General features: G+C 38.0%; 3 protein-coding genes across 4 annotated transcripts; 2 read left to right on the forward strand and 1 right to left on the reverse strand.

Moving 5' to 3' along the window:
- Positions 1-18,429: 18,429 nt before the first annotated feature.
- Positions 18,430-23,280, reverse strand: uncx (UNC homeobox). The gene is made up of 3 exons (XM_026163670.2): positions 21,360-23,280; positions 20,665-20,840; positions 18,430-19,858 (listed from the first exon to the last, which is right to left on the reverse strand). The coding sequence occupies exons 1-3, from the start codon at positions 21,616-21,618 to the stop codon at positions 18,818-18,820; spliced, it is 1,476 nt and encodes a 491-aa protein (XP_026019455.1). The 5' UTR covers positions 21,619-23,280; the 3' UTR covers positions 18,430-18,817.
- Positions 23,281-32,791: 9,511 nt separating this feature from the next.
- zfand2a (zinc finger, AN1-type domain 2A) lies at positions 32,792-39,753 on the forward strand. Of its 2 annotated transcripts, none has more exons than XM_026164469.2 (10): positions 32,792-33,006; positions 33,544-33,641; positions 33,735-33,829; positions 34,862-34,993; positions 35,076-35,227; positions 35,363-35,491; positions 35,601-35,676; positions 35,779-35,855; positions 39,151-39,235; positions 39,429-39,753. In XM_026164469.2, exons 2-10 carry the CDS (start codon positions 33,587-33,589, stop codon positions 39,465-39,467), a joined length of 840 nt encoding a protein of 279 aa, XP_026020254.1. In that variant the 5' UTR covers positions 32,792-33,006; positions 33,544-33,586; the 3' UTR covers positions 39,468-39,753. The 2 variants fall into 2 exon arrangements, with proteins under 2 accessions (XP_026020254.1, XP_026020255.1); XM_026164470.2 differs by having other exon boundaries at positions 32,821-33,006; positions 39,151-39,281.
- Positions 39,754-55,351: 15,598 nt separating this feature from the next.
- On the forward strand, positions 55,352-66,070 carry galr2b (galanin receptor 2b). Its single transcript, XM_026164468.2, has 3 exons — positions 55,352-55,490; positions 58,736-59,118; positions 63,780-66,070. The coding sequence occupies exons 2-3, from the start codon at positions 58,745-58,747 to the stop codon at positions 64,543-64,545; spliced, it is 1,140 nt and encodes a 379-aa protein (XP_026020253.1). The 5' UTR covers positions 55,352-55,490; positions 58,736-58,744; the 3' UTR covers positions 64,546-66,070.
- Positions 66,071-72,089: the final 6,019 nt, after the last annotated feature.

Consider the following 72,089-nt stretch of genomic DNA (forward strand, 5'->3'; position numbering starts at 1 on the left):
ACAACAGTTGCCTCAAGATGCTTTATATTGTAAAGTAAAGAGCCCACAATAATACAGAGAAAACAGAAAACTGCAGCAATCATATGGCCCCCTATGAGTAGTGGCTTTGGCAACAGTGGGAAGGAAAAACTCCCTTTCAACAGGAAAAAACCTCAGGCAGAACCAGGCTCAGACTAGGATTACTGAAAGACAACCACGCTGCACTTCATGAAACTTAATAGAAGAGCATGTTAAATGTTGGTGCAGATTAAAATCATATTCTTTCAAACTCAGGAACTGGGCATTGGCTATGGTGGAGTGGTTCCACTAGGTTTGATTTTGTTTCTCTCTTATTCTTTGTGGGCAAGAAGAATCAAAGGTTATTAATTTCTTTAAAAGTTATATTTTTCATATTGCAGAGTAAAGAATTGTTTCTCCTGTATAAATAGTGTAAGTGTCAAACTTCAACATCAGAAAGTACTATAATGTTTGTTCTCTGTAGCTACAGTGATATTTTCATCTTTGAGTGGGCTTTATTTAACTAACACATATTTTTTCTCGTTTCTTATGGCGACACAGTACTATAAGGCAATTAAATATGTTGCACTTGTTTTGTGCTACCACTGAATTACTTGGATATCCTACTTGAATCAGGAACCATGTTGATAACAAAGCACCCACTGTTATAATGTGGGCATAATGTGTAGGTGTTATGTGTTATGTGAGCGTATGTGCGCTTGTGTTTTTAGTGCTTAAATATCATTTCTGTTCATTTGGAAACAAAGGGAAATTGCTGTAGCTCAAAGTTATTCATGCTGAATACACAGAAGCATGCTTTTGAACAGACTGTTCTACAGTGGCTCAAATGTAGACCCTAATTTCTATTGTTTTCCACACTCTTATTTCAAATAAATACAAGGAACAACATGATTTTCTCTTTAACTTTTCATAAAAAGACAGTGATTTATCTATTGATAAAGTTAAATATCCTAGTGTGACTGAACTGCCAGCTGGCCTCTCCCAAAAACGCATTTTCAGTCTACATTATAAATACACTCAGCAGACATTGTATTAGACCCAAAAAGTTGATTCTGGTCATCTGAATGAGGAAGTGGTTTTCAGTGGGAGGAACATTTTGTCATGTGACTTCTTTAGTCTCAGTCGATTGCAGGTTTCCCCAACCTTATAAATAGTACATCTGCATGATGACTGAAACTAGCACCACTGGTGAACAATGGGCTGTGAGCTCAGTTTCTGAATCATTAATATGCAAACTGTCGTGACCATTGATCAGTGGCCACTATCAATTCTTTCATTCTATTAAATCAACAATTTATATTAAGACAATCAGGTCTACTTGTGTATGGAAGGATAGAAACGGGCTTATTTGACCGAATAAACCTCATCAGTATGAAGCTCCTTAGCTTTGCTGTTTTATTTTTTAAACATCATAAGGCAAATTATATATATTTATTATTGCATAAGTACTCTGCTGACCTCTCATACCTCCCAGCATTTATCTACTTAATTCAACTGGTGCATTAAGTCCAGTCAGCTGAAGTATAACTGGAGATCCATGTATTTAAATTTATCAGCTAAGGCTCACAAACTCTCAAATGATAACCTACAGAAGTATTTAATCTAAAGAAAAAACTGATCTAACAAACACCAAGAAGCAACAGAGTATGTTTTTCTACAGACACAATCACATTATGTATTTTAAAGTTTTCTAGTTGTCTTGATGGGTTGCATTAAAAAAGTAAGGAAACTGTGGTGCAGAGGTACACTTAGAGCAGTGTCTGTTGATTAAGGAATGCACTAGTGTGAGTATTATAAAAAGGACAAAAGATCTTGCTAAGACATGCAAGTTGCTATAATTATAAAAGCCTTTTGCCCAAAAGAGCCAACTTTTCTGCTCAACCATTTGTACCACCTGATGACGCTCAGCTGGCGAAGCTAATCTATTAATAATTATGGAGTAGTTACTTATAAGGTATTCGACTGACTACACGTTTAAAAAAATACATGTTCACAACTCCCTCTATCACTTGATTGAAGCTCCTTCAATCACTCAGTGGGGAGGCACTGCTCTAGGCAGCTATTTTCACTGGTGTTGAAAGCCTCTTAATTTGGGCCACTGGTAGAGGGTCTCATGAAAATGCACTGAGTAATCCTAATAGGACCCTGAGGTGGAGGGTATGTTGAGGTGATACTCTACTGTTATACGATAACAGGTAGGGGGTGTCCAGTGTGACATCTTGTCAGAGGAGACAGAATTTCTAGTAGCACCCCTGCTTGTAAAACCTTGTAAGCTTCTTTGCCATCGCCCATATTTAAAGAAAGAAAAAAAATCATTACCAGCCACAGCATGTTTGAGAAAAACAAATTCATTGCAAATCCACACAGTTTGCACCATGGGGAGCAGACTGAAAGACCTTTGCTCTTGTTCAGCCTCTTAACTCTCATGAATGAAGCCAGAGAGCTTTGAACTGCAATTAATAAAGTTTCTACTACAATCAAAATATTGAATATTTAAATCAAAAAATTTGGACTGATCTTTTATTTTCAGCTATGCGTGGCTTCTTTTGCAAGTAACAAATCTCTTCTTTTGCTTCCATGCAAACCATTATTGCTGCTAAAGCATCAAAAGCTTTATTTTCTGTGCGCTAAAGTGGTTTTCTTTTCTTTATTGTAAAAAACAAACAAAACAAAGACTAGTAAAATTATACATTTCTAAAACATTAAAACTCTGCACTCAGTAAAAGTAAAACTAAAAATCAGATCTTGTTTTATGGGGCATTTTTGTGCAGGGGTTTTGTGTTAATTGGTCGTTCAATATTGCAAGTGCACAACAGAAGCCTACTACTTCCTGTTACAAGTTGGCTACCTGCTGATGGTACTTGTTTATATATCCATCCATCCATCCATTCGCTACCGCTTTTCCTTTTCAGGGTCACGGGGGGCGCTGGAGCCAATCCCAGCTGTCATAGGGCGAGAGGCGGGGTACACCCTGGACAGGTCGCCAGTCTGTCACAGGGCTAACACACAAGGACAGACAACCATTCATACTCACATTCACACCTAGTGACAATTTGGATTTTCCAATTAACCTATCCCCACAAACTGCATGTCTTTGGACGGTGGGAGGAAGCCAGAGTACCCGGAGGGAACCCACGCAAACACGGGGAGAACATGCAAACTCCACACAGAAAGACCCCGGCCTGATGGTGGAATTGAACTCAGGACCTTCTTGCTGTGCGGCAACAGTGCTAACCACTGTGCCACCGTGATGCCTACTTGTTTATATGTTCTTATATATTTGGGAAATGAATTATCAGAATCCATTTGCCATGGACACATATCAGTGCCTTTCTTTTATTATTATCATCATTGTTTCTAAGATTCAGCTATAAACCATTTCTATAGATATAAGGTCTTTGTCGAGAACAACAATAAAAAAACATTAAAAAGTCAAGTTAGAAAGGTGCTAATGTGTGTGATCACATTAATCGTCTGGCAGGATCTCACTTTCAGCGGTTAGTCCATTATGATTCACACTGATGTGAGGTCTAGGTGTCAGGTGTCATAATTTAATTGTGTTGTTTTCTATTTCTCGTGGATACTTGAGGGACTGGAAACCAGAGTAATTCAGCAGACTCCACCTCTGGTCTCTCTCACCCCTTCTCGTTGTCTTTCTCTCTCTCTCTTCTTAATTGGAGACACTGGGGGTTCACATCATTTTTCACTTTAATCTTGACCTTAGAAGATAAACCACTGATAAAGATGAAAATCATTATCTGCCCAGAGAATTCAAGGAGTAATTTCCTTGGCTCATGTTCTATTCATTAATGGGAAAGCACTTTTAAAGGGGAGGATATCTCAAATTTGCAGACATGTTATAAGATCTGTGACAGAACAGGCTGTTAGAAAAAGCTGTGGTGTTGGGTCAATTATTTTTTAAAAAGCTGCTTTTAACAAAACTTAGAAATTACATTTACTGACTTGATTCAACTTCTAAACAGTTTTTTGGGAGAGACTCAGCAGGTATCTTTGTTACATGACTGAAAATCAGAAAACAGTTTGAAACAAGAGCACACAAAAGTCCTTTGATATCTCAAGCCGATGCATTTGTCATAATAGATCTTATCTAAAAAATATTCTCATCAAATATCCAGAAGATTGAAAATAATACTTCTCAGTGAGTTTAAAAAGAAAAAGAACTGACTTTGCCCTACATTTCATTAATTATGATGCTATATAAGCCTCCTCTGAGGAGGAACAAGAGATCAACCTTTACTGTTAATTGACCATTCCTTTAGTTACTGTTGTTAAATCTGTTTAATTTTATTTTCTCACAGGAGGACAAAATGCTGTTTACAATGATAATAAGAGCACATGAAATAATTTTCAAACAAACAGGTCACTGGTTTTATATAGCGCACCACCTTATGAGGTATAAATTGTGCCTGAGTGGGTTTAAGATAATGAGCTTTAAAGTATTACATGCCATTAACACAGTAAGTGGGCAGACAACCTTAATGTACAACATCAAATACTGCTAAAATACAGTACGCATGTGTTGGGAAGAGCCGGTTTTTGCCTCCTTTTTGGCTTGCCCCATATGCTTACATAAACCAGTAGATTATAACACAAATTTGGAATCAAATCCACATTCTAGCTAGGACTGCAAGGTAAGTAAAACCTTTTTTTCCTTAAGTTATATTTAGGATCGTGTCTCTTGTGCTTATTAGCTTAAACCACATACTATTAGCTTACACTAGAGAAGCTAAGAGTAGCTTAGCAGCTAACTTTAGCTTAGTAGCTAATGTTAATTAAAGTATTTTAAAAAACTAAGTTTGTATAAAAGTAAGGTTGTCTTGAAATAAGCTGACAATTATTGTAAATATGTTCAATTTCAGTAAACACTGATATAATGTGGCTAATGATATTTAGAGTATTCGCCCGAAAATTAAGCAATTCAGTTTCAACACTTTAGGTGAGGGGGTTGTAGGCAAGGTGTACTTTGAATATAGGCTCCACCCCCAGTGAATTTTGTATATACAAATTATAATAGTGCATTTTTGTTTTTTAATAAGGCAATCCATATCTGTGAAATTGTTTAACGAACTGGCAATTACATCATGCTTGCATTAACATTAGTCTTCTTTCAAAACTTTAACATTTTCAGTATGCAAGTGAGCGGTTATGTGCTTCTTACTGCAGGAGAGACTGAAACTTCAGATGGTTAAAGTGAAGAAGGCAGCAGGATAAGCAGAATAATATGGAGGACATCTTATTTTTGTTCACTGGACATTTTAAATATGTATTCCATGAACACTTTTTCCAACCTGAAATATTATTATGTTATGTTATGTTTATTTATGTTTATTATGTTTATTATGTTATGTATTGCCATTCATATATAAAATATGCCATGAAAGAGGGTCCTGTTCTTTAAGTTTGTTTTAAGTTTGTTTTAAAAGGTTATTAATATAGTTGATATGTTACTAAATAGAAATGGAAACTGTTTTACATTTTGCAGCTCTGCTTATTACACAGAAACTACCACAGCTATTTCCACGTAATAATCAAACACTCATTAAGTTAGCTTTAATAGGTTGTTATTGTGATATTAAATAGAAACTGGTTGTTTTGTATTTTGTCTTTCAGTATTCTAAAGCAAATGTGTGTCTTTTTCAGGTATTAGTCCAGAAAGTAAGTGTTGCATGTTATTCAAGGTAGTATTGGGTTTCGTTTAATATAAGATAACATAACATAACATAGCAAGAATTTACTTAATTGTGTTGAAAATTTGTCTTGGACAAACACTGCTAAGCATAGCATCATCACTAGCATGATTAAACTTTCCTGGCATTTACATATTCGTTCACAAGGACATCAATAAAATCCTCAGATTTCTTTTAGATATTGTGTTTAACGTGCAGCCATGTACTTGACAAGTCAGGAATGCATCATCAAAATAGATACCTCACATAATTTTACAATGATATTCTGAAGGTTCCTATTTATAGCAGATATTATTATCTTATGTGGCTAGCAGCCATATAGCAAATGGCTATATGGCTGACTTTAATGTCAGAGTTCTGACTTTTTTCTCAGAATTCTGGAAAAGAAGAAAACTTTTTTTTTCCAGTATAACAAGTTATAAAAGTGTTTTGTTTTTTGTTTTTTTGACTGGAAAACAAGTGTCAATAACAGATTTTGTATTCTGCAACTAACTTTAACTTAAATTTAGGTTTTCTGAGTATCATCTGGGTTGAATTTTTTAATGGATGAAACTAACTCATTTAAGAGCAAGAAAATGTACTAAATATCCACTTTACCTGTATTCTAGAACAGTTATATGAGAAACTGAAGTGATGTTTTATCACTTGAATCATAGAGAAAAAAGGGAAATTTAGGCGCATCACTCCTGTATTGAGATGGACTGCTTGTTAATCTAGTATTACCTATGGCTAGAAATTTTTAGCCATTATTTTAACATAGTTTTGCATTTTAGCATAGCTACCATTTCAGGATAAGGCCTTACTAATTTATTTGGTCAGTTAATGTTAGAGAACCACACCATTTTCCAAAACTTGGTTGTAGCAAGGAATAGTTTTCCAGCTCAAATATATCATACAAAATAACTTTATAGAAACAATCTAGAAGTACATTATATTAAGTGCATGATATTACCAAAATGTTGAGCATGTTTCTAATTTTAGATTCAGATTATTATACTGTATGTATATGAACTTAGCATCACATCTGCCTTAGTGAAGGGGGAAAATGTGTTGCACTGCAGAGGCCACTGACTGCCTTCCATCAAGGACACAGTCACCTTTCTCTGGAGGAGAATCGAGTCCTCTGAGAGACAGCATGGCTTGTGAGTCTACAGCTAGAACTAGGTCAGCTCACCTCTTTGCTGGAAGTTATACCATTATTCCGTTAATGTTGTCTACATTCCAGTATGTGACTTTCCTTTTGATTCACTTGTTTAATGTTGTCTCTAAACACGAGTGGAAATAAAACCATAAAGAAACCTTTTTAGCACAACATGTTGATTTCACAGCTACAGGTTCTGTGGTAACAGACTTCAATCTACACATTTGCTTTTGCATGCACCATTTTTGTATTTGCATCAAACGTATAGTTAAAAACATAACTCATCTTGTGAAGATTAGACACTGTACAATACTGTAGTGTGCTGTCCCTGCCTATACTCAGCTGAAGATGCTGCTTTAATTATACCTTCATTCTCTTAATCCCTTATTTTGAAAGCCTTGTCTGCTCATCGACCGCAAAGAAATTAATGTTATGTCCTAAAATGTTCCTTCCTCAGGTCCTACTCAGTTTGTCAATAATGAGTTGAGAAGGAGGCATCCTCAACCGTCCTCAGAGCTACTGATTTATATGCTCACACCTCCACGAGGTAAACGGGATTGATTGTGTCCCACTATCACCTCTAACTTGCTTCTAGCCTGTGCACAATAAGCTCCTTCATGACTAATCACACCTATTTACAGGACTGATACAAGACATTTTTTCTTTTTTCAGAAAGAGTGCCTGAAGCTCTTGAGCACACTGTGTCAGTATTGAAATGTTTCTGTGCTGTCACATCTCACCACTTCCTCAGCCCTAACGTGATCGACTGGACTGACCACAGAACCATATCGTGCTCCTCTACAGAGCTCTTTTATAGTAAAAATTTCAGGCCCAGTTGAACCCCATTTCCCCCGGGCCATTAAATGAAAACCTGGACCTCAAGTGGATCTCAGAGTCTGGTCCATCCCTGGGCTTACAGGCACGTTAATGACAGAAATTGTACATGTCAGTACTACCAGAGAGCCCTAGGATTAAATAATGCGCGTGTAATAGTGAGATCTGAGGTCTTGGCCTTGATGTACTAAGAACATTTGCAATACCACTTTAATGACGAAAGGAAAGAGCCAGGTCTGAGACTCTTGCCTTAGCAGACATGTCAGACCTTTCATGGGAACCATTTTTAATTGCAGCCAAAAAATGTCTATTAGTGAAGTCTCCCTTAGGCACATATTATATCCATTAAAGAGGTCATACAGTTAAACTGGAATATGCCATTGAAATTATTATTTCTGTTATTATTATTATTATTATTATTGTAATTATTATTATTGTAATTAGTAGTAGTAGCAGTATTCGTAGTATGTCTGTTATGCTTATAATCACATCTTGCAAAATTAGATGCCTTGTTTTTTTAAAGGAATGTCTGTTATACGGTTTTGTTTTTTGTTGTTTTATTTTATTTGTTTTTAAATTGCACACAATTCCATTTTTATGCTCAAATCAAAATTTTATATTCATATATTTTACGTATGTGGATTTTTTTCACTGGTTTGTCACCTTTGCACGGGAAATATCTCAACATATTTGTTATTATAAACACTGAACAGGAAAACAAATGCTGAGAAATTCCATGACTTCTGTTCAAATTCTCACTTAGATCTTGTTATTACACCCATTATTGTGGACCAACTGGGATACACGAGATAGCATTAGCTCCAGTAGTGGTAGCAGATGGCCCATGGGGCATGTTTGCCAGATTTAAGACTTATAAAGAACTGACACACACAAATAAATTTGGACAGTGTTGCTTTAACATCTGAGAACACTATTTAACTCATCCCATCTCAGGAAGTTTTCACACTTCACACTTCATTAACCTCTAGGGCACAGATTCCCTGGGAAGTCGAGGCAGGAAAATGCTTGTCTTTTTCATATAAATCACCACCAAGTGGTAAGCTCCCAATGACAATATTTACATGCACACAATATACCAGATAATAACTGATATTCTGGTGCAATTCAGCATGCTCTTTCTATGCACTCGATCACAAATTTCCATGAACATACGTGCATGAATACAATATTCTGCTATTGAGAAAAGCATGCTTGCACTAATTCCAAAAAACAACTGGAATTAAAGCAAACCTTACTTGTTTGAAACATGCATATGCCAGCAACCACTAATCCAACATGCATCTATCTATCTATCTATCTATCTATCTATCTATCTATCTATCTATCTATCTATCTATCTATCTATCTATCTATCTATCTATCTATCTATCTATCTATCTATCTATCTATCTTCTATGCAAAATTCAACATCGACTTAAATGCTGTGACTTAATGTAGATCTTAAGTTGACGTGTGTTAACCCACAATAAAAACCCCATGAATCTTTGCCTCAAACCACATCATTAATTTACAAGAGGAAAATAGATATATATCTGTCTCCTGTTTTTACCATTAACCCTTTGTACACATAAAAATATTACTTAAAATTGACGTTATGTTTATATTGAGAACATCTATTTTTCTTTCCTTTATCTTTTCTCTTTCACCGCACCCATCCAGCCAATCACAGCAGATGGTAGTCCTTCCCTGAACCCAGTTCTGCTGGAGGTTTTTTCCAGTTAAAAGGGAGTTTTTCCTTCCCACTGTTGCAAAGGGGGTTGTTTGATTGTTGGGGTTTTCTCTGTATTATTGTAGAGTCTCTACCTTAGAATATGAAGCCCCTTGAAGAAACTGCTTTTGTGATTTAGTGGTATCTGAATAAAATGTTATTGAAAAAAATCTAAGTTCAGAATCACAGATGTCTTATAGAGGGTCATTCTTAAATGTTTTCCAGCCATAATTCTCCTAGAGCCAGAATGTTTTTTCCTTTAAGGCTATATGGTAAACAACACAATAATATTGATTGTTGATTGTTTTGAGTGCCCACATATTTGCAAAGGCACCTTTAATGCTTAATGACAGATGCAGGTATTCCGCAATCCAAAGAAAGTGTTTTACAGGGAAGGTCTAACTTCTTTCAGCAAGACAATGACTAACCTCATTCTGAGTGTATCATAGCAGCATGGCTCTGTCGTGGTGCTAAACTGGCCTGCCTACAGTTCATCCACTGAAAACATTTGATGCACAGAAATCCAACTGCAGATTCCTTAACCCATCCACAGAAAAATTGAAAAATTACATTTTCAAAATTATGACAATTGACAAATACTAAACTTCCTTGAGTGGAGAGGAAGTAAACATACGAATTTTATTTTATTTTTTTGCAAGGGGGACCATTTAGCTGTGACAATGTATAACTGTTTCTTTATGCAAACTGTTATTTCTTCTTTCTTGGTTCACATCAATGTTTTGTATACTACTTCTGTAAGCATTTGGGAGGTGTTTATTGAACAAAAGATGGCTTCAACTCCAAACAGCTGAGGATGTTCCTCCTCCTTGGTGGCTCTTCAACGCTGAAGTCACACTGGTTATGATTCACACTGATCCAATGAGAAATTCCGAGAAATTATGTGATTATTGTGCCATGAAACCCTATACCAGGACCTCTAGAACCAAGGTTACCTAGCTGTAGTAATTTGCCAACTACTATACGTTGCAACGAGTTCCTGCTTGGACAGATAAATGACTTAAGCAGATAACCACTTTCCTCCCATCATCAGTGGGAACCAGGAACCATTGCTTGTGTATAGTAGATTTTCAGGTTTACGCAGGAGAGGTAGACTGCAAAATCAGAAAACAAGATAAGCCAAGTCAGAACATCTTCTATGAATAAATGTAAGCAGCCTCAGAAAAAGCAGCTGCTATGTCAAAATGCTATATTTTGGTAAGCTGGAACCTCCACTTACAGGCAACAGTTTAAGGAATTAAGCAAGTCTTGGTAGGTATCCTAGTAATGCTCACATCCCAAATATTCAAGAAAACAAAAAAAGTCTTCAAAAAAGAAGTAAAGTATAGGTCCTAATTTAAACCAGAATATTATTTAATTTGGTCTGTAATTTATAAATCCAGAAAGTTTCCTTTTGTTTCAGTTTCTCATGTCTTTCACCATGTGGAAAATGGGATGTGGTCAGTGCCAAAGGCTTGTAATATGAATGTGTAGTGTCCAACAGTAGAGTAATTAACTTTGTCTGTGGGGCATTCCAGCCTAGATGACAAATGAGGTTTTACAATTAATTAAATTAAGTAAACTCATTTTAAAAATAAAAATCAATAAATGCCTGGATCCGCATTACACATATGCAGAGCTTTTAGACCCAATCATGCTGTTGCTGTTTAGGTGTTTGGCTGAAGATAACTGTGCACCAGTTTATGTTTTGGAGCAGTAGATCTCTAAAAAGGGTGTTATGTTTTGATGTATTTGTATGTTGAAGCCTTTTTTATACTTTGTTTTGTTAGCTCATATATACCCCTTCCAAAAAGCATTTCAAATAAAAACAGCACTCTTGCTCAAATATATAATAACATAACTACTTTATTTACAACTCAATCCAGAGTGCTGATGTGATCAGCCTCTTTTCCCCACCAGAGCACTTGAACAAATGTACACTTGCCTACCTACATCTTTACTATGATAACTGCTACCACACAGCCAAATCTTTCCTGAACATCAGTTGTGTGCACATGTCACAGTGACAAGATGACTGGCTCATATGTTTCCAGGTTGGCTTATTGATTGGCTCTTGGGGCATGGGCAGCTGCTAGCATTACAGAATTCTTCAGGATTATTTGAGTGCCACTTTCTCTTTGAAGTGTCAGGCTTTATGTTTTACTGTCTTTTTACTCCTATTGGTGGTCCTGTAAAATCAACTCCAACTTTATGCGCTGAAAAAAATCACTCTAAAGGGTCTGTTCTGCGATACAAGCTTTTTTTTCTTTCTGGCAGTTCAAGCTCTTCTATGTCTGCATAACTGTACATGTTATAAATGTAGCCACTGATCTTTTTGGAGACTATAAAGGATCCTATTTGTTACCCTGATTGCTCTTGCGTAAATCTCGCAGTGCTCCTCAGTCTGTTTCTGCTAAGGACCACTTGTGAAATTCTGCGCTATTAATGTTATAAAGGTCCCTTTTCATCATGAAATGAAGGTTTTCTGATGTGCTCTGCACTTTGTCTTCTGCCTCCTTGAACTGCTGTTTCAAGAGCCTCTGCTCCTGCCTCAGCTGGCTAATCATCGCTACTGGTCATCACATACTATACCAAACCTTTTAAGAAGCAAGGCTGATTGCTGTTATAGCCTGGAGTTTTTGTTATTTTTTTCAGTGTCACCCTTCCCTCTTGGATCAAGGATTGCTTTCACATCTTGTTAAACTAGAGCCAGGGCTAAGTGACAGTCTAACCCCGCCTACATCTTGTACATTGCTTTGGCGTAGCCACTAGCACATGGTGGATCCAGTGATTATGCACTGCCCCTTGATCTGGCAAGTCCTGTATCTAGCCATGAGAATTTTTTTTTAAAGTAACCCAGCTCTATCAACTATTTCATGAACTTACTGTTGGCAGTGTGAATTAGTTCTTTTTTTTTTCTTTTTTATATTCTGCAACCCTGATTCCTACAGATTTCATTTATTTGCATCTATTACAAGACAGAATTTAGAAAAGACTGACTTCAGGCAAGCATTTCTGTCCTAATCACAGCCTTAAGCTAACCTTAAATAAGTTATTGGAGATTGACTGCAGTTAAATCAGGAATAACTACCAAACTTTAAAGTTCAGTCTTTGTGGATTAGTTGCCATACATGCTAAAATTGTACTGAACAATCGCCTGTCACACATTATACAGTACGGCTATGGTAATATTCAGTTGATAACTAATAGTAAACTTTAGTGTAAACTATAGTACACATTTGCTAACTGGCTGGCTGGCTTAAGTAGCAGACTGCAAGACTGTATAATTATGCTTCTATTAATTAATAATAGTTTGTTTATGAATATATGATAGCCAAGAAGGTCAATGTTTTTGTCACCTCAGCATTTCTTTGCCAATGCTATTTTCTTGTAAGTTTATATGGTGAACTTGTTAAACAGTTACTTATACATCTGTTAAAAAAAAACATTATCACTCAGTTGAGCTTATTGCAATGCATTTGGACTAGAGTATCATATTCTATATGGGGTTTTTTAATAACAGTTTTAGTAAAGGAGCTAGCTGAAGTATATTTGAATGTTCCAAGTACATCACATACTCGTGAGCAATAGTCTGCCAATTATCCTACATTCTGTAAATATGGAATTGGAGCCAAACAGAGGACAAGGAATTCATTATTTTTTTGGCTATATTATTTTCATGAATCAGACCAGCAAAGAAGGTGATAATTGCTATGTATATACATATACATATGGAGATATATTACTGTACTGGTTCACCTGTTTTTCTTTTCTTCTTTGGAAACGTATCAACATTGATATATTATTCACGTAACTCAAATGTTGGCAGGATGTTTGAAATAACACAAACCTTCAATACAATTTTGTAGACATATTTTTAATCAAAATAGAAAATGTTACTTGCCATTATTTTCTCCTCTTAGAAACACCCTTTGCAACCTTCATTAACTATATATGTGCAACATTGGACTGGGCTGTCAGATCATGTAGTTCATTCAAATGTATCTACTTTATTTAAAGTGCTTTCCTTTTATGTAATTAATGTCCATGGTTCTTTGCTCTGTTACAAAATATAACACCCTAATTAGTTTGTAAAAATTGCAATGCCTTAAATATGAGTTTAACATATTTGTTGCTTAACTTTGTGTAGTTTCTGTGTTTTTTGTGTAGGCTTTACACGCTATTTTCAGTTCTTACTTCTTTAAGTATTAAATTTGCAGGTGATTACTTTCACTGCCTAGAATAAAAACAATAAATAAATACATTTGTACTGTGACCCACTCTTTAAGTGTATACAAACTTTACCGTACCGAGGCTACCCTGAAAAGGGGTTTGAACCTATAAATATGATTCATATCAAGATATGTCTTCTTGTTTTGACCCACATACTCACCTAGTAGCTAAGTCAGTACACATGCCAGATTCAGAGAACCTGAGGTTTTTTTTGTTTTTTTGTTTTTGTTTTTTTAAACTATTCCTCAGTATTAAGACTGAGAAATTCTGTAGGAGAAATATCAAAGTAGCATACTGTCAAACATGTTCAGTTATCTGTTATCCGAAATTTTGATACATGATAAATTCAAGGTGGCCTTTTGAAAGGAAGACACTGTCAAAAAGCCATGTTAGAAGCATGTCTGCTGTGGTAGTCACATAAATCCCTCTTAAACTACCATTATCTATTTTTTTCTAATATTTTCTTTGTCATATGAATTGTTAGGTTGTGTAATCCAAAAGCACAATTCAGCCCCCTTCAGATAATGAGGCCAGACAGATAGCAACAGGTGTTACTACTCTGAAAAGGCTCCTGTCACCTCTCACATACCAGGATTCAAGTGCTCTCATTGTGAAGAGGAGTCTAATATCTAATCCTTCCCTGCAGCCATTTCAAGACAATATACTCTCATAATGTAGAAATATGCAACATTTAATGAGAAAGACATAAAAAAAGAGAGAAGATGGAAATTTTGTGTTATTGGACTTAAGAAAACTGTCGCTCCCATCCCATTCTTCACTTTTGTCTAAAAAAAGATCAGTTTAACTGTTTCGTTTGTCACAGCGAAGAGAGTCCTTTGTGTTATTTTTGTGTGTTATAGCAGAACTTGTCAGTGATGTACATTAATGGTCATGTTTTGTGTTTTGCAAATATTCGCATACTCCCACGTTTGCAATGCAGGGGAAACAAAACACTGTTAAAAAAGAAAAGTTGTGTAAATACAACTAATGATGAGTTTACTCATCAGGAGGAAGAGATGTGTTGAGGAAATGAAATGCTTGTTTGCAGAGTGATTTTCTTTTTTATATGTACCATGTTAGAGTTTTTGAGGAAGATCATATTGATTATATACTTAATCAGAAAGCTTTATATATTAATTAGCTCCCCGCTAGTCTTTTGCAAACAATTTAAAAAATCCATCTATACCCGCTCATAGATCAACACAGACATTTATATATATATATATATATATATATGTATGTATATATGATTCACTTGGTTTTTTTAAATCTGGCTATTAAGATCAACTATTCAGAGTGTGTAGTAACTGTGGCATAGTGAAATATGTCTTCTAATACTTTATCACTTTATTGTGTGAAAATCATCAAGCCCAACAAAAATACTTGAATGTGTGCAAAAACAATAAATAAAAATAAAAATTATTTATTTTTAAAAACCTGAGTGCACATGGTTAAATGGGCAAAATGAGCAGATGATCTTAGCAAAACCGTGAAGCTCTTTTTTTTTTTTTAAATCCTAAAATTGAGTTTTCACCTGTACACCGTACCGAAATCTGAGAGTCGAAGCGTTATTAACTAAATTTTGATTAGAGGGTTTTTTCGCGCAATACTCAGCCATAATTAAAATTATTTTAAGGGTTGTCCAGAAATCAATGCAGATGGTAATTTCAGGATTATCCCAGGTATGCACAGGAAAGATAAGAATGATTAAATCCGCCGGCGCATTAATGAGTATGAGATGTAAAATAATCCTTAAAGGCATGGCAGAGTTGCTGCAGGAGAAGCCAAATGTCAAGTGCCATTTTATTTTATGGAGGATCCTTTTTAAAGGGACACGGTTTTTTCTTATCCAAACTGAGCCTTCAGAGCCTCTAAGATCTCATGCAGGAACACAAAGCGCACAAGAGTAGCCTGTACTGACAGATGGATTTGTGGGGAGAACACCATTGTCCATTTGAGTTGATTTGAGCATGAAAATTGTAAATCCTTTCCCGCCACTCTCATTTGAAAATATATTTGAGTAATATTGGCAAATCATATATATATATATATATATATATATATATATATATATATATATATATATATATATATATATATATATATATATATATATATATATATATATATATATATATATATATATCAAATCAAACTCAGTGCGCAAAATAATACAATTTCTACGAGACAAAACCCCACAAATCTATATTTAAATCTGTGCATTAATAGATCGTCACTTGTGTAAATTTGTCTCCAATCTGACTTAGTTTGCTTGTATATATTACAGAAAATCAACCGATAAACCGTGTGTGATGGAAGCTCGTATAAAAACATTTGGATAGTCATTTGGCTTGGAAATGAGAGGCTTATTTCTGAGGACGCTGATTTAGTCTGCAGCTCGAATGCTGCAAATGAGACTCTTAATATCTCGGCCATAATTAATTGCGCAAATTTGTTTCTATTAAATAAAACTAACACATACTGAGAAAACTCTATTAGCCTTAATTAAGCTTGATATCCTAATTTAGGGAATGTGTGGCTGAAAACAAGCCGTTTTGGTAGATTTTTTTTTCTCTGTCTTTCTCCGATATGAAAAGCCTACCAGCTTTCTGCCTTTGGGCTGCTTTTCCTCCTTTGAGAGTTGGAAATGAGAAATGGAAATGGAAATACCAGGAGGTGCTAAATTAGCTGCCTGATCTGCACTTATTGCCGCATACAGGCCCCTATTACTTTGCCAATCTGTGCCTCTCTTTTAGCATTCCGGGCATGGAGAAGCTTCGAGATAGCAGATTTATCAAATGGGAAAATGAATGCATGATGATCAGTTAAATTGAAAATCAGCGTCTGCATGACAGCCCGACCTGACACCTCCGTAATTAGAAAGAAAAATGATGGCGTCCGATGCATAATAGAGCAAAAACAATTTACACTCTCCCATAATGATCCGGCGTTCAAATTGAAAATTTCTCCGGGTATAAATTGAATTCATAAAGTATGATTCATGGACGACACATCTCCTGGAGGCTGCCTGGGCATATCGATTGATAGTTTGTCTTGAATCATGCAGCGTGCAGCTCTCAGGCAAGAAAAGCTTAACTACTTAAGCAAATCGCTAATTTCACCTTAAGGCCACCAATGTGCAGCCAGCGATACTCCTATTCAGTGCGCTAATGAATTATGGATGAACTGGGCATACGTCCCAAATAGCCTCAGAGTAGCATGGAAAAACACACACCGAAGAATCTTAGGGGTTATTTCAAATTGGCTTCGGTTATCCCACAATTTAGTAAATACACCATTTTTTTAACCAAATCGCAGTGGTTGCAGTTTGGTCTTTTCTGTCTGCATTTGTGTCAGAGTTTAGAACGGAAACGCGCAAAATGTAATCCATTATGCATCATACAAAAACACTGCAAAACTCCCCTCAAAACTGGGATTAATAGCGGAATGTAAAATAAATTAATAATAAAAGAAGAAGCACAAAATCGATGTGGAATCTATCATCTCAGCACTATAAACACCATGCAGAGATACACCTCTAACCCAGAGCCGTGCAGGCCTAATCTTGTGCGTGTTCACTGCGTGTGCCATGTTGGCTGCGCTTGCCCCTGCCCCCCACCAACCTAATAAGACATTGCTTCCTAGAGCAAACAGCTGCATGGGTTGAAATTTATGTAAATATTTTGAAAGGGACACTGGCTCAGAAATTCATTTGCGCCGGCTCAGATGTAAAGCTCACCCCTCTTATTTTCAATTTATTTGCAAATCAAGACCCAAAGAGAACACTAAAGGGCTTGTGGCTCTTAATAGTGAACCAGCAACTCTACATATAGCTGGACGGGATTTATTTTGTTGTTGTTTTTGTTGTAGTTTTGTCTAAAGATTATATATATATATATATATATATATATATATATATATATATATATATATATATATATATATATATATATATACATATATATATATATGTTGCTACACAGTCGCCTCGACATTTCTTCCTTTGGTCGTCTTGATATTGTGGTCAACACTGCTAATATTGCAAAAGGGAGCAGATGTCCCAGATCCTGCACGGCATCCCTGGGGAACACCAACCCTATTAGAACAAATGTGTTCTGCTATTGTAAATAGGCACGTTTGCCTCAGCCCGTCCTATTACAGCCGACGCATGATCAATAGGCTGATAACACAGAAACATCAATGTAAAGCGACAGAACAATGAGGGATATCATCGAACATCTATCTTAATATAGCCCTGCTACAAGGGGCCCTGACAAAGTGGGGAGAGAGATAGAAGAAGAAGAAGGGGAGAGGAGGAAGAAAAAAAAGCTCATGAAAATGCCTCCCCACGAATCCCCATCTTCTATCCAATATGCACAAACACACACACTCCCAGCTGCCAGGGCTATTATTTTCCTATTTCAATTTGACACCCAGGCCTTTTCATGCTAATTCTATTATTCTTGGAAGTTTATGTGATTTCATATCACTAGAAATCGGTAATGTATTATAACCCCCTTTGAGCTAAAATAAACTGAATCCCCCTGCAGTAGCCACCGGGAAAATAATTACTTTCATATCAAAACTCTGCAGGAGTCGAGCGGGTCCTTTTCGCCTCAGGCTCGTAACCTCATTTCAGTGGGGGCTTATAGATGAATAAATTTGTTAAGGCAATATACAAAGTACAACATGAGATTTCTTAAGAAAGCCCTTCCTACTGTAGTCCTGCACTGGATGTGCTGCTATTTAAGGTCTCACACGGTTTGAGGTGCTTGTATACAATAGATTTATTTAAGAAAAACCTTACATATATAAATAGTATAATACCTTTCTTACAGCTCTTGAGGATTTTTGTTGGTGTCGTGGTCTCGTGTTTTGTTTTTCTTGACAAGTTATCACACATTAAAGGATATCTATAGACTCCCGACTCGCACACACATACACACTCGCAGAGATTGGGAGAGAGAGAAGGAGACGAGAGAGAGAGAGAGAGAGAGCACATTGTCAAAATATCAGCTGGGGAGGGGGGGCTAGAAATTAGATGCAAAGATGTAGATTCTGGTTAACCTTTGGCCTAATGAAATGTGTAGTTTAGGGGCTATATCGATATGGTTCTGCTGTTTTTCTTTCTTTTTTTCTTTAACCCCCCCTGCTCATTTATTCCATGTCGACATGTTCTTTAGAGTCTGTCTTTGTATCTGCAGGACAGTCACTGAGGACAGACTCGGAGCTGCTGGGGTGATCCTTGTTTTCTAAATGCTCTTTTTTGCCTGCATCCACAGACTCAACGAGCTGTGAACCGTGTTCGTGAGCGAAAGTCGAATCGCTGCAAATAACCGAGGTCTGAGTACTTTTGCCAGTGGAAAAGGCGGCCCTGGGCGGGCTCGTGTGCGGTGAATTTGTCTTTGCCTCTGATCCCACCTGTGCCCTTTGCGTGGTTTCTGCAGAGTCCGGCGAGCTGCTCGTACATCCCGCAGAGCTCGCAGAGACGCTGCAGCGGACGTGAGCCTGGGTTCTTTCCGCCGGCGTGTCACAGTCAGAGTTTACTGCTGTTGTCGTCTTCAGGGCAGTTTGAGGAACAATGAATCCAAGCGGCTGTGTGATGGGATAGAGCAGGAAGTGTCCCTTCCCTATCAAAGGCCGTGAGGAGGGTAAGGCCGCGGGGTTGCGTCTCGGTCTGTGGTCCGAAAGGAGGCTTTCGACGCTAAAAGGGTTGAGTTTCTGCATGCTGGAGGCTCTGCTGTTGTTGGAACACAGGCTTGGCCCGTGACTGGGGTCGGGCGAGTCCAGCTCGGAGTCGCCAGCGTCCCTGTCCAAGTGTCTTTGGTTGTGGTTTTGGCTCTGGAGAGAGTGAGGTGTTTGGTCGCAGCTCGATTGCGTTTGATTTCCCCCCACAGAGTCAAAAGGTGGGCCTGTGTTGTGGTCACTGTCGGTCACATGCGACACCCCGCTGTCGCTGTCTGATCCCGGGGTGTGAAATAAATCCCCAGAAACAAGCTTGTTCTGGGACTTTAGCAGCCGGCGTTCCTGCTTTCGTTTCTTCTTCTCCAGCCTGGTCAGCTCTCTCCGGGCGATCTCCTCCGGGTCCATGGGCTCCCCGCTGCAGCTGGTGGGGTGGGCGTTGTGAGCAGGTCGACCTGGACCTTTCTTTGTGTTCTCCTTTTTCCTCCATTTGGCTCTGCGATTTTGAAACCATACCTGCGGAGAAAAGAAAGGTGAACATGTGTGTAATGAGCACGTCTGTCATTGCAAAGGGGAAGTTAATTAGGCCCAAAATCGCCGGTGTGTTAACAATATGGTAATTAAACAAATACTCAGGTTATGTCTCGCTCTTGCTGAATTCTGTGCAGCTTTTTAATTAGGCCTTTAATTACATCCAAATAGCCTTAAATAAAAAGCTCTGGTTTTACATGATAACTGAAGTGTGGGTCATTAGAAGACTTTTCAAATAATATTTTTCAAGGTAAACTCTCGAATACGATCAAACTTTGCAAACTTCTACTTGGCTGTCTTCAAAAATTTAACCAATAAAATAATCAAATAAAACCAAAACAAACAAAACAAAACAGGTATGTTAGGGACATATATCTCATGTCTTATTATATCTCATTATTTTTGGTTATATTTTAACATATATGACGAATATAAGCCAACATTGCCCCCCAAATAATTACCTAAAACTTCATCACTTGTTTGTTATTTTAAAGAAACCTGTTATTATTATATTTATGCACTAACATAATTTATGAAATGCCAGAAAAAACACAATCATATTGTGAAATATTTTATTTATTACAAAAACATATCCTACATATAATAGAGCTTATATTATTTCCCAAATTTCCCCATACTGCTGAAAGACTGAGTTACACTTTCTGTCTCTGTATAGCTTAAAATTGAAAACCTAATCTTTATCATGGATAAATAAAACGTAAACAAAGAGATAACAGAGAGACAGAGCTCACAGTCACGACTCGGATTCATAAAAATAAATACGTATTTACCTGAACCCTTGATTCTATCAAGTCCAACCGGAGAGCCAGTGCCTCCCTCATGAACACGTCCGGATAGTGACTCTCATTAAAAGCCTTTTCTAATTCCTCCAGCTGCCAACCTGTGAAATTTGTGCGAGTTCTTCGCCTCTTGCAGCCAGGGCTATCTTTGTCTGGGTCTCCCGAGTCTGACAGCAGAATGAGAATAAATGTAAACAGAGGATAAGTATTTTTTTTTTCTTTTAATTGTCACATTTTAGTATATTTTTAACAGCGTCGGTGTCATGCACGGGTAAAGGGTTTTGCAAAGTTTAGACCCGAAAATTATGGTCTCATTTGAAAATTTGCAGCATTTCACACGTGTGTGTTGCAGCTTCCACGCAATTCTTTCTTTTAAATAAATAAATAAATAAATAAGCAAAGCTTAAAACACTAACACGGGCATTCCCCTGCTCCAGTGATTACTGACTGACAGAAACATTGTTTTCCTTGGATGCATCTTCAGCTTTCGATGAATGAAATGAAGTCGGGGGGCGAAGAAGATAAATCTGTGCCTGTGTGCGAGGTTCTGCTCGCCTTTTAAACACGCGATGTAGAAGACAACTTGTATCGCAACATCCTGTCTTTGTTTCTTTCTGGGTTTTTTGTCTCTGTGCAACAAGCCAGCATTGATGGGAGGTTATTGTGTGCTGTGTAATGTGGCTTACCTGTCAGTTTGTACTGCTGATTATCTCCATTCATCCCGCAACCCGAAGACAAGAGGGGGTTGGAATTACCCACTGAAGCCGCGCACGAACCATTAAGTAATCCGTCTATTGAGAAAGGAACCGCGGACGCAGATTGAAGTTGATGCCCGGCTAATTCGTAAACGTGATGGTGGCTCAGATGGTACGGGAAGCCCACCATCCCGCCGAGAGAGCCTCCGAACTGGGCGTGAGGTGGATCCAGTATCCTGCTGTCCATCATCCCGCAGGCAAAAGGAAACGACGTCTGGAGGCCGGTGATGGGAATTTAAAAAGCATGCAGTGAGTGTGGCCAACGAGTAGGGGACATGATGTGAAGGGAGCGATGAGCTGTACTTTATCCACATGAACCTCCCAATAATTAGCCCAGGCTCTGGGAATATGAGACCCAATGAAAAGCGGTAATGGACTCTGACGTCAGAGACGCGCTCTGCAAACGCTCCCCGTATCGATTGCTAATTAAAGCTGACATCCACCTCAATAAACAATATCAGAGCTGTCACAACAAGACAGGAGGGCTTTGATAAGAACTACATCGCAACTACACGGGGGACCCACCGGGAGGAAGGGCTCACTGAATGCCGGGAAGAAAAGGCTACAGGCGGATAGATTAGGCCACAGGCTCGATCCCAGACTTTTTGTTCACTAGAGGACCTGCAGATAGATAAATATTAGACCTGATTAAATAATAACGACAGTAATGATATATATGTATTTTTTATCACGTAGACCCATTGTCTTTAAATATGTTTGCTGATATTATTTTTTGACCCATTGTTTCTTTCTCTTTTTTACTTGCATGTATGAAGTGCAAAGGATGGGGATAAAGTAAAAGATATATATTAGTAAAAATTAAAAAAGACCTCCGATCCTGGGGATGGCTGATCCTTTTTCTGCGGACAGTGGGGGTCAAGCATTGTCCCTAAACCCTACTTTGGGAACCACTGAGTTAAGAGGAACCCCCCACGTTAGGTATGGATCATCATTTAAATGCACTAAACCTTTTATACTCAGACAGGTCACCTGCAGGGCGTAAAACAAATAGGGTGATTGTTGGAAATATGGGTGTATTTAAAGGGTAGCTGAAGGCGCAAAGTGAAAGTCAACCGATAATACTTTTACTGTTACAAGGCGAAAGCTTCGATTACGACCAGGGTTTTATGAACAAAATACATAACTATATGAATAAAAGCGTCAGCTGCTAGAGATTACTGCTTAACATCAAAGACAATACAAGCGAGCAGAATTAACAACAACAACAACAAAAAAAAAAAGCCAGTCCCATATGTGCACTATACAAACATACACAACATTTCATGTCAGGAAACAAAAGTGGAAAGCTCCCCTGCTTGTGCAACCTGGCACTCAATATGTGACTAGCCTAAATCCTATCTGCTCATTAGGTTTTCAAATAATTAATTCGACTTTATTTATCCCAAGTCTGGCGCTGTCATAATGTTAATCAGAGTTGAAATTTCGCACCCCACTCATTCCCTGACCCTTGGCACCCGGATTGGCATGTTGTAATAACCTGAATCTCTCAACAGAAGCTGCGATAATTGTTACCCTATTAGCATGCAAATTGTTTAATTAATATTATTATGAGGAAGTATATAATCCGATCGTCACTTGACCCCCAAGCCCAAATAACAACCCTCTGTATTTCAGCGTGTAGCTCTACATTTTAATGAACTCCTCAGAAATGATCTCGCCCATTTATCCATCTTCCTTTTTAGCAGCGGTGGGCTTGTCTTTGAAGCGCTCTCTCTTTGTATTTTAACTTTAATTTTAACGCACATGGCCAAGATCTTATGAATAATTCCTCCCCGCTCATTCCCCTTTTTTTGAACATCTAAAATTCAATAATTGCTTTTAGTCAATCCCAAGCATATATATGGGTTGCACCCCACCCCCCACTCCCCCCACTCGGGCGCACACAGGAGCTCAGTGAAAAGCAGCCCTTGACACAGTCTCCTGAGACATTGCATTCAAATCCGTTTTTCTACAACGGGTGACATTGTCAGATTCTAGCTTTAATTAACCCGATAATAAGGCGAACAAGGCCAGCATTCAGCCGCGACGCTGCCCTGCCTTGTTACCTTTTTTACAACTGGACCTTTTGGCAGTTGTTCAGAGGCAAAAAAGAAAAAGAAAATATTAATGTTTTTTGTCTTCCTGATTTATATGTCCACGCCGTTTGTTACAACAGGACACAACATCTTTATTGCATTTATGTATTGTTGATCTGAATCAATAAGTGCACAGGGCCTATAAACTAATTGATTAACTTTCTATCCAGGAAGATAAATTCCACGACAAGTAAATAGGGGAGGCTGACAGATACACACTAATGCAATTTCAACACTTTCCTTTAAAAATAATTGTAAATTACAGCACTTGACAAGCCTAAGGTGTGCACTTACACGTAGAAAACAGCTTGCTCTGTCTAAAGCAACTCAACATTATCGTGACATTTTCCTGCTACTTGATATTTCCCTATGGATGGCTCATTTCTCACTTTGAGGCTTAGTCTCTTTCCTTATGCACAGATTCAATGACAAAAGGCCTCCCCAACCCTTAGTAATATATTTAAATTCATTCTTAAGGCTAATAGCAGAATAGTCACGCAGACTGAAGCCCTGAGAGTGTGTTTTTCCTCTTATATGAGCGCCATATACTCGGAGCTACGCACACCTTATAGTTTTATTCTACCACTGCATCAATCCTCGCGTATTTAAATCATTTATAGGAGTGTTAAATGTTGCTTTATTCTCTTAGGGGTGCTCTTAAGGTGGCTGCTATAGGCTGTAAATCAACTACTCGCCACAGTGATGAATTAGGTGAAGAAAAACAGCAGTGGCAGTGCTAAACTCCCCTTAGCACACAAACTCCCCATGCCCACTCATTCATTTACTAGTCATACTCTAATCAAGGGATCAAAGGACCAAGCGAGCAGACTATAGGAACTCAGACGCATATTTGCCTAGAGTTTTACACCCATTAAAGTTATTATTTTTAACTAAATAACCTGAAGTTAACTTTGTGTACTTGCACTTTATCTTCCCCTCCCTAAATAAGGCTCTTTAATGCCAACTTTGTGTGTTGTTTGTCTGTTTGGCTGAGCATCCAATAAGAGGATTTTGCAGCAGCACACTCACCTGACTCCAGATAACCAGATAACTGAAATTCATAGGCTTGCCAACTTAATATAGGTGTTCAAATGATACACCCCAATCCCCTCCCAACCACCCCCCTCACCCCAAAAAAGACAGAGGCCTTATCAACATGCCCATCCAACACTGATGCCTACTTTAGTAGCAGAGAATCAAATTCATTTTTAATTAGGCAGGCAAATTAATAGGCAGCAGTTTAGGAGTTTAATTACTCAATTAACTTCACGCACGTTAATTTTTAACTATCTAAATTAGGTTGCACATTATTCGATTTGATGATAATTATAGAATTAAATCTAAATTAATTGTTTTGGATGATTTGGATGAACTAGATGCAATTCCAATTAAACAGCAGGAGGAAAAAAAAGCTGGTTGCCATTTTAAGCTCGCAAATCCTTTGATTCGATTTTAAGCAAGAAACTCTGCCTAGAAATTTTCCTCTGATCCTACAAATTCTCTTTCCCTCTAATCCCACAATTAAAAGTTTCCTCCCATCTAATTATCTGTAATTGTGCCGCTGTCAAAGTAGAATGGAGAAGTGAAAGCGATTGATTTGGACTTTTAATTCAGTTCATTTCTGATAGAAGAGAAAGTAATTCCCTTCAAATTACCTCATTCAATCCTGACACCCTAATGCCCTTCAAAATCTTTTTTTACTCCCCAGCATTTATATATTAAAAATGAAGCTAGAATGACTAGTGCCTCCTAATAATAATAACCAAACTTCCATTAGAATAATAATTTCATTTCAATTAAAACTGACTTATCACCTTTGCTAAAACGTGCTTAATATGCCGAAAATTATCAATGCTTGAAGGAGCCCAAACTGGGGAGTCTAATTGTAATCAGCAAATCAGAGGTGCTTGTCGCTGCCGTGCCTTTGCAGAGAGGCAGTCTCGGAAATAGAACTAATTTACTCAACTCCCCCGGGAAATCCGCTCAACAGATTAACATTTTCAAAATATAGTAATGATATAATTTGAGAAATGGTGACGCCAATTTGTGAGGAGCCTTTGTGCAGAATAATTTGCATTTTTTTTTCCCTTCGCCATCGCCTGCATTTTGCCCCCGTTAATTACAGCTCCGCAGATGAAGGGTGTGCTGTTTGACTCAGTGCTTATTATTCAACTTCAATCTAATAATTCAACTCTACAGTTATATGACAAAGTGTAGCCTATCCACATTTTAAGCCACCCTGCGTATAATCCCAAATGGGTGTGGATGGGTGAAAATGTGAATAGGTGCATATATGCATGCAGTTTGCCTGTCACCGTGTGCGTTATTGCAGTCAGTGCAGCCTCTGTGCTTGGCTGTGCTTAAGACTTGTACTTACAAGTGATGGGTTTGTCTGATTTGAAGCAGCATCCTCCAAAACTTCAATAAATAAACGCTCCTGCCCTTCAGCTCACCTTCTGCCTACACGCTGTGCAGGTAAACTGCTCAAGAGCCGCATCCCCAAACTTTGACAACTAATCAAAGTATTAAATAAAAAACTGCGGATAAAGTTGAGTGGAGGCCACAGACATGTAGCTATTTTTTAACCGTCCAATATTAACTAGTTGCTAGGCTTGTTCACTTTACAAGCCAACTTGGAAGTGATGGCAGGATTGCCATTAATCCCTCGCTGTTTCCTCGCTGCAGAGCTGGTAGAGAGAGCGGTGACTGTACTCTGCAGCCCGGCCATCTGCTTCTGTACAAAAAAATACAAAAAAAAACAACAACCCCAGAGATATTCACTAGAACTACACTGGGGATAAACAAGGCGAAAAAAATACATTTTGAAGCTCAATATGAGCTTTTCAAATGTTTGCTCGACAAACTTTAGCTGCATGTTTTAAGACTGCTCATGCTCTACAAAGGATTTTTGAAAAATTTGCTTGCTGTTATTATTGTGTTTCTCATCAAGCTGGTATTTTCTCCATGAATACAATCATGCTCACACATTCTATGTGGTTTACTTTGTTACAAGCCTTCCTCTCACACAGTTTATACACTTACACACTATGGATCCATACATTTCTAAACCTACAGGCCACCTTGACCCCACATCAGAGCTCCACCAAAACCCCGTCTCAAGGGACGCGTTAGTGGTGGATAATAAGACCTGCTGTGCCCTCTAGTGGCTGGTCACTTTCAGTTGTTTGGCAAAAGGTAGGTAGTGGACAGACACACAAAAATAATAAAGACGCCTTTGAAGAGGTTCACTATATCTAGATAAATCCCACAAAATAAAACAAATACCACAGATGGGTGCAATTTAATCTGAAACACATTCCTCACCATGTCACTGACCTATGATCTCTTAATAAGCCCACAGCTCGAAATGTCAAAAGCACACAAGTTTGACAACGCTGACTTTTTAAATAGCTTTTTATTAAATATTGATGGCCTGAATTTAGGTGAAGACGTTTCATCAGATTTTGAGTGAAGAATAGAGATTTAAGACTTTTTCTTTTCTTTAGATGTACTTTTGTATTACTCAAATCCTCTATTGAGTTGTTGCTGTAATCCTCTAATACAACTGATAATCTAACTGCATCCTGAACAATAGCAGAAGAAGAGGAGGTTTGAGTCCACAATGTGTGAGGAAGGGATGTGTGCAGAGCACCAGGTGTTTTCAGAGTAGTGCCATCTGGCCTCAGCTTTGGCAGCTTATGAGGCAGGTGCTGTAGAACAGCAGAGATATTTAAGCTGTGTAACTGCTTCTGTCAGTACCCTGTGATCCACTCGCCTACTACACAAACATCTCAGTGGGGAAATATTTCTACTGATGTCACTTAGATCGCTTCCTTTATTGATTCTTTTATAAATAATTATGCTGTAATTATGAAGGATCTCAAATACACACAACATTTTTAAATATTTGTGTAAATCATTAAAGTACTGGAGATATTTGGTCAGTCATTCGAACTACAGAAGCTTTAAATGCAGTAAAATATAGGCTGCTGTTATCATGCGAATGTCTTTTTTAGTGTAACTTCTTTGTCTTTGTGTTGGAAATTTGAATCATTAAAGAAATGACTGGATTTCTGAGTCATTATGACCATATAAACAAAAAAACATTGCATTTGCAAAGTGTAACTGTTGTGTCAGGAATTGTGGATCTCCCTTAACCCAGAGAGTGCCAGCTTGTGGAAGAATCCTGCTGCCATCATCTGGTGAAACCTGCAAAGACACCACTTAGTGGGGAATTAAACCAACAGGGTTTCTGCTCTGATAAATTAACATTTTAAGCCATCATTTTGCGCAAGATTTAAACTGTGTGCCATCTAAAACAATGCTAAAGTCTATTTCACTACATTATGCTCACTCATTATAGGGAACAGTCCAAACTAAAATTTAGGAATCCATTCCTGGCAAATTATCAGAAGATTGGATGATTGGTCCTGGATTTAAATATTTAATGTCGATTGGAATTATTATTATATGGCTCTATAAAACTTTTTAATAAAACTGAATTACACACATTTTCATGAACTGCATTACTTTCAAGGAGTCTTTTGGGGTTGAATATTTCAAAAGATAGAGAGCACTAAAATATTTTTCTGGCTGACAAATCATATCTGTGATGATCAATTTGCCAGGGAGACACTTAACTGTAATTCCAGGACCACAAAATGGCATGTATTATGAATCCTATTCAGTCTAAATCAAGTTAGCTAAAACCAAACAATAGTAAAATTGAGAATTTTAGCCAAACCTTGAATACAGCACATAATTAACACCAAAGTATGGATGATTGTTATTCCCTGTTGGAGTTTTTTTTTTCTTCCTATCTCAAAAGGCTTATTATAAAAAAGCTGTGAAACATCATATGAAACACAAAATCCTTTTTAATAGTCTTCTTCCTTTTCTTCTTCTGCTTCTTCTTCTTCTTCTTCTTCTTCTTCTTCTTCTTCTTCTTCTTTTGGCTGCTTTCATTAAGGAGACACAGCAAATCATCTTTCTGCATTGCATGCTAACCCTAGCATCTTCCTCTGTCACACCAACCCTCTGCATGTCCTTCACTACATCCATGCATCTTCTGTGTGGTCTCCCTCTGTTTCCTCTGCCTGGCAGCTCTGTCTTAACATCCTTTGTCCTATGTATCCACTATCCCTCTATTCCATGTCCAAACCATCACAGCCTTGCCTCTTTGTCTCCAAACCTCTTACCCTAGCAGGTCCTGTGATATACTCATTTCTAATGTCCTTTTCGGTCACTCCCAATGAGAATCTGAGCATTTCAACTCTGCTACTTCCAACTCCGCCTCCTGTCTTTATGTTAGTGCTACCATCTCCAAACCATACATTATACAGGGTTTCAATTTACTTTACCAGTCACAGTCCCGACATTTAAAGTACTCTCACCTCCACACTCTTGCTTTTCCTTTTCTCCCCCTGATGCCAAACACACCTTCTCCCTTTTCTAACATTAGCACAGTTTCCACTGACATCCTGTTGGTCAATAGGCCTCACTATGTCTCATTACCATCTCACAAACCTTTCCTTCTATTCTTACTACTTATACCCAGGCATTCATCTACATCCACTCCACCCTACCTGCTCTCTTTTCTTCACATCTCTGGTGCACTGTTTTTTGGTTTGGTATGATATAAGTTATTTAAAATCACCCACCTTCTCTGTTTCTAGTCCTTGCATCTTTACTGTACTCTGTTCTACTGAGGTTCATTCCTCGTCTCTCCAAAGCATACCTCCACTCTCAAGGCTCTCTTTCACCTGTTCCTTACTGTATGAGTAGCTGTCAGCACACATCGTAGTCCATGGAAAGTTCTACCTGATCTCATCTGTCAACCTATCCATCACCACTGCAAACAAGAAAGGGCTTAGAGCTGAACCCTGATGTAATTGCACCTGTACGTTTAGCACATCTGTCACTCCTACCACATACATTACCACTATCTTGTTATCCTCATACATGCCCTGGATAACTCTCACTCTTGACTTCCCCACTCAGTACCAGTTCTTGTCTCAGTACTCTATCCTATGCTTTCTCTAGATCCACAAAGACACAGTGCAACTCCTTCTGACCATTTCTATATTTCTCCAGTGTCTGTTATGTATGGGCCTCAGGGGTCAAGCCCCACCCAATAAAGTCCTCATGTCTTTTCAGCTGAATTCTACTCATACACTAATAAGTTGCACTAATTTGTACAATTTGGCAATGAAAAACTTAAACACGACAAAAAAGTTATTGCACTGGAACCTCAGTTTAATTATTTGGTTCAAAGTAGTCCATCTTTATCTTTAAGCACCCTAACCTGCTGCACAGCTTTTCCAGTCAATACAAGTCCTGTTCTCGTTCCTTATTGTCCAGCCTTACATAAAACTCAGTGCAAGCCTTTTTTTTCTTTGCCTTTGTCACAACTCTCTTAACATATGCCTGGACTCCAAGTACTCCTGTCTACCTTATTTAACACCCTAACTGTCCCACCTTTTCTTTGTCAATCTGTGTTGCCAATTATCCATCCATTCATCCATTAATAAACCAACGAAAACACATGACATACACTGCATTCAGTATCAACAAAGTCAAACAAGGGGATCAAAAATTAAACAAAAGTGTCACATTTCTTTTAAAAAACTCTGTACCTTCAAAAGGTTTGGATCCAAGACCTCAAATACGACTTAATGACAGGAACTGGATAATATGCTGATAATCCTTAACATCTAGTATCAAACCCATTGCTCTCCTATTTCAAGTTTCTTAACATAACCCACTCCACTGGAAAAATCCACTCTTTATGGATAAAATTTACAGTGCTTTAATGAATATGTTTTGGACTTGTGAAGATGTAAGGATGTGTCCCTTTTCTAGAAAACAAGTTTGGTCTTTAACAACAAAGATTTGCAGAATGCTGCTGCAGTACAAAATGTAAAACTTGATTATTTACTGATGACTTGGAACAATCTCAGAAGTCTGTTTCCTTCTTCCCTCACAGCCTGCAGGAAGAAGATATCCTGAGATGCATACAGAAGAGTAACAAATTACTCTTTTCAGCCTAGATTTAACCTGCAGATAAGGAAGAGAAATAATGAGAGACATTCTGCTTTTTCACACTAAATGAACTCCTACTAAACATACAACCAATATAAATTTGACTTCATGTCATTAAACAGTTTTGTCTGAAATATCTGGAAAGGTATTAAACTCAGGAGAAATGGTCTTGTAAATAATATAGTCCTATAAAGATCCTCGTTACACCCTTTCTTACTTCTGACTTCTATTGACCTTGTCTGTGAATAAAAGCAATGAAACTCAACAAACACCTATATACAGTTGAAAGGCTCTGGAAAAGCCCAGAAGGTGAAACTCAATTTTAGACTATTATGTCGAATTTATGATAATGATTCACTCTTACGCGTCACTTCAACTGATGAATAGGAGCCAGACAAAGGGAACTGTAGTGAGAAATTAATTAAGATACAACCCTTTTTTCAAGGACAATTAGCTGGCAGGGACTGTGAAGTGTTGGAAGTACATACAAGGCTGGGGAAAGAAATAGCCCCTGACAAGTAAAGTGTTCTTGACTGCATCGCTTGCCTGAAAAAAAATAATGTGCTTCAGAAAATGAAAATGCTGAAGAGATGTTAAGTGTCATTATGTTTCTCTGCACTCAAGAGAGGAACACATGGGAGTCTTTTGTTCAATGCTAGCCAGAGCTACAGGAAACCTGAGAAGCGGGTGTTCTTACACACAGATGTGAAGAATGCTTGATAGATTATTATTTAGGTCCTTTTTTTTTCAACTGCATTACATTTTGCTGGGGTTCATAATATCAATATTAAGGTGGTTATTATTCAAGCAAACTTTAAGCCACCACTATTATTACTAAGCTGGCTTACAGTGTCCTTATTCTCTGTGGAGCAGTTACACATTGTGACCACTATGGGTCGGTGTGAACAAGATAACATCCTGCAATGTATGAGAACTCCAACTACTCTACACACAGCACTAATGTGATTGTTAAAGGTTTTCATTGTTTTTCTTCGCTCAGTGTCTATTTAGGTTATAGCTCTATGAGCTGAATAAACAAAGTATGGCAAGATATACTTTGTTCATCACAGTTTGGGAAATATTTTAAAACCACAAACTAATTTTTCACTCCTCTTAAATAATGTTTTAGATGTAGAGTTTGCACTGGTCTCCACATCATAAAATCATAATTCAAACAGGTTACACATGTTTTTGTGACTTGTAGGCAACAGCTTTTCAGGTTAAATGTTTCAAAATAAAAGTAACCTGGTTCTCCGGCTGATATAAATGTGGTGATCAGTTTGCCAGAGATCCTAGTGATTCCAGGAACAAATTACAAGTATTTTCAACTCTTTTTAACTCTTTCTTCTTTTTTAAAAAATTAAGGGGAAAAGCAGGCAAACTGATACAGGACACAATCAAATTCAAAGTATCCCATTTGTTACATTAAGTAGAGCTTCTGAAGGTTGTTTCATATTGTTAAAAAGCTGTGAAAATGTCTCAGGGAAGAGATTGGTAGGCACAGTCAAGATCCAAGTTGGGCTTTTCTTAAGACCAAAAAAATAAAATAAAATAAAATAAAATAAAAGAGCAAAAGCCTTCAATAGGATTGTTACTGGTACAGTTCATAGAAATAGGCTATGCAGAATACTGTAATGAATGACTTTGTATGCTTATAGCTGTTTATTTTATAATTATATGACACTAGTGTTACCATTCAGTTAGTGTATATGTTGGTACAAAGCCATTAGAATTTCATGATAAATCACAGTGTAACTTTTTCATTTATTATTACGTTTCTTTCTTTTGAAGATTGTTCATTTTTACGAGAGTAAATGCAAATATATAAAACGCTCATGTTGCCATGTCTGCCAGGTAGATACTGTAGTATGCTATGACACAATCTGATACTGTGCTTTGTCTTTGTTTCACTCACAGCCTGTGGTTTCACCTACTTAAAAAATATTTTTAAGAATGTCACACCACTTCCTGTGAAATAAAAAAAAAAACTGTCAGAATAGAGCAGTGTTTGTATACCCCTGTTTAAAATAATAAAAACAATAATAATCTCATTTAACTTTCTTAAAAAAATAATAAAATCTACCAATTTCTTTGTAGCAGCTACATGGCGTCCAGATAAATGACAGTCATCATGAGTAGTGAGTAAAACTGTGGATCCTTCCAGACATTTCATCTGTGATTCAGCTCTAGGAAACTACACCCAGGATGACGTGTTTCTCTGACGTAGAGTACGTCCTGACGTGGGAGGAGCGTGCGTGACACATCAAAATTCGACGAAAACAGCCAGCTGAGCATAACAGCACGCAGATGTCGGTGCTAAGGGATCACCCGTGAAACTATTACCAAGAAGGACCGACAAAGTCAGAATTAAGGTGGATGAGTTAAGATAACGTTATTGCCTCCTACAGTAGCACAGCAGAGCGACAGGAAAACGGAATCTGGTGAGTGAAATTTAGACCAACGCTAAGGTTAACTGTCAGATTCACCTTGCTAGCTTTGTTAGCTAAGCAAACAGCTAAGCAAACATAAACATGAACAAAACAGCTGTCTTTTAAACATGTTTACTACGCCTTTTTTTGAGGTCTAGTCTAAAACAAATGCAGCTAATTTGTTTGGTTTCACCTGTTCGACGTTTACAGACAGTTTCATACTGGCTTATTTGTTAGCTCTATTTAAGTGCTAAGTAGTTGTGTTATTATATCAAGCAAGCGTTAATAGCGTCAGCTGAAAATATTTTATAATTCTGATTCAATATCGGACATTTTTTTTCCCTTTGCTGTCACAAGATCGCAACCAGCTTGAGAGAAACTTGGTTATGTAACTAAACTAATCGTTTAAGTTAGCTTAGCTTCTGGCTAGCAATTTAGCAATCTCATCGTAGATCAGGGACTCGTAACCATATGTTATCACAATAAAAACATTAGCTGGCGTACAGAAAGACCAGTCTTACCGTGAGATGTTCCCTTCTCTTCCTTTAGGTTTGAAATTCACAGGATATTGCTTCAAAAGTAGCTTTAAGAGATGGAGTTCCCAGATTTAGGAGAGCACTGCTCTGAGAAGACCTGCAAACGTTTAGGTGAGTTTAAAGCGCACAGTTATATTCCCTCCATTGTTTACGTTTCGAGGCTTGGTTGGAACTTTAATAATAATAACTTTGTCGACAATACAGATTTTCTGCCTATGAGATGTGATGCTTGTCAAGAGATATTCTGCAAGGATCACATAACCTATGCAAATCACAAATGCACATCATCCTACAAAAAGGTAAGCGATACCTAAAGTACAGATTTACTGCTTTGTTGAAAATGTTTTATTATTATTTAGTTACAACATCCTTATAAATTTCATTAAAGTCAACATTGCTGTTTAAAGTATGTAATTACTGGGCAAGAATACACAAGATTAGAGAAATGATCATTTAAAAATCCTTTAGTTTTAAATGTCCCTGATTTTCAGGTATTTCAACCTAATATTAGAGTCTAAGAAAAATGTATATTTTAGCATTTATTTGCATCATGATAAATGCTGTTCATGCTTTTCACATTTTTGTTCTTATTGTGGCTGCAATTGATGTTATGTTTACAGTTAGTGAGAGAGGTTGTGGTAACTGTTGTGGCCTTAGCAGGGCCTGCTGTAGTTTTCCTGTGTGTGTTTTACCCTCATTCACCTGCATTAGGTGCTGCTCTTTGCAGCCGACTCCACACAGTAATCAGGTTAGGGAGTACTTTAGATGAGGGAGGGAGTAGCTCAGTGTTTGTCTGTCTACTCCTCCTCTGTGGAGGGGAGAGTGCTTTGATTTTTTAATCTTTGCGTCCAGAGTTTTGTTGTTTTGTTTTCTTTCAGCTTGTCTATCTCTGAGTTTAATTAGTAATAAAGTCTTAAAATTTATAGGAAATTCTGCCTCCTTGTCTCCTTTTCCACTAGGTGTTTTTGTTGTTTCTGCCAGGTGACTGTAACAAATTCCTGAATGAAAAGGAGGCAGGATCCAGGCAAAAAAAAGGCTAAAAGACAGGGAAAATCTGATTTCACCCTCAACAACAAACAAATAAATAAATAAATACAAACAAAAATATTGCCAAAAAATGAAATAAACTCTCCACATAGCAACAATAAGCACCTACCATGCTGTCAGGACACTGGCTCTGACTCCAGGGCTCTCCTCCCCCTCAGTTTAAGCAGTTACTGAAGTGAAATGCAAAAGTAGACACAGTAATCTACTGGACTGTTTTGGTGTTCTGTAATCATGTTTCCTTTTTAAATAATATTTTCTTTTTTTTCTTATATTTGTCCCTGTAGGATATCCAGGTACCAGTATGCCCTTTGTGTGACACTCCCATTCCTGTCAAGAGAGGAGAGATGCCTGACATTAAAGTTGGTGAACACATTGATCGGGACTGTAAATCCGACCCCGCACAAAGAAAGAGAAAGGTTAGTATAACACTGATTTGTGTTTTACCCAGCAGCCAGTTAGAATCCACAAAGTAATAACTGACGATGTTTTCTTTTTCAGATTTTCACAAATAAATGCTCGAAAGGAGGCTGTAAGCAGAAGGAGATGATAAGAGTTACCTGTGACCAGTGTCGTTTAAATTACTGTCTTAAACACCGTCACCCACTAGACCACGATTGTAAGACTGACGGGAAACCTCTGTCCAAATCTGGGTGAGTACCGTTGAACTGTTCATCGATAATGCTGTTCTTTCATCTGAAATCTGACAGTGTGGACCTTTGAACTGATTTTTTCCCCTTGTTGTTGTTGTGTTTTTTGTTTGGTTTTTTTAATTGCTGATGTCTCAGACATGCTGCTTTAATGAGGACCCAAGGTACTTCCTCCACGTCTGCCTCTACTTCCAGTTCTTCTAGTTCAGGAAACACAAGACCTGTTTCTAATGGTCTGAATGCAAATAGCAGAAGTCACAGCACTGGGTGAGTGTTTTTAGCTCGTATTGAATTTAAAGGTGTCAGAGAAAATGGGGAATGTTTGTAATTTAAGATTTGTTTTTTGTTTTTATTTATGCACAATTTTGTTTTTTAGCTCTGCCCAGCGAATTTCTACTTCAGTTTCAGCTCAGAATGTTATACCACCATCAGCATCATTTCAGGCCGGCCTGGTATGTATATTGTTTACACAGCATGATGCCATTAATTTAAAAAAAAAAAAAAAAAAGTTTGGTCAATGTAAACATAGGTGTGGTGCTGTACTCTCACTGCAGACAGAAGAACAGGCTTTACAAAGAGCTTTGGAGATGTCTTTGGCTGATTCAAGGCAGACAGTTGCGCCAGCACTTAGGTGAGTATGTTTTTCTCCGAATGCCAAAATTGTTCACCCCCCTTGAAGCCACTCATGTCTGTGCTGGTGTGAATGGAGGAGTGTTTTTCTCACTGACATTCAGCTTAAAAGTGCTGCTTCTTAGAAAGTCATTGAGAGCAACAATGAAAGGGAAGGCAAACGGAGAAAATTAAGTGTTAAACAATGTTAATGAATCAGACTGAATCAGCAAACACAAGTGCTCTTATGGTACCAACTTTAAAAATTTAGGCGTACCGGCACAAAAGTTAGGCGCACTCAAATTTTTCAACCGCATCGCTTAACACCGCAGTTTTACATGTGCACTTTCTTTGGGGGGGAAATCTATACAGACAATATTAATTTCTAAATTATTAACTAACAAACTTGTGCTTAAAGTGCTTTGTCAATATTGTAGAAAATGTTAAACTTAATCATCATCTTCTCCTCTGACGACCTGTTTGCTGCTGTCTGCTGCTGAAAGGCCGTGGGGAGAGGGGACGCTTGGGCAGTGCATTTATTGCAGCATATAATGTGTTTTCTGGATACACTGTGCTTTTTCAGCATTCAAATATTGATGGCACCGTGTCAGAGCACTGGCTATGAATTTCAGATAGATCAGGCCTTAACTTAACAAAAAAGTTATCAATAGTTCTTTTCATCTTTTCTTATTACCCACAGCTACATCCACTTCTCTCAGGCCTAGGCTGCTCACTAGGGCTGAGTATCATCACTGATTTCTATAATCCATTCAATTCCGGTTCTCAAAGTCCTGATTTGATTCAATTTAGCCTCAGACAGTCAGAAATATTATAATTCTGATCATTTATCAGTACTGATACACATGAGACTTCATCAGAATTGTGAAAATCACCGCAGATGCCTTTGTGTGAAAGTATCTGAGAATAAAACACAGGAGATTTTCCTGGTCTGGCTTTTTATAGCAGATAACCTTAAAAATATTCTGCAATATTCTGCAATTTTGCATAATTTTAAGAAATTTAAATTTCTTCAGTATTGAACAGCAGAAATTAGGCTTTCTTGTCCGAGGTCATTTAAGTGAAAAAAGAAAAAGCGCTGTAAACAACGCTAGACTGGTGGGTAATAAGCGAATGAATAATGCAGAAAACAGATTTGAGACGGGAAACTGTTCCTGAAGTACAGAGAGAGAGAGAGCTGTGCAGGAAGTGTGATTTTTATCGTGGTGGAAGCAAAACAGCAAAAGTCAGAGGGGATTCATGACGACATTGATCAAATGTGAAGCGCAGTTTGCTGCTTCTTTTGCTGCTGGCTCGGTGAATTTTGGTTGGAGAGAGGCAAAACCTGCAGCTCAGAATCAGCGCAAAAAGACACAGCGCGGACCCGAAGAATCGCTAAGCTCCGACAGCGTGTCCGTGTTCGGGCCGTCGGGTGAGAAAGCCGAGAAAGATGAAGCTGATTCTGATGTGTTGGGTCCGCTCCGTGTTTAGGTCTTTGTGTGGAATCCATTAATGAATTGATATCGCTTTATTCAAGCTACTCACCTCTCTCTTCCACCTGCACTTTCAACTGGACCACGGCCAATCAGAGAGGTCCCGCCCCTGACTATCTCTGATTGGTTTAGTCCATGATAGGGGCATAATGTGTGTCGGTTGTTGACCACACGGAGAGTTACAGAGATTTTTTTTTTTTTGTTACAGGAACAGTTGGTCACACCTGTGCGACCAAATATTTATTTTTAGTCGCACCACTGAAAAATTTGGTCGCATTTGCCACCAAATTGGTCGCACTCTAGAGCCCTGGTTGGTGTGACAGAGGAAGATGCTAGGGATGGGGTGAGATGGAGGCAGATGATCTGCTGTGGCAGCTCCTAAAGGGAGCAGCCAAAAGTAGTAGTTGTCTATTTTCACACATAAATTCAAAAGTCCTTTCTTACATGTAGGTCAGAGCGGCAGAGAGTCGGCTTCAGCTGTGTTTAATTACTTGAAATACCTTGGTTTGGGTAAAGGTACTGCCTGACTCGAGCAGGCAGACAGGAAACATGATGACCACTCACTGACTGTGAACCAACCAGATAATTGACAAATTTATCCAGTCGAACATAACACTGACTCGGTATGCGCAAGCTGCCAAATTGAAAACTGTTTAATGCCTGATCTAAATGTGTCGGACATGCAGTGTCTAGGAAAGTTCAGGTAAATGTGTAAAAGCAGCTTTTGAGTGTCAGATATGTTGAGAGGGGACTATTATTTTATCCTCTAATATCACTGTTGCATTATCCTCTATGGGGTTTAAATATTTTATAACACTCATATCTATGTGCATTATGGAATTATTATTCCACTTGGAAACATTTTTCCAGTAGCAGATAGCCTGTGAGACGCACACAGTGTGGCTGAGATGTGCTTCTCATACATCTCTTGACTTTCAGTCCTCCAATCAACTCGGTAATAGAAAGCAATAATATCTAATGTCATATCTTAACCATAGAGATGGTTTATTAGATTTAATAAAGGAGGAAACGTGCTCTGCAGTTTTTCCTTTTATCTTACATGGTGTGAACATATTTAAAAATTTTGTTTTGACAGTTTTCCTGGAATTGCTAAAGGAAACTGAATCCTCAGCTTTGCTTGCTGCAAGTTTATTCCCCTAAACAAGCGGTCTTAATTGACAGAGACAGTTTCACCACACGGCCAATCATTAGCTTCTTCACACTTATGATAGGAAACTCCAAAACAGCTATTTAGCAGACCTGATGTTTATAAAATGTAATGTATGGTGGTGTAAATTATATACACAAGTGATGCTTCACTAATGCATGACTCACTACAACATGATGCAGGATGTTTCATAAACTCATGTAAAATTCATGGTGCTATGACGCGTTATGGAGTTGCTGACCTTTTTTATGGGCTTGGTTCAGATCAGCTGAGTAGCAGTGAATTTTAAGTCCATAACAAAAACTGCATAATGTGTTTATGCAAACATTGACTTTTTTTTTTTTCTTTGTCTTTGGGGGAGGTCAATTTTGGTGCCCAGCAAAAATGTTTTCTTTCCATCAAGGAAAAATCACGTGGACTTTGATTTAGTTTTAAAAATGGATAGAAATAAAAAGATAAAATCTTTAACTGCATCTCTGCGTGTGGACTGAATGTCCATGTTGAGCCAGGAAAATCAGCTTCATATAATAATTATATTCTTCATTTATTTATTTATTTTTTTTTTTCTTTCCTTCTTTTGAACAAATTTCTCTCAGTCCTTCCAATGTGGTTTTTTTTTTTTTTTTCTCCCCACTAACATTTTCTTGTTTGTGTCTCAGCCCTCAGGAGCAGGAGGATCTGGCTCTCGCTCAGGCTCTCGCTGCCAGTGAAGAAGAATACAGACGCCAACAGCAGAGACAACAGGTACCAGGAAAGCTTATCCGTCAGTAGCATGCTAACAAGAACGCATGTAGGTACACTGTTGTCACAGCAACCCTTCCTTTTTAAACAGTCTTTTTGGTAGAAGATGAGACCAAATTGCTTTTTAATACATTTTTTGTCATGTGACGTGTACAAGTGCGGTGAATCTTTGTAACTTTGTTTTCTCTTTGCTTAGGGAAGAGACTCCAAACAGTCCACCTGCAGCCTTTCTTAATCTCAGATCACCATTTTAGACTTCAAGCTGTGCTAATTATTTCCTAGAAACTGCACATGTGAGGTGTCACTTTCCGGGATCAGTGATTCTTCAGTGGCACATACTCGCTCTTGGAAGTTGCTGACACATTACCGCCTTCTACAATATAAGCACATATACTTTCCAGCAGAATCTGTCATTTTTACAAATGATTTGCTCTGTAAATATTTTATATGGCTATCATGATGAATCCATTATATTAAAATGTATGATTATTGAATAAATTATGTCAAAGACGCACCCTGAACCCTCGAGTTTGTCAGTTAATTCAGATTTACACTTGCACTTGGAAAAGATGGGCTCTTATTTGGTCTAATCTGTAAGTCCATTTGAATCCATTAGTGATTTGGAATTGTCAAGTGATCTATAAAGCCTTTTAGCTGTTGAGGGTAGAGTTTGTTAAATTTGGGTCAGGTTTACTAATTATGAAGTACTATGCAGAAGTCTTAAGGGATTCCTTTTTTCTTTATATATTGAAAATGGGGAAGTGGTGGCAGCAATTTATTGAAATGTCTGCAAATGTGCATGTAAATACAATTTAAAAGGTGAAAACTGAGTATGTTAAGATTGAAAATGAGTATTTGGTTTCTCAGGCAAGCTTTCTTGTCATTTGTAAATAATGTTATAATGTGCCATTGTGTGTTGTTTTCTAGGTGTGCTTTTACTGCATTGTCATACTGAAAAATGAAGACTCTGCCAAACACTTTCCAAATGGTTTTCCATGGTCAATGAAAATCTGCCTGTATTTTTCTACTTTCATAAACACTTACTGGCTGAAGTGCAGCCCCAACCCTCCACTATGTTTTACAAATGGTTGTAGATACTCACTGTTCTACCGCTCTCCTGACCACCTCTGTACATGTTAATGGTGATTTGAACCAAAAATTGGATTGTTGGCCCTACGACAGACTGGCGACCTGTCTGGGGTGTACCCTGCCTCTCGCCTTGTGGTAGCTGGGATAGGCTTCAGCTCCAATCTTAGCCTTTTCACCCTGTTTCACTTCATTAAGAAGATAAGAAGAGAAAAAAAGTTAAAGAGAAGTTACAGAGAATTTTATTACCACAAGCAATTAAGGACTTTATTTTACAATGCTTTGACCTTCAGACCTTCAGCAGCCATAATAAAGGTCTAATGCAAACCATGGTGAAAATGCGTGCAAATAATTAACAGCATGCTGGTCTTGGCTGCTCTGTATTTTACATAAGAAGTTAAAGCAAGCATTAATTTAATCATTATGTTTAAAAGTGTAATGTTCTTTGTGAACAATGGCTAGATAAGGTTGGATGAATAAAAATATGTGGACAGCAGTGTAATTAGCAGCGTATAATAAATGCACTTTTCACTGCTGCTGCACTATCAGGGTAGCCTGCTGTACCTGAGATTATCCCTCTTTGAGCAACGTAAATTGGGATGTGGGAAATTTTGTTGACAAATCTTTAAAATACAGATATAAGAATGGAACTGGTTACACTGGTTATTATACTCTTTTACTTATAGCAATTATTCAGGTGTTGTACAGCAGAGGGCAGTAAGGCATCATAAATGGTGCTCATTTTCTTTCCATAGGAGGCTGATTATTATCCCACAACTGTTAGTCAGAAACAAACTCTTTATTTTTGAGAAAACTTTTTTTAAACTATTTTAATGTTTTTTTGTTGTTTGTTTGTTTTTTTCCTTTGCTGCCATTTACATGAACAGTCAGGATAAAAAAAAAAGCTCACTAAGCTTTTCAGTTTATGCGGCAGCAGATGAAGTGTTGGAGAGTGTTGTGATATTAGCTGCCCAAAGCAATTTACATAATAATATTTAATAAGCATGGCTGAAGGGCGAACAGCTGCTGGACATGACCTCTTTAACCTACTGCGTTTACCATGTGTCACAAAACTATAATTATTATTATTACAGTGAAATGGTTACTCAGTCATTTCACACTTTGCACGATGCATATCTATGCATGCATCACTTACATCGTGCAGTGATTTAATCCCTTATAGATCGTAATTGTAATTTCAGCTATCTGCAAACAGCCAATTGTGGTTATTCAAAGCATGCTTTGCTGTTAAAAACACTGGATGATTTTTTTTAAAAATTTTGTAGCCACTAGAAGGTCTGATCAGTTGTAAGATCTTGCCGCATAAATTTACATATTCATTAGGAAAGTCATTTTCCTTAAGCTAATGTAGATGCTAACAGCTGTACAGGATTTGGGGCACACATTAAAACCTACATTTTATGCACAACATTAATTTAATCAATTAATTTATTGTAAGGAATACCAAATTGTTACTATTTGAAATATTCCAGTCAACCTTATTAGCCAACAGTAATGTAATTTTTGCATTTAATTGCAATAAATCCATGTGTCCAGTCTTCTCCACTGGAAGTTCTTTTTATACCAGAGAAATGCAAACAAGCTAAGCATTTTTTTCCCTCTCCAGACTTATTATTAAACATTATTAGTGAGTATCTCTACATAAGCCACAAAGGAGAAGGGCACAAATTGCTTCATATTAAATGTAGATGGTTGCATAACACTGTCAAACATAATTGTGTTTCCCTGATAGCAGTCTCAGTGGCCTTGGTGGAAACGACTTTCATAATTATGAAAAGGAGAGATTCTACTTGCGTCATTGTAAATAGTTTTATAAGTGGAAACTGAAGACAGGCTGTTCCCTAGATTGTCAGACTTGTTAAGTAAGGTGATTGGGATATCTAACAACTAAAGCAGACAAACCTTCTCACATTCCTCTACTTTCATGATAACTGGTGAGTAAAATTTGAAGTGAAAAGAGGGAAAGCAGAAAACCCAATGTTAAAAAATAGAAATCTCACTGGGATTTTCTTAAAGGTCATTTCTCTAGGTGTGGAAAACATTCAGACTTTGACAGGTTTACAATAGCAGCTTTTCGTCTCTCCTTGCCCTTGTCTCTCCTGGTTTGACTCCAGGTCACAATGAAGGTTTCTGAGGCGTACACTTTATGCACCTGGGCTCTCAGACACGACAGCATCCATCAAGAGAGCCAAAACAAATTATGTTGTTAATCTCGGTAATAAATGGAGACATGATCTCGTTTGTGTTGTTGATTCAGGGGAAGTTTTGAGATTTTTGCTGGAGTGCTGCTGTGTCTGTTGCAGAGAAATTGACAAACTGTTTCTAGGTAAATGGTAAAGATTATCTCTGTGGGGAGAAAATGAGTCAGCTCTGCTTGCCACGAAATGCGATCATGGATCAAGTGAGTGACTTTACAAGTGGTTCAGCATGCGTCAGTTTTACTAATCGTGTTTTGTCAGTAGCGCTGTTATTCTCTGTGTGTGTCCAAAATAAAGTAAATTAAAATTTAAAAGTAAAGATTCCCTTTCTTAAGTGAAAAACAAAAAATAACCATTCAGTTTGTTATCATAAATTCATAAAAGTTACATATATGCATTTCCCAATAACAGGAATATAATCATTTTAAACCAAAGGGTGTCTACAGGTAATAAGGATCACAGGAAGACCAAACACATGCATTTATAAGAGCTCATGTTGTTATGTATAGAGTGATGGAGCCATGCTTCCCAGCTGGAGTTTTATAGCCTAGGAGGAAAACATAAATCTGTAAGAGTCTCCAATTTCCCGGTATCACAAATGTTATTTCACAGCACAGCAGGAAAACAAGAAAACGGGCAAAAACGTGGCCTTGTTGTGTCAGTGCTAATGGAAAAGTTGTGAGATTAAGGGGTCAGAAAACCTTCTGCTGAAAAGTTCCAAACCTGCAAGGTGCTTCCACATGTATTTTTGAAATGCACATCTAATATAAGTAGGAAATTCAGGGTATTTATTTCTACATTATAACATTAGAATTTGTGCATATGTATATGTGTGTAAAACAGATTAACCAAAGCAAAGTGCTCTTTAGGATTTTGCTTCGGGAGCGGTTAGCATACTCTGAATTTTAAGGAACTTGCTTTTTCACTATACTTGAGTTGCTAGTTTACCAGCAGCACCAGCACCTGTGCAACTTGTTTAGCACAAAGAAACCATAAGCCCTGCACAGCTGACACAGTTGGCACAGTCACACACACTGCTAGCTGAATTGGCACAGTTGGTTATTCCCAGGACTCGAGCAGCAGAACAGAATAGCAGCTTCATATTTTTTATTTTCAAAACAGGAACAACAGTTCATGCTTTACTGAATATTTGTTCTCTGAGAACAACGTGTCATTGAGCAGAAAAACATTAGTTTCAGCCATTAAACACCGGGAGCTAGAGGCTCACCAAGAGCTCTGAAGCTCAGTCAGAGTAATTTTATTCTAGGTATTAAGTACACTTGACACTCATTAAGGTTTGAAAGTGGGACGGTGGACAGAAAGAGCTCTGGCTGAGTGCTATTATTCTTTTCCACAGTGTAACATGTTTTGTCATTGAACAGATGAGTAGTGTGCAAGAATAAAGCCTGGCAGATACAAGCAGGGTGCAAAACACAACTTCATAATTAGAGCCAAGGGAGAATGCAAAAGCTTAAAATGTATTGTGACATGAAATGCAAATGTTCTTTAAAGCACCATGCAATCGTTTGGAAGTCGTCATACATAAAATTACATTTTTAAGCCCCTTTCAAACAAAATTATATGATGCCACTTTAAAAGATTTATAAAGCCAGTTTCTGGTTTCATTAGTCTGTTAAAGTGGCAGCGCTTTAATGACATATGTCACTCAAACATAGGTCATCTTTAAATTAAAGTTTTTACACAAAGAGCAGCAGCATAGACTCTACTTAGGTGTAACAACACTCAAAGGTCTTGCCACTATAAATACTGCCCCGCCCTTCACTCAGATTCACACACACACATACACACAGATATCTCCTTTCTGCAACAGGAATGACAATAATGCATCACAAACAAATGTTTCAGTCGTGTTACAAATTACAATCTGAGCTGAACTAATCTGAGAGACATGCACAGCTATTATCGTGTGCCTGTCTGTCAATGTGATGTCTTGCAGACCTATGGCATTTTGTTAAGCTAAATATAAGTGTTAACAGATCTGACCCAGTCATCTTGGTAGTGTGATTGCTGTCAGCTTGATGGAAAAAGACTATAAAATATAACAAAAGCACTCAATAGAATCTCAAAGCATAAAATATGGATGAGCATTAGTGGAAGATTGGTAAAAACTGCTGAGGCATTTCTGAGTGCTGCCAATTTTTCCACTTCAGCTCCCATTAATTGATATGCCTTCTTTTGTGCTATGGCTCTGTACCTCTGTGTGTAATTATCTGTGCTTTTCATTTAACCAACACTACATTCATATCTCAGTCAGTCCAAGGACCCAGGGGAGTGCCTGCCTTGACACTGCACTATGATCAATAAGAAGCCAGTCCAAGGAAGACAGCATGAGACGCTTGGGCACACTTTAATTTATATCTCAGAATAAATTGTTTTAGACAACGTATGCATGTTTTTCCACAAAGAAATAATTAAAGAATAACAGGAAGGTCTTTTGTAAGCTCTGACATTTTTGTACCCCTTACTTTGACTGATCATAGATTTGTTGAAGTCATAGTGTGGGACTGATCATTAAGTGTGAAGTCAAGCTTAAGATATCAATTGACCTACAACAGCAATTTCATGTTATTGGTTTTTAAAAAAAACAACTAACTATGCAGATACACTGCTTTGTCCTCATATGATAAATAAAATGCACCCTCTTTTTAGGGTTTATGTATCACAACATGAAAAGGTATCTGTTTTTTTATGTAGGACTTAAAATTTGGTAAATGTAACTTCAGGTGAACAACAAAGCATGACATATTAATGACATATTACAGCATGTCATTAAAAATCTTGCCAAATGTAAAAGCAGTGAAAATCTAAATTCATCTGTAAGTGTGAGCACCTCTATAAAAGCAGAGACTTTGGTAGTTTTGCTGGTCTGAAGCATTCAGGTGTGTGTTAGCACAATGTCAAGGAAGCAGGGCATCAGCACTGAACTGAAAGATGTGACTGTTGCTGCTCATCAATATGGGCACAGTTATAAAGCCATTTCTGAACAATTTGAAATCCATCATTCTGTAATGATAAAGGTTATTCACGAGTGAAAAAAATATTAAGACAGCTGCCAATTTTACCAGCAAATTTACCTTCAGATTGTCCAATACCCAAAGCTACATCTCAGACTCTACACGCCTCAGTTAGCATGATAGATGTTAAAGTTCATAACAGTGTTATGGCTTACTGAAAAAGTATGGCTTGTTTTGAATGGTTGCCAAGAGAAAGCCTCTTATCTTTAAAAAAAAAAAACATGGCAGCATGGCTTAGGTTTGCAAAGTTGCACAAACTAGACTTCTGGAGAAATGTAATTTGGACAGAAGAGGCAAAGTGGAGATGCCTGGTTGTAATGCACAGCAACAGGACTATTTTTTTTTTAATCTAACCTAATACATCTGATGAAAACCAAACTCAGCATATCAGAACAAACACCGTCAAACATGATGGTGGAGGGGTGACAACCTGGGCATCCTGAGTCAACCATAAACTCTCTGTGTACCAAAGTATTCTAGAGTCAGATGTCAGAGGTTTCACTGGAGTTGGGTCCTGCATCAGGTCAGTGATTTCAAAGACAGCAGCAGTAAATCTATGAAAGAATTAAGGTCATGCAAGAAAAAAAAAGAAACGAGTGGGACAAAATTCTTCACAATGATGTAAGAGACTGATATAGTTAAACAGACAATGATTTCTTTAGCTTACTGCTACAATAAGCGATTCTTCAAGATGTTGAATCATGGAGTGTACTGAGTTTTTCCACACACTGGTTCTGCATTTTGGCTTCATTTTTGTTAAATATGGTGTAATATGTTATATGTTCTTGGTTATTTGAGGTGATATTTCCCTAATTTTAGAACCTGGTAAGTAGAGCAGGGCGATATGACCAAAAATATTTATCACGATATAGATTTGAAAATTTGCGATAACGATATAACTGACAATATAATTGACACTAGACAAAATACTTTACAACTCCACAATTTTATTAGTGCAAAAAAAAAAAAACATCAATGTATTTTCACTTAAACAAGCAGCTGTTTTTTGCATTAAAGTTATATAAAAACGTAACAGTGCAAATGCAAATTCCTTGCTGACAGTTTAACCAAAAGGCATTTCCAGTGGAAATTGGCCGACATATCCTCAGCATAACCATGTATAATATCCACAAAACCAAAAAAGAGGTTATACACACGCAATACGGTAATATTATGTTGAAGCACAGTACGTATCACTCCGCGAGGCTTCTGCCTACAATAGCAGTAATGCTCCGACAATCCATCAAGCGGTGCGGCTTCGTAGCTTTGCAAAGTCGTACTAAAACATTTGACAGATTTTCGAGCGCCGTGTATCACATAAAATCATTTCGAGGTCAGTAAACACAACCAGAATTCAAACATAAGGCACACGGGATTATAAGGGGCACTGTCGATTTTCGGAAAAATCAAAGGATTGATTTTAAGTGTGCCGTATTTTCCAAAAAACACGGTATTAACGGACGAAAGCTAAACCAGTTCCACACCACTGAAGTTGCAGCATTTTTACAAACCAATTCTGGTTCATCCGTTTTATTCAACGATCTGCTTTCGCCCTTGTCATTCTCCGTCGCCGAAGTGCCTTTTTCATGTGCGTATGAAAACAAAGGCACTGCACATGCGCGTTTTACCCATATTCTATCGCGATATTTCATTTTCTTGTCGTTGCCCAACATTATACCGGTATTACCGTGAACGGTATGATATGGCCCAGCCCTACTGGTAAGAACCAGATGATGTCAATGTTATTAAAAACATTTTATCTGGAGAACTCAACAATGGTACATCAGAATCAACACAAACAAATAAATAGATTAATTTCATTGACAGACCAATATGCCTACCTTTCTGGGGTAAACAGGAAATGTTTTTGCATTAATGAATTCTCATGCTAATACTCTAATGCAGGGGTCTCGAACTCCAGGCCTCGAGGGCCAGTGTCCTGCAGGTTTTAGATCTCACCCTGGGTCAACACACCTGAATCTAATGATGAGTTCATTACCAGGCCTCTGGAGAACTTCAAGACATGTTGAGGAGGTCATTTAGCCATTTAAATCAGCTGTGTTGGATTGATGACACATCTCAAAACTGCAGGACACGAGTTAGCTATGACATTACTAATTGAAATGTTTCACTTTGTAATATCACAAAAACCATATCTGAGTTATCTCATGGTCTTCTTTCCAGTGACAAAAGTTGGGTCTTCTTTTTCAATCAGCTTTCCATTGTTTGTTCTTGCTTCTTCAAGTGTTTTAATTATGTAGCAGCAGTCCTTTCATCATGACATCACAAGAGATGTGCATCTGTTGTTTTGATGATGTTTTGTTTGAAGTGGTGTCTCTAAGGCTAATGAATGTTTTCTCTCTTTGCTAATCAATTAAATCAGTCAGATTCTCCATGGAGCAGAAGGTTCAACATCATTGGGACTACTGGATTGAAAAAATAATGATCCTTTATCATTCATAACTGTACTCGCAGCAGGAACAAGCCACTACTGACTTCTCTCTTAAATCACACCAAAATCCACACAGTCATTTAGTGTCACCACATTAAGTTTGGATCACATCAAAGCTGAACTGGATGCTTGAATAAATAACAGTAGATGTGTTTACAGCACAGTGGTGAAAATTAGTTGTTTGTAATGCGACCAATTAGCCTGTTGCAAGTAAGTCAAACAATGGCTTGTTTTCACAGTCAGTTTGAACCCCATGGCGTGAACACAGCATGTAACATGGATCGATATCATTTTTTAAGATGCCAGTTTTTAGAAAGTAAACCTGGCAAAAGTTCAAACATTGTCACCTACAGAGACCTCAAGAAAAAAAAAGTCCCTTTGAAGGAGAAGCCTGTTCACAGAGCTTCAGCACAGCCTGACAGAAAAAGAACAAAAACCAAACACTTCTGCCAGATGCACAGTAAGACAAATGTGTTGCACTAAACAGTAAGTACAGATGAGACATCATTTGTACCGGTTTCTATGACAACAACAGGATATTCATATATAGTGTGTAGCTTAGACCTGGACTGACCTGTGGGAGCACTGCAATCCTTGCATTATTTCAGTCTGCAATCTACCCTCATTTTGTCACCGTGATTAGTCTTTTCATGAAGCAAGCAATTAGGACAGTCGGAAAGGAAATCTGTTCTGTTTCAATTTCTTTTCTCATCTCTAATTCCTCTGGCTCACAGTCCCAGAGCACACAGCAGAGTTGGTAAAACAACTTCTAGTGTTTGAACAGCTCAAACATAAAGGATTCACTGCAACACACTGTTTTCTTTAATGTACTTTACACAGCCCAAGTGTTGTTTGACGTTCACTTAAAAAGTACCAAAAGTACTTTCACAGTAAAAGGTAATTTATTCCATAAGCTTATTAGAGGACTAAAATTGTAGCTTGGCCAGCACTTTGAGCAAAATGCTAATGTCTCCTGGGAACACTCAGAACCAAACAGGAGACAATAACCAATCAGGTGAGAGACACAGACACAATAAAGTCAGCTCACGTGGCTGAGATTGTTTGGTATGCTTGTGGCTTCGGAAAGCCAAACCTTTCACTCGCTGTATTAATTTTAGTGTTTTTATTGTATGGTGGCTCTAGAGGTGGCGTTGTATTTTTTTATTATTAGTATTGATTTAATGGTTCTCCCATAACTCTTCCTGTAGTGAAGCTGAAAAGAGATGATTGCCAACAAATCCGTGACAGTGTCCTGTTTGTTTACCGAGTGCAGGCTGCCACTTACTTTAGAGTTAATATACTATCAGGTATTTCAGCTCTTTTTTTATCTTGCCATTTTATTTGCCATTTCAGAATTGATTTAATCTAGCCTCTCACTCTCTGTAGTGGTGGGCTGAGTGTTTGCCATTTCCTGATGGTGATATAGTTTGCTGTGCCACATTTTATTAGTGTGGTGTTTTGATGTATTTATCTTATGATTGGGTGGCTAGCTTCCCCGTCTGTATGTACTACGACATTCTAGCGCTCTACATTTCCTCTCTTTCTTAGACTCATTTTATCAATAATCAATTATGGCTGATAACCCACAGAGACTGCTATGGCCTCATTAATGAAGTGCCCATGGTAACATGGGGCATACTGACAAGCTACCATATTCACCATCTTAGTTAATGATGCTAGAATGAAAAGCCTAATGAACAACTGAGGCTGACCACTGACAGTCCTTAAGCCATGCTGGTAGCATTACATTAATATGAAATTTTACCATCAAAACAAAACAGAGAAAGTGGAAAAGGTGCTCCTTTTTAACATCTAAGAGTAATTTTTTTTTATTGTTGTTTTTTGCAATGCTGGAAACATTGCTCCAATTCTATTTTGGTCCATATTGGCATGCTAGCATCACATATTTGCTGCTGATTTGTTGGCATGAAGCTATATCTCCACCACATTCCAAACATGCTCTACAGAATGAATATCTCGTAATTCAATTCAATTCAATTTTATTTATACAGCGCCAAATCACAACAACAGTCACCTCAGTGCGCTTTATATTGTACAGTAGATCGTACAATAATAGATTCAGAGGAAACCTAACAATCACATGACCCCCTATGAGCAAGCACTTTGATGACAGTGGGAAGGAAAAACTCCTTTTTAACAGGAAGAAACCTCCGGCAGAAACAGGCTCAGGGAGGGGCGGGGCCATCTGCTGTGACCGGTTGGGGTGAGAGAAGGAAAACAGGATAAATGCTGTGGAAGAGAGACAGAGATTAATAGCAGGTATGATTGTATGATCGTAACTGTGGAGGACTTTACACAGTGAACATGTTCACATTCAAGAAACCAGTTTGAGATTATTTGAGCTTTAAGACGTGAAGTGTTACCTTGCTGAAAGCAGTCGTCAGAAAATGGATACATAGTGGTCGTAAATGTTCAGCAACAATACTCATGTGGTATTAGAGATGGTTGTGGGAAAATCCAAGTAGAGTAGCAGTTTCTTGAATATTCATGCTTTTTATTTGAAGTCAGAAGTCATAATTTCTGAGTACAGTAATTTCTCCTCAAGATAGACTTCCAATATCGAACGTTAGAGCAGTCACACCAACCCCAATTTCACAATCCAAGATGGTGGTAGTCCATGTAAACAGTAATAAAACTCTAAAACTTGTAATCTGTAAAGCCATTGTTGAATATTTGTGACTTGCTAATAAATAAGCCACATTCAGAACACTGACCAGGCTCTATCCATGGACATGCTGCAGTGTTGATATTAAGTGCAAAAACACAACTTTTACTGGTGATGCAAGAATATTTCTACCACGCTCAGGAGAATAGGAAATCTACCCTGCCACATTCAAAGTCGCTTAAAACACATTTCTTCCCAATTTTTGTCACCAGTCCGGCTTCTTTATGTTCAGCAGCTCAGCTACAAATGAGAACTTGCTAGCTACCGAGCTTGCTAGCTCATAGAACAAGCTAACACTGGCCCCAAATGTGATTGGTAACAATTCAACAGTGAACAAAATGTAAATTTCCACTTTTCACCTTTAATAGTGATTTTCCTCTTGTTATATATGATGCGTCATTTTCAGAAGAGTTTAAAGTTGTGCACAAAGAGAGACAAGAAAGACAAAATCACTGCACCATCATCCAGTTCAGTCTCATTCAATGTGTTGCTGTCAAATATTACATATTGAGTAAAGCCCCCCTGGCTGATGTGCTGAAATTGCTTTGAATAAGCTGGCTGTCAATTCATTACTTCCTGTTGGTAAAAACTCTGAGCTAGTTGATTGACAATGACAAATAATGTGATAAAAAATAAGTAAAACTGTGTGCAGCAGAACTTCCTATGATACCAAATATCAGTCACGGGAGACATTTTGGAATCACCTGTGCTCCAACTGACCGGACTTCTGTGGGATTTTGTATGATTTTGTATGTTTTCTGTCTTTAAAGTTGCATACTGGTTGCATCAAAGTGCTTCTTCCATTACCAGCTTCGGTTAGTTGCACAGTGCAGACACAGTTCAGGTTCACCAGTCTGTGCAAAGCAGGCTCCAGCAAATATAAACGCTCCAATGATCAAGAGTCAAGGTGTGAATGTGAGTTTAACATTTCACCTTATATGCACTTCTCATTTCCTCTGAGACCATTGCTGTAATTGATCTTCTCCACTGAGCAAGGACTAATGAGGCAGGATCACAGCAGCATACAAACAATGCGCAAAATAACTTATACTGTAAAACATCGATACTGAACGCTTGTTTTTGTACTTCAGCAGAAGACTAATAAGTTGGTGCGCCCCCTTGTTTTTAAATTGAACGAGTCCTGATTGATTTGAGTTGCTTGTCAAGGGTGAACGCTAAAAAGGTTATTGTGTTTTTACTACAACGCTGCTGAATTCTACAAAGAAATGTCTAATGCTGGCTATCGTTAGTCTCAGACTGACTTTTAATAATTCAGAAAATCATTGCATTTCCTCGTAGACCACTTTGTAAAATGTCACACTACTCTAGTCCTCGTGTTCTAGGTGGAAATCCGTCCTGTTTTGGGGGCGGTGGGTTTGTGCGTGTGTGTGTCACTTCATAGAGATCCATGCTGTTGCCATGGAAACACTCACATAAAACAAAACCTAGAGGTATTTCTGAATGTTATTCCATGCTACACCAAGAGCACAATCCAACATTGACCAAACTAAGCTGTTTTCACTGGCTGTTCTTTTGACCTTCATTTTTTATATAGGATGGTCATCTTAAATATGGATGCAGCTGGAGGTAGTTTTGTGTGTGTGTGTGTGTGTGTGTGTGTGTGTGTGTGTGTGTGTGTGTGTGTGTGTGTGTGTGTGTGTGTGTGTGTGTGTGTGTGTGTGTGTGTGTGTGTGTGTGTGTGTGTGTTTTATCCACAGGTGTAGAAATGATGATGTGCCCAGACGTTTGGTCCAGCCTGGTTTCATGTAATTCCTTGATGGATGGTGGCTGACAGCAGTGAAAACAGACTGTCAGAGATTGTGTTTGGAACAGGAAGAGGTGGAAATGTGTCAGATTGATGCTCCTGGGATAGAATCTGAATGTTATTTGATTCACTCCAAGCAGCACAGCGAGGGCAGACCCACGTCAGATCCTGCTGATTTTCTACTCAATATGACGTAGGAATGACAATGCCCAAAAGCTTGAATAGTTTAATTGGGTTTGCATTTTAATTAGTGTGTAAATACACAATGTGAAATTCAGCCCGTTAATAAAAGTTGTTTGGCCTCATTGTAACATGTAGTGGTAATCCATACTCCCTCTGACATGTGCTGTGGTTTGTTTATAAAAGGTGGCAGAGGCAGTGGGTAATGCTGAGTGCACACTTGTCAGTTTGATAGATGGATGGGTGGCCAGAGGAACAATTGATCGGGCGAAAAAGAACAAGAGGAAACATGAGGAGCCCATATCTACCCTTAATATAACCAATAAAACATCACAATATCAAACAAACAAAAATACCCCCCAAAAATCAGCGCTATTAATAAAATGTAAATTATTTTATCAGGTAAACAAACACTAAAAAATTTGATTGATGTGCAGATGTTTCATTCTGTAGTATTACAGACAACATGTCATTAAGAGGCTTTTTATTTAGCAGACTGTATTGGCTGTGACTAAATGAATCATAACTCGCCATGAGTAATAAGCGATATTGGTCATGAGTGCCTGTTCCCTGCAGCATGAGTCGTTCTGGTCCCCCGTTTCATTTTGAATGAATCAGATCAACTCGACCCTTTACTGGCCCTCAAAGCATTAATTTTATACCTGACATGAATCAGATTCTATCTATGGTTTTTATTGTTTGTTTGTTTGTTAGCAGTTGTCTAGTAATGTTGATATAAAACATGCATAGTGATATGAAAGCACTTACACCTACTATTGGCTATGAATGCATACAGTAAAACATTAGGCAGAACTACAGAAGTCTGACACAGACAATCTCTAAACACTACAGTGTTATGCAAAAGTCTTGAGCCACCTCTCATTTCCTTATATTTTGCTAGGAAATTTTGACATAGGTTTATTGAAACAGTTTGCACAACTCTAACGACCTTGCAAGTCAATAATTTTGGATGACCACCCTTTATTCCTCAACACAGCCTGAACTCTCTTAGACAAGCTTTGTTGTAATTTCTTTAAGAGGTTTTCAGGAGTGATTCTCCAGTCTTACTGAGGAATATATCCAAAGCTATTATTTGTAAGTTGCCTGGTTTTTGTTCTGTTCTATGTCAAGATGATCCCACATTGCTTCTATAATGTTTAGGTCTGGAGCGCTGGGGAAGCTAGTCCATGACTGATAATGTTCCATTGTGTATTTTTGTTTCTATCTAGGTATGCTTTTACTGCATTTGCCATGTGTTTGGGAGTTTGTGCTAAAAAAAGAAAACAGGGATCAATTCTGACAAGCTCCCCAACAGCACTGGCTGAATGCAGTCCCAAACAATGATAGAGTCTTTGGCGTGTTTTTTACAGATGGTTGTAGATGGTTGTAGATGGGTAAAAGACCGAAAGTTGAGGAACACAACGATATGTGCTGCTGGTAAAGTTTCTGTGCTGCCTTTCCTCATAACAGCCATCCCTCAAGAGTCTCTCCATTTACAGCAATGCGTACGCTGCACACCATAACGGGAATGTTGGGATTGTCCTCGTTGGTGCAAAAATACAGTTTTATACCTGCATGCTTTTTTTCAATATGATATACTTTTAACCCACCGAAAACATTTGGGGCATTTTGAAAGAGACATTACAACATGAGAGACTGCAAACTGTTTTACTGGTCAAAACAGCTGGAACACAGATTAGGTCACAAGCTCAGTCTCTCAGTTAAAAGCAAATATAATGCAGTAGTAAACATGGGCTCTTCCAAATGTTTCTCTTCATAATACCAGCATAAAACTGAGAACTACATATAATACAGAAAAATCTCAATTTCCTTGTTTTACATGTTGCATGTGCAGTATTATTTATGTGTATTTAATGACCATTCTGTTTTTTATTGTGCAGTAAAAATAAATAAGTACATTTTCCCCATATTCGCTGGGTGTAAGTACATATCCATCAGGAGGAAGCACTGCATCTAATGGACACTTTTAAAACGACATGCAACAACCTCTGTGAAACTACTACAAAATAACAAAAATTAAAACTTGTAACTAGAAAAAACCTGAAATATTCACATTCAGCTTTACAAATTCATGTTTAACAGTAGTAGTCCAACATCCAGCAAACAACTACTAATTTTAACTCTGTTTAATTACTTGCAGTTAAATAGTCTCTGACACTGGTCATGTGACATCACAGCAGCATCCATTCAGTAAAATGGATTGCATTCCCTATTGACTTTACACCCCTTTAAATATCAAAACCTAATGTTGGCCTAACTTTACCCAATAATTCAACTTCCACCACTGACAATACTGCATTCCCTTTGCTCCCTCTTGAATTGAGTAAATTGAATTGTTCTCCCCCTCAGCTAAACTCGCTACAAACCTGTAAGATAGGGTAAAGCCTAAATGCTAAGACCCGCACCTCATTTGAGGGCAGGCTGGCTTGGGTGCAGAGTAGTCTTTAGAGACGGGCTATCACTGCCACTTATTGTGGTTATTTGTCAGTGATCCCCCTGATTTTACAGTGAGCATGAATAGACCGCCAGTTGCTGCGGCTTGCCTTCATACCTTGGCTCTGCAATGCTTTTCTGCAGTGAAGTGTGAACATTAAAGTGAATGTGGAGGAGGAGTCCTCACCAGAGAAAGAGTGGTGGGGGTGGGGGGGGGCGGAGAAAGAGTAAGATACCAGCAACGGGAGGCAGATATCAGTGTGCATTGGTAGAACAGAGGTTTCACAGCAAAGAGTATGAGCATCTCAACAGAAAGGGTCTGGGAGTGTCATTCCTAATCTGAGAGGAGTACTGACGCTTTGGATACTGTCCACCCATCTGGTAGGTTTATCATACTGCATCTGCCTGATCTGCATGCTAATTCTGCTGTTCATGCAGTGTAAACATTCGTATGTATAGAACATTTGCGGTCTATATTTATCAGCATATTTGTATCACCTGATTATAGGATGCAACAATGTTGTAGCCCCTCTGCTGATATTTAAAGTTTGCCGGACATGAAGATTTAAAATGACATACTCTAGTCGAGCTCTGTTTCTTATTGATAATGATGTGAAATCCAGTGATGCAATGTCTTCTCTGTGGTCATTATTTTTAGACTCACAATAAAGCCGCATTTGGCAATGTCTGCTTCAGGCTGCCCTACATCCCCATCGCACTTCTATTTTTTCTCTAGCTCTGCTATTTTCATTGCTTCTCCACCGAAAATTCAGTCTGCAGTTCAACCACAGTCTGTAAATTTCACAACCTGTTAGGTACTGCACGCTCTGCTATGAGACGATCAAACTCGTGTATACGGGTCTCTGTTTTCTGCGATTCCACTGAGGCTTAAACATGTTCCCTGCTCAGTGGAGTCTTAGCCAAGATATCCCTCTGCAGTTGGAAATGTAATATCAGCCCCAACTACCTTTCCTAGTGGGAAAGAAGGGGACTCATCTTCACCATGCTTGAGAAAGTTAAAGCCTGGCATGAACTCAAAGCTGTGAGGAAAATACCTCTGCAGCAACAACCAGCTGATATTATACTCCTGTCTCTTTGTAAGGTTAATGAGGATATATTACTTTATCTCCTCTCACGACGTTAAGTTCCACTTACTTGCCACTGACTGTAATCAGTATATCTCCTAATTTTGCTCTGTCACAATTTTGATTATGTGGATGTAGATGGCAGTACAGTGTAATACCCAAAGGATGCTGAATGTTTAATAGCAATGTTCAATAATTAATCTTCAGCTTGCTGAGGACTGATACATAAAAGCAAAAAAGGCTGAGAGTGAGTCAAAGTAAGCCACAACATACGACGATTTATTATCTGCATTAACAGCATTTTTTTTTCATTTTGATTTTGCTTCCCTCTCTTTAAAAAAACAGAAGATTGATTTCTTCATAATTTATAAGGAGACTGCCAAATTAAAATCCACTCTGTCCATTTGCAGTCAGAACGTGTCCATGCTGTAATTTCACCCAAGCTCAGTGATTTCTTTTACAAGCAGTTTTCTGCTACCACAGACTCGAAGCATTAATCATTCACCACGTCTTTCATAAAAAAAATTGATTAAGGTAGGATAATGAGCAACCTTTATTCACATCGCTTCAATTTAGTCCAACTGTTTTCCTTCTTTAGGGAGATTCCAGTTTCAGGAAGGGCGATCGTGGCTCAAAGAGTTGAGTGTTCATCTTGTAACCGGAAGGTTGCCGGTTCAAGCCCCGGCTCGGACAGTCTCGGTTGTTGTGTCCTTGGGCAAGACACTTCACCTACTGGTGATGGGCCGATGGCGCAATATGGCAGCCTCGCTTCTGTCAGTCTGCCCCAGGGCAGCTGTGGCTACAACTGTAGCTTGCCTCCACCAGTGAATGAATGAATAGTGGAGTTGTAAAGTGCATTGAGGGCCCTGAAAAGTGCTATATAAATGCAATCTATTATTAAAAATGTTTTTTCTTCTTCTTTTCTTTTGATTTTGATGTTTGTAGTTTGAGCTTGGTAGACAAAGATGGGTGTCAACAAATATGTGGATGGTTTTCTGTCTTTAGTCGCTTTCATGGCCGGGCATAACAATCAAATAAATAAATTGTTAAGAAAATAATAATCTGTTCAAAATATCGGCTTTATGTGTGTTTTTTATTTTGCTCAAATTGAATGGCATACTCTACAAAAAAAAAAAAAAAAAAAAACGATTAAAAGGAAAATATTGACTTTTTTAAAATATTTTTTCAGCCCATCCTTAAAAGATGATAAATCATTGATTTCTTTTGTGATGTCTTATTAGGAACCAATGTCAGTGTTTTCTTGAAGTTCACTCAGTAGAAAAATTAGTATTCCCAATAGCTGGAAGCAGTGTATTTGTTTCCAGCTACCTATAATGGTACTCAGAATTTTCTGAATTAAATATTTATGGCCCAAAAGGACAAAGCACACAAAGCAAACTCTAGGCTCTTATGTACTCAGCAAGCATTCTTTTTAATGACAACCAGAAGCTAATAGTATTATTAAATGACAGCTGGGAATAATAATAATTAAAAACAGCTGATTAAACATTTTTATCTAGCTGAAATCAGACAAATAAAAGGGCTTGAATAAAACATTTGGAGACTACCTCATGTATGTCTCACTAAGTCACAATTAAGAGCACTTCTTTACTTTCAAGTCCTTATTTTGCGCCACTTGTCACAAAACAATTTACCAAAAATGGCCGAAAGTGCACCCTGATTTCACTGGAGACATCACTTTATGAAACTGCAGCACATCACAAGCTCTAATATGATATTGTTGCTGGTCAAAAACTGAAAGAAACACAAAGAAAAAAAAAACTCTGCTCACCATTTGTCATCATGAACAGATGATCCCTTCTGATGTAATCTTCCTGAGAGCAAATCCCCTCAAGCAGAGATGAGCTTCTGGTCTTCTGATTTTCACAGAGTGATTTTGCCGGTGAGCATTGCAAAAATTCCTTGAATTACGAAGGAGAATTACTCAATCAGCACCTGTTAATGGATTGATCCACTAAACTGAAAACCACCTGCTTCATATTCAAAACCAGCAGCTGTGATGTATGATTAAACAGCAGCAAACTGTTAACTGCAAGTCTCCCATACATGAATAAGCCTAGAAAGATTAATAAAAATACTTAATGCTGTGATAAAGGGAATAAAATAAGCAATACCACTGAAATTCATCCTGTAACATTTAAAAGCAAAATTTCTTGCAATTAAACACTCAAAATATTCCCAGTACATCTGTCAAAAACATCATCCAATTAAAAGCAGCCTTTCATTGTTGTCTCATTAATACATGTAACATGAGCCAACTAGGGATTATTTGGATGAAAAAATCCTCTGGTGCATGCAGCCTTTTTTTTGCATACTCTGAAAAGTTGTAAATAACTTGTCAAGAAACTACCTCTTCATCATATTGTCAACATCGACCACCAGTGCATAAGCCGATAAGAAAGGGTTTGGCTCGGACAACAGTGTTATCAGTTAATGGGATTTAAGACGTACACAGAAGTGACTCTAAAACCACCAAGATAGTGGTGTCTAACATTTGTCTCCTTTCTTCTCTCATTCCAGACCTGCACAATGTCAGACTTTGAGGATTTCACCTGGCCGGGAGGGCAGGCCAATGTATCTGAAAGCTATCAACTGAACCCCACCAGTGTGATTGTGTCAGTGGTCTTCTCTCTCATATTCCTGCTCGGCACCATTGGCAACAGTTTGGTGCTCGCTGTACTGCTGCGAAGCGGACAGGTCGCGTACAACACGACCAATCTGTTCATACTCAACTTGAGCGTGGCTGACTTCTTCTTCATCATCTTTTGCGTTCCTTTCCAAGCTACCATCTACTCTCTGGAGGGATGGGTATTCGGTTCCTTCATGTGCAAAGTCGTCCACTTCTTTATCAACCTTACCATGTACGCCAGCAGCTTCACATTGGCCACCGTGTCTGTTGACAGGTATTGCTTCAAAATACTTGTTTTGCTGAAATACCGAACATCTAAAGCAAATTTCACCCACAAAGAACAGAAAAATTAGCAAATTATCATATTTAAGAATCTGAAATCAATCATATTTGTTCTATTTGCTTGATAAATGCATAGCCTATATATAACATCTCCCATTTGTGGATAACATTTTGAAGTGAAGTTTGCTATGTTGGCTATTGCCACTTCGTTGTTATTGCTCTTATTTTTCTATCAGCTAAGTTATTTAAGACTAGCTAGCTTGGTTAGCAACATGCCTTGCAATACTCTGTTTTATTAAACAGGACGATCATTTTGGCTAACAAGAAAAAGAAAACACAATCGAACCACCTACGTTTCATTTAGCAGATCTACCACCGAAGTCTGAGCCACAGCAATTTAAGCATTTGCTGTATTTCTTTGTCTCTATGTTTGTGCTTGGATATATCACCCAAAATGATATTATTCATTACTAATATTCTATTAATCAAACTATGAGTAGCTGTTGGTCATTTTCTTGGTGTCAACATAAATTTTCAGGGAACTCAGGTGGCACATACTTTTTAACACAAAAAAATGGATCTGAAATTAAAATAAACCTAATTAATCACACACTCACATATTTCTCTTTAATCTAGAAAATATTAGCCTCAAGCTTGTTGTACACAGAAATTACTTCCATCAAATCAACAGCTATAGCTGTGTCTCTCACAGTCTGTCCTTTATTGTTAAACTCTAAATGTAGGCATTTGGATATTGCACAAAACATGTTAAAAGCCGACATGTTCTTTCTCTAACATCTAAGACATTCAGTGTCTTTGATGCCAATGTGTATTGCCAGTGCTTTCTAGCGTCTTATATCTAAGAGAAAGGAGAAGAGAAAAACAAGCAAGGGCATGGATTATTAATGTAAGGAAATTATTTAATGCAAGGACATAAATTTATTAAAGAGAGGAAATGAGAAGGATATTGAGGGCACAAATATCTGGGCTCAAATACAAATTTAGTTTAAAGGTGGGATGAAAAATGCCTGTGTAAATGATGAAAAATGTGATATTCCACCTGCCACATTGCAAATATGACAACAAATATAGTTTTAAATAAAGGAAGAAAAAAAATACATCAATCTGCCAAGATTTTGGGAAAAACTGAACGACTGAATCCATTGTTTTTCATTTCTAGGACATACAATAAGCCTTCAAAACTCCCTAAGGAAAGCATTGAGAAAGCTTTTATTTGCATGGTCACGCTGTTAATTTTTTTGTTGTGCTTTATTTTGTTTACTCTCCCGCAATGTCTGCGAAATATTACACATTTAATTGGTCACAAATGCATTTTTCGCATCTGGAGTTTAAACATGGACTCCAGAAGCTAAAAATTATATCCCTCGGAGAATAAGCCGTAAGCCATCATTATAGCTGTTGGGCAGCAATAATCAGTCAATATGAGCTGTAAGTGTGCAGCTGCCCTCTCCAGCAGACCCCTCTGTTCACACTGGCTGTGTTTACACTCCAGAGGATTCAATAGTCATTTCCCCCTCAGTGTGGAAAAGAACAGTAACACCTGAGTCGGGAGGGTAATGAACATGTCCTGTCTTCTTCCTTTGTCTTTCACTGATTATTAAGGAAAAACAAAACAAAAACAGCAACATCGCATAGAAAAAGCTAACTGTTACAGTTTACACCAAGAATCCCCAGCAGAAATTAAGCCACGGATAAGCCTGGGGGAATAGCAGCACTGACACACACACACAGACAAAACGGTGTAAAGGGATGACTTGCTGCTGAATGTGCTATCTGCAGGCAGATAATATGTATTCTCTGATTTTATGGTGCAGAATTATGTATTAAAAAAGGCTCACAGATGAATCATTCATAAATGTTGTTTCTGTTTAAATTTAGTAAAACATTATTTGGATACATAAAGAGTTCATTTCTGCCATGAGCGCATAAACAGACCCATTTGTTTTATATTAATCCTTATAAAGATAATTCAATTTAACTAAAGAGTAATGTCTGAATACTTGTAGTTTTCAAAACCACTGAGGTTTCAAGTTACCAGCAGGTTCAAAGTGACTGCTTTTTGAATTTAATGTAAAACACCGTGGCCCCAATTCACTGAGCTTTCAAAAACCAGAAAGGCTGTTTTCTCAGTTTCTACTGGGCTTTCTGAAGTGTCCTACAAATGTGAAAAGCAAGGACATGGACATTTTGTTTTCTGAGAATTCCTGCCTTTGGCAAAATACTCCCTTGGAGAACATATAACACATAAAGCAGCATGTTAAATATGCCAAATATTTAAAGACTAACCAACCAAGAAATGATGAGGTTCCAACTGCAGAGATAATATGTGATAATCAGTATGCTGTAAGATTATTGAAAGAGACAGCTTTTATTGAAAGCATCATAGTGTCTTGTGGGATTTGCGCCTTCATCTCCTACCTGCTGAGTAAAATCAAAAGCACAGCACCAAGCATGTTTTCTGTTATTCCTGCTGTTTTACAATTTATGCAAGTTCGTCTTACTGAAAAAGCCTAAAAGCCCTCTCTCTGGATATTACTGTCTCTAAGGTGTCTTATTCAGTAGAACCAACAAACAGCAGTGGAGTAAGTGAATGATTACCAGTCAACCACAAAACTTCAGTGTGAGTGAATTCATTGTGAATGTATAGGTGGCACTACTGTTACAATAATACCTACTCAAAGGATCCAACTGCACTGCTCAAAAAATCAAAGAGACACTTTTTAATCAAGTCAGTTAAAATTCTGGGATACTGATCTGGTCGGTTAAGTAGCAGAGAGGGTGGTTAATCAATTTCAGGTGCTTTGTTGTCAATGAAATTACTTAGAGATGCACTAGAGGGGACATTTTTCCCTACACATCTTTTCTGACTCTTTTTCAGTCTCGTTTTACATTTGGCTGCGGTCCCTGTTGCTGCTGGTGGTATGAGGCGATGCCTGGGGCCTACAGAGGTCACACAGGTAGTCCAGCTCCTCCAGGATGGCACTTTAATATGTGCCATTGCTGAAAAGTTTGATGTGTCTCCCAGCACAGTCAAGCACAAGAGCATGATATTCCAGGCAGTTACTCTAGGAGCATTAGATAGGGCCGTAGAAGTTCCTTAAGCCATCAGAGGGTCGGTATCTGCTTCTTTGTGCAAGTAAGAATAAGATGCGCACACCCAGAGCACTACAAAATGACCTTCAGCTGGACACTTGAGTGAATCTCTCTGACCAATCAGAAATAACTTAAGATTTCCTCATTGTCCAGAACTGTGTAGCCCAGTTGGCATTTGCCATAGAATACCAAAACTAGCAAGTCCACCACTGGCACCCTATCCTTTCCCACAGCAGGTGGGTGAGCAAATGGGACATACATGAAGGAAGTCATGGAGAACGTTATGCTGCCTGTAACATTGTTCAGCATGACCATTTTTTGGATGGGTCAGTGATGGTCTGACTGCACTGGTTTGTGTCCTGGGTTCCTCCTGGTATGTGACAATGCCCAGCCTCATGTGGTGAGAGTATGTAGGCAGAGAATAAAGGAACTGATATCATGACATAAATCTAATAGAACACCTGAGGGGAATTATGTTTCGGTCAGGAGCTTGGTGATGGCCTGGTCCATATCTGGGAGGAGGATCCCACAGGACACCGTGCATTAACTCTTTAGGAGCATGCCCCAATGTTGTTATGCATCCATACAAGTACATGTGGGCCTTACAAGCTACTAAGTACCTGTTTGAGTTGCTGCAATGAAGTTTCAGTAAAATGGACAAATGTGTCACATCATTTTATCCTCTGTGATTTTCATTGTCTTCAGCCGTCTGCAGGTTGATTTTTGATCAAATAATGTGGCATCCTTTCATTCATAATACACTATCCAGTTCATATTAGTGTAGATTTCATTTTTGTTCCCAATTGAGATCTGATTTATTTTCAAAGTGTTTCTTTTATTTTTTTAGTGCTGTATTGGAAAATATGCCAAAAAGCTGGTATCTTTACTATAAATCTCTGGATTTATAGTACAATCACACTAGGGAAAATTGTGTTTGAACAATCACATGTGACTGTGTGCAATAAAATTCCATTATTTTGTTGCCCTTGAAATTATTCTTTGAGGAAACTGTTGCTTTCAAGTGACTTTTATAGGTCAAGACAATGATAAAATGACAAGTCATTGATTTCAGCTTCTTGAATCTCAGATATTTCACCTTTTATTCCACAAAATTGGTTTTACAGCTTTGGTTACTGGTTATTTTGCAAATTAAGAATAAATATTACAGAATGTAAATCTAATTAAATGTAATGCATTGTTGTCAGTTATATTATCCATGAGTATATACAAGAATTTAGGACACATATGCAACATAATCACACACTCATGTGAGCTGTTTTTCTCCCTTAAGTGCTTTTGATATGTTGACTGTTTTGTATTGTTTTTGTATTGTTCTTGTATTATTACAGTTAAAACATTTAAAGTACATTACAGCTATATAGACTAAAGATATGCAGTCACAAGTAATCTTTCACTTTCTACATTTTAACTTATACAGTTATAAACTTAATTACTAAAGTTTTTAACCTGCTGTCCCCATTTTTCTGTATTTTGCAGTCTAGATTATAGCTCAAACATGTTATTTTCTTGTCTTTATAGGTATCTGGCTATTCGCTATCCTCTGCGCTCCAGGGAGCTAAGAACCCCTTGTAATGCTGTGGTTGCCATGGTAGTTATCTGGGGTCTTTCCCTGGTCTTTGCGGGTCCATATCTCAGCTACTATGACCTGATTGATTATGCCAACAGCACTGTGTGTATCCCCGGCTGGGAGGAGCAGAATCGTAAGGTGCTGGATACGTGCACCTTCCTGTTTGGCTATGTCATCCCTGTGCTCATCGTGAGCCTCTCGTACACTCGAACTATCAAGTACCTGTGGACGGCTGTTGACCCTCTGGACGGCATGTCAGAATCCAAGAGGGCTAAACGCAAAGTCACCAAAATGATCATCATCGTCACTGTACTTTTCTGTATATGCTGGCTGCCGTACCACGTGGTGATCTTGTGTTACCTGTATGGAGATTTCCCATTTAATCAGACCACATATGCCTTCAGGCTTCTCTCTCACTGCATGGCCTACGCCAACTCTTGTGTCAATCCCATCGTGTACGCTCTGGTCTCCAAACACTTTCGCAAAGGTTTCAAGAAGGTGTTCAGCTGCATCCTCAGTAAGCATGGGAGAAATAAGGTTCACGTGGTTCATGTGGCCAACACTGTGCCTGGGTTTGAAGCCGGCTCTACGGAGGTGTCACAGATGAACGAGGAGAACGTGCGACAGAATGAATGTGAAATGATCAACAGGCCAGTCGCAGAGCCAAGAGAAGCCACCGTGTCCCTGAATTTGCCCTTTCAGCAGCAGCAGACTTGACAACTGGTTCAGATTGGCTAAATTGGCTCAGCACAGATTGCCTTTTGTGAAAGACGTTGAAGCTAATGTTTAAAAATTTACTAGTCATATATTCATATTTTTGATGGCAAAAAAGATGAACAGGGATTTGTTCATATTTGGAGAGACAAGATATTAAGGAGCATAAAGCTAGTCCACTACAGAAATGTATTTGTTTTATCACTTACCTAAACATATATTTTATATCCCAAAACAACTTCCTGTTACTTAGAAAGTTAGAAATGTTTATTGTTAAGCTAAATGAGAAATGTTCTCACTTTCCCCTGTCTTCACTATTTGCCTTAATCATGGTTTGCACTTTACCTCATATTGTCATTTGTCACAATGTTTGAGACTTCATATTGTCCTAACACTTTCTAGGACCAACACAGAACCTGTCCTATAATGTTATGGTATGCTTCACCTGATCCCAAAAAAAAAATATTAATACGTTGGCAACTGGGGAGGGAATTTCATGTGAGTCAGCACTATATGCTACTTTTCTGACTTCAAACAAGCTTTTTCATGGAGGATTGGGGTCCCTCTAGAGCTCAGGCATCAAAGTCAGAAATATGGCAATGCACAGCAAAGCAGTGCTCCTCCTCCATATAAAGACCATCTTATGGGATTCATTAGCATTTCCAACACCATGTTCAACTGTAGATTTCGTGTTCAGGTGCTTCGAGCCCTAATATGGCATTTATCCGGCATTAGCTCAATTTTAGCTGCACTATATACAACATTTTGACCTACTTCAACCTCCAAGTCATTAGGGCTCCATAAGTGGAGCAGAATGTTATTTGGATTCATTGTTTTGTATTTTTGCATGAAGATGCTGTTCTGTCTTTTGAAGATATTGACAGGTGGTACATGTTAAGTAAAAATAACATGTTTGGTGTCAGCAAAATTTGATACCAAGCAGTTGTTGGTAGAAATCTTTAAAAAAAAAACTGGGCATAGTTTATTGCTATAATTGTATTTTGTGATTAACAAATTCATGGCATGTTTGGTGTGAAATGCTATATTTAAATAAATATGTTTCTCAAAAGGCATACTTATATATTGAGATTTATGTATTTTAAAATGTATGTATTAAGTGTATTTTATTTGTGTATTTAAAAAACTGTGAACTGGTTATCATACATTTGCTTTATTTTTCCAAATGAAAGCACACCCACAGGGTGTCCCTATTTTGTGTTGCTGTATGGTTGTCTCCTACCTCAGAGCTGTACAAAGCTTCTTTGTTGTCTTCTGTTCAGGTTGTGCGAGATGCAGTTTTCACCTTGAAAGATTGCACTTCTTTCAAGATGCAACACGTTTCTTTGCAAAATTATACTGAAATGTGTTTGCTGTAATACTTTCCCATCCCATCCTATGGTATACAGCTTACTTAAGTATATCTCTGTTGTACATTTTAAGAAAATATATTTAAATAAATATCTATCAAAGTGATTTAAAACAATGTGTATCACACCTAAAAACAAATAAACTATTTTCTGCTGTGAAACTGTACTGAGGTTATTTGTTGTAGCAAAATAAGCTCCAGGAGGTTACCTCGCACACGGTGGAACAGTGGTTAGATCTATTGTCTCACAGAAAGAGAGTCCTGGGTTCAAACCTGTGTGGAGTTTGCATCTTCGTATTTTTTTTTATCAAGGTACTCTGGTTTCTCCTGCCACCAACAAAAATGCTAGGTCAGTGCCATCTGTCTTTGCTTATTTTATACTACATAAGGAGCTCTGTTTAACACTTGAGGTAAATAGAATTCTTTCTTATTTCTCCAATGCAAAAGCAGAAAAAAAAATTCTGCTTTTGCAACACTCACTGTAGCTTTAAACTGTTTGTGTTGAATATCTTCAAATGCTCTTCTTGTCCACTCAGCGAAGAAATATTTCATTTACTGCGAAGCTTACTTCATAAAACTTAGCATTAAGCAGCTCAAAGAATATTTAACATCTAGGCCATTCAACTGAACATGAGTAGGTGCTTAAAATTAGAGCCATGCAAAATTTCCCCGCCATACTTGGTAAACTGTCTGAGTTAGAGGTTTGTGAAGTAAACGGGTAAATGTTCAACAGCCACAAAAAAGCTCTGTAAAGGATTTTCTGTAGATTTTTGTCAGATCTAGTGATTGGTCTGCTATTGTAAAACATTTTTGATACAAAATCCACAAAAAGAGTATGCATTTTGTCCCTATCTATACTGCAAATGACTGTTTTTGAAAAATAACAACAAATCTGATTGTAAGATTATGTTTGGAATGTATGTTTTGAGAAATCTATTAGTAATCCAAAATATTTTACTTAATATTCTTAATTATGCAATGATGGTTATATTAGCTGCTGTATTCAGCTTTGTGAACCATTTTTACATACAATGGGGAGTTCTGGACGTATTGCTTTTTATAATCCTTTAGTGAAAGGAGTATTACCAAACTATGAAAAAGCAGAAAAAAAAACTTTCCCCATCAGTTTTATCTGGACTAATATTTCTTTATTGAGGGTTAATGTTCAGTTTAAATAACCGACTTTAAGTAGCGCAGTTTACATTGTGTTCAACCTCTTATAATGCATTAAAAATCAGGTGTCCGTTAGTGGCTGTCAGCTCTCCATTATCAAGGCTTTTATTGTTAACATGCTAAAGGAGTTTTTTAAATCATCAACCTGCACACTAATTTCTCTATATTAAACATGTTGGGCAAGCTTATCTGTAAGCGAAAGCTTACGCAAAGTCTCTTCTCTGCAAATGGTTACTGGACTTCCTGACCAACCGCCCCCAACATGTCCGGCTGGATAACCGCTGCTCATCTACCATCACAATGAACACCGTTGTACCACAAGGCTGTGTGATGAGCCCTTTCCTCTACTCCCTCTTCACCCACGACTGCAGACCTGCTGATGGTTCCAACACCATCATTAAGTTTGCAGATGACACCACGGTGATTGGCCTCATCAGTGACAACGATGAGGCCGCCTACAGGGAGGAGGTGGATCGTCTGGCTGAGTGGTGCGACAGAAACAACCTGCTGCTTAACACCGAGAAGACCAAGGAGCTCATCGTGGACTACAGGAGGAATGCTGACCCACATCCACCCATCCACATTAAGGGGACGGCTGTGGAGCGTGTGAGCAGCTTCAAGTTCCTGGGAGTCCACATCTCCGAGGATCTCACCTGGACGACCAACTGCTCCAAGCTGGTCAAGAAGGCTCACCAGCGCCTCTTCTTCTTGAGGACTCTGAGGAAGAACCACCTGTCCTCAGACATCCTGGTGAACTTCTATCGCTGCACCATCGAGAGCATCCTGACCAACTGTATAACAGTCTGGTACGGGAACTGCTCTGCCTCGGACCGGAAGGCGTTGCAGAGGGTCGTGAAAACTGCCCAGCGCATCGCCGGAGCACCACTTCCTGCCATAAAAGACATCTACAGGAAGCGGTGTCTGAAAAGGGCTGGGAAAATCATCAAAGACCCCAGTCACCCATCACATGGACTCTTCACCCTCCTGCCCTCTGGGAGGCGCCACAGGAGCCTCCGGACTAAGACCACCAGGTACCGGAACAGCTTCTTCCCCACAGCTGTCAGACTCCTGAACTCTGCCTCCTGACATCTGACCCACGTTAAACTCATGGACTGAACATACACACACCCACAATGGACAACTGTACCCTCAAACACAATAATAACATGGACTGAACCACCACTCACAACCACTAGCACTTTATATAGCCTCTGTAGAAACTATCTACACCCTCACTTATCTTAACTGCACTACTGTATAGCTCTGTGTAAATAATCATTCTGTACATTCGATAATCTTTAATCCTACAACTGTTTACAACTTGCATAGTTCCCATTTCTGTATAGCTGTATATCCCAGATTCTGTAAAGCTATTTATTTCATATTCTGTATAGTTTTTCATATTTATATCCTGTTCATATCCTGTACATAGCTTGTACTCACTACAGCCTGTACATACTTATAGTTATAGAATATTCACAACATACTTCATACCGTGTACATTATAACATACCATAATAGACCCAATATACTCACATATCTATATTATTGCTAATATATATTGTAATATATCTATATCACTAAAGCACTTCTGGATGGATGCAAACTGCATTTCGTTGCCCTGTACCTGTGCATGTGCAATGACAATAAAGTTGAATTCTATTCTATTCTATTCTATTTTTCAGTTTTTTACATTTTTGTTTACTAGCTAATGCTATCTCTGTTTCAACACAAAGCACAGATTATAGATGATCTCAGAGCAGTAAAAGCAGAGTCAGCAGCAGCTTAGCTGGCATGTGAGTCTCCCATCAGTCTCCTCTCAAAGAACAGAGTGTACAAACAACCAGAAAGGCCGCTGACCTCACAGCTTGAGCAGCACCAGCTTTTGTTAAATGAAACAAAACAGATATGGGAACAAAAGATGCAACAGATTTCCAGTGGCTGCCACAAAATATGAATGACGGATGCAAACCAGCAACAAGCTTTAGGATAGATCAGTGGTAGATATGCAAGAACAGGGATTACTTTCAACTTTGTAGGTTTTAATTGATGTCTATGTTTCGATTTCAATGGGCAAGCATTGCTCGGCTTGCTTGCCCTGAAAGAATGCTACTGCTTTTTTTATTTGTACATTTTAGATGAATTCATAGTTAGATATTTTCACTTTATATTGTAGCAGAATATTACTGTTTCACATTTTTTACTTTTGTATTTTAATTTAATTTTGAAGGAGAGTTTCCCAAATGCCGCATGTTAACGTCTTTTCCAGCAAGCTTAGAAACTCAACGGCCCATATCTGTCCTCTTCCACAGGGACAAAAAAATCGATTTGGTTTTCCACTGTGTTCACTTGCTGCTGTATATTGTTAATTACTGTTTTGCTGCTGGAGTAAGAGATATTAACATACACATACAGCATGCCAGAGGAGTTCCCCAAGAGACTACTGCTTCAGTGAAAATAAAGGGCAAAGCCAGAGGCATTACAGGCGATGTTGCATTTTGAATGAAAGCTACTAATGAATCAATGAAGTGGTAAACCAGTCAGTACACTGGAATGTTGTAAAGATGTTGTAGAGGCATTAGGCATTACACTCAAGACTTAGCTGCAGATGTCTGCTGAGCGATCTAAAAGATTTGTTAGGTTCACAATGGTAAGTACATCATGGATAATAAAGTGCAACAAAGACACTGGCTGTATCCCAATTCAGGGTCTGCAGCCTTAAAGTACGCAGCCTCAACGATCCTCAAGGGCCGCGTACTCAAAGACCGCTAAGGCCGGAAGTGCGAGGCTTGTGAAATGGGACGGTCTAGCCTCCGTTGCGCTGCCCAGGTTGCCTAGCAACCATGATACTAACAGCTGGAAACGTTTCATACAGCTTTGTTTAACAGAAATGAAGGAGAAAATCTTTTGTTCATTTGTTTGTTTCTTTCTACATGAGCTTTGATCATTCTCTGTAAGATTAAGCTCAGCTATTGAACGGCGTATATTTTAAAGTAAAGGCTTTAAAATCAAGTTAGTACAAACGTCACTAATGTCACATAACTTTGCCGACATGTGGCCAACAGTAATGTTTTAATGTTCTTCGTTATTAAACATTTGCACATAAATAAGTGACATAATATTCAGTACTTACTTAAAGTTTACTCTTCGGCTGCCCCTCATCCGCCGTGTTTTTTTCAGCAAAATTATCCACACCCACCGCCGCGCTATGCATTCTGGGATATGTTGGGCCACGAAGTCTACACTGCCACAGCCTTAAAATTCAGGGAAATGAAGGACGCATTTCAGGGCCGCATTTCCAGCAGCCTTTGAATTGGGACAGCCTTCGGCGCGCCGCTGTGACGTAATCGGCCTTGAAATGCGTACTTTAAGGCTGCAGACCCTGAATTGGGATACAGCCACTGTCAGCTATTTGAATCCTTAATGGAAGGCCGGAACAAGAGAGGCTACATTATAGTATCAATCTGTTGCAAATATATATAAATATCAGGGGAAAGGGCATTTTTCAACGCAATATATCAAATTATATTTTGGGACTGAACAAGTGCATGTTCTTACACATGTCTAGAATAATTAATTTTCCTTAGTCAGTGAGACACTGTTGCAGTTCTTACATCATTTTATTATACACGTTTTATTCCCTCTGCAGGAACAGCTTATTCTGGTGTCTGTAGATAGATAGATAGATAGATAGATAGATAGATAGATAGATAGATAGATAGATAGATAGATAGATAGATAGATAGATAGATAGATAGATAGATAGATAGATAGATAGATAGATAGATAGATAGATAGATAGATGCATATTAGAAGAATAGAAGCATATTTTATATCAGAATCTCAAACACACAAATCTACAGTTTTTTGGTGACTGCCAGAATTTTTCAATAGCTGTTATCACAGCAACGGGTGTAAAATACTTATTGTAAAAAGTATTTTACACCCGTGGTGTTTTCTGCCTTCTGTATGTCAGAAGTGTCAACACTTTCAGCAGCTTCTTTGTTGTAGTAGACTAGTGTACTATTCCTGATGGAACAATGCTTTAATAGAAAAAAAACACCTCTTACCTGCAGATGACTAAGTGCGTAGCTACAAAGTGGGATCACTGTGGGTCTTTTTTAGTGAATGATAATGCTTCATGCCAGAAAGATGCACAAATTAGCCCTCTTAGGTTGGAAATGTTTCAAGGAAAGTTATACTTACGTCACTGACAACCTTGACAGTGTCTGTGTTGGTTTTATGGTTGCTTTGGAAACCACTCTGCAGTTTGTGTTAGAGGTTGCTTAAGAATACAAACATATTATATCACCCAATGTGAGTTGTTTGTAACTATAAAACAGTGCAAGAGTCCGTGAGTCAGCAATTAGTAGCCCAAAGACATGGAAAAATCCATAATCTTACATGATAAGGGCAATGTTAAAAAATAAATAAATAAATAAAACACTAAAATCTAAATTAAAATGGCTGAAGACATAAAATATGATCTGGAGATTGATTTCTCTCTAATGACCCCAGGTATTGGAAAAATATCAAACTTAGGGTTAAATTTGAATTCAACAACATCCAGTTATAAAATAAAAATTCACTTGCTGCAGATGCGTCATTCTCATGTGTAGTGTATATAGTCATTTGAAGAGTACCTAACATTGGTGACTGCATTTGTAAGGGCCCAAGTATTCAAAGGAAATACTGGCAGAAGGTCTTACTTTCAACATGTGGGTTTTATTATTCCTGAAAAAGACAAAAATAATACATAAACATAATGAACATAAGTGCATTTTAAGAGTGGGATCATAAAAAGTTAACTAAACTAACTGTAATGCACAGAACTACACAAAAATAATGGTTAACAAAATAAGACCTTAAAAAATAAGAACCAGCTTAATCTGTTTACTAGTGGAGTAAAACATTTTAAATGCAAAGGGTTGAACCACTGCAACAATAAATAAATGTGATATAAAGGAATGTAGTTCTCCCTCATCCAGTCAGAGTGGGTGTTTGGGTC

The sequence above is a fragment of the Astatotilapia calliptera genome, chromosome 4 (genome assembly GCF_964374335.1).
Source record: "Astatotilapia calliptera chromosome 4, fAstCal68.1, whole genome shotgun sequence".
Lineage (NCBI taxonomy): Eukaryota > Metazoa > Chordata > Actinopteri > Cichliformes > Cichlidae > Astatotilapia > Astatotilapia calliptera.

Bases quoted from the DNA above. Each gene is read 5' to 3' on its own strand.
- zfand2a (XM_026164469.2), top strand. From the start codon at position 33,587: ATGGAGTTCCCAGATTTAGGAGAGCACTGCTCTGAGAAGACCTGCAAA. The intron at 33,830-34,861 runs GTAAGCGATACC...TTGTCCCTGTAG, and splicing joins GCACATCATCCTACAAAAAG to GATATCCAGGTACCAGTATG. The intron at 35,677-35,778 runs GTATGTATATTG...CTCTCACTGCAG, and splicing joins CATCATTTCAGGCCGGCCTG to ACAGAAGAACAGGCTTTACA.
- uncx (XM_026163670.2), bottom strand. From the start codon at position 21,618: ATGATGGACAGCAGGATACTGGATCCACCTCACGCCCAGTTCGGAGGC. The intron at 20,841-21,359 runs GTAAGCCACATT...TTCTGCTGTCAG, and splicing joins TCAGCAGTACAAACTGACAG to ACTCGGGAGACCCAGACAAA. The intron at 19,859-20,664 runs GTAAATACGTAT...TTTTCTCCGCAG, and splicing joins TGATAGAATCAAGGGTTCAG to GTATGGTTTCAAAATCGCAG.
- galr2b (XM_026164468.2), top strand. From the start codon at position 58,745: ATGTCAGACTTTGAGGATTTCACCTGGCCGGGAGGGCAGGCCAATGTA. The intron at 59,119-63,779 runs GTATTGCTTCAA...TTGTCTTTATAG, and splicing joins GCCACCGTGTCTGTTGACAG to GTATCTGGCTATTCGCTATC.